Source organism: Rhinopithecus roxellana, chromosome 8, assembly GCF_007565055.1.
Source record: "Rhinopithecus roxellana isolate Shanxi Qingling chromosome 8, ASM756505v1, whole genome shotgun sequence".
NCBI classification, from domain to species: Eukaryota; Metazoa; Chordata; class Mammalia; order Primates; family Cercopithecidae; genus Rhinopithecus; species Rhinopithecus roxellana.
This window is the reverse complement of record NC_044556.1, coordinates 4,054,335-4,109,320: the sequence shown is the minus strand read 5'-3', so window position 1 is coordinate 4,109,320 and position 54,986 is coordinate 4,054,335. Positions and strand designations below refer to the sequence as shown.

The window sequence follows — 54,986 nt, the reverse complement described above, 5'->3', positions numbered from 1 at the left end:
GATCGTTCAGCTACCTGACCTCCAGTTGAGATGTCACTCAGGCAACAGGGGGTGGAACCTCACAAACTGTCCAATCGGAGACGCCACCGGAGCCGTGGGTGGGGCCGCCCTATACAAAGGCGCGTGGATACGGTTGCGCGCGTTCTGGTTCGTGTCTCTCCTGCCTTAGACGTCGCTAGGTGGCTCTGCGGCAGCCTCTGTCGCTCTGGGACCCGCACTGGCAGCGGGAGTCATAGTTAAGGCGTGGGGACACCGCGGAAGCCGGGAAATGGTGAATGTGCGGTTCTGGGATCCCGATACCTGAGGAGGGGCTGGCCGGAACCGGCTGTGGCGGGAACCGGGCCTGCCCTCGGCCACTCCTGGGTCTGTGAACCCGAGTTCCCCTGGCGCAGTTCTGCTGGGCCAGCAGCCAGGATTCCGGGCGTCCTGTCCTGTCCCTGCGTGGCTACTGCAGCCCCGGCCCCGGAGCCCTCTGTGAGCATCTGTGCGCCCTTAGCCCCGCGTCTTCCAAGATTGTGCGGGGATCACGGGAGGGTCATGGGGGAGAAGGAATCCCGGCTCCGGTGTGAGGTTCGTGCGTGGGAGGAGCGGTGGTCCGTGGGGTCCCCAGTCTCTTCTTTTTCCCAGGGGGACCAGTTTGCCCCTTAATTTTACAAACGTGTGAAAACAGGATCTCAAATCCACGACCCCCTTTTCCAGCCTAGCTCTTCCAAAGACTGGCAGGAAATCCCTAAATTTGCCAATTCCTTCGTTCATTCCAAATAAAGCTTTCCCTCCCCAGTTCACAATATTTTTATTCGTCCTGTTAAATACAATTTGTAGGAAGCCATTGGTTTGGACTGAGCTCCTGCACTAGACCCAACAGACCAAACCAAAATGAGTTACCCACGGGGACGGTCCTCGCTACCAAGCTGAAACTAAGTTGTTTATATGACCTTACAAGTTATCAGGAGAGAAAGAGATGATGGTCAAATCCCTAACAGGCCAGTTTTAGCCAACATGATAAGGAAAGTCCCCTCTGCTTTAACTTTTACCAGAAAAGCAACTTTGAAAGTTCTCGTTTTGCAGCCGGGCGTGGTGGCTCACACCTGTAATCCCAGCACTTTGGGAGGCCGAGGTGGGTGGATCATTTGAGGTCAGGAGTTCAAGACCAACCTGGCCAACATAGTAAAATCCCCGACTCTACTAAAAATACAAAAATAAGCTGCATGATGGCCTGCGCTTGTAGTCCCAGCTACTCAGGGGGCTGAGGTGGGAGGCTCACTTAAGCCCAAGCCCCGGAGGTCGAGGCTGCAGTGAGCTATGATCTCACCACTGCGCTACAGCCTGGGTGACAGAGGAAGACCCTGTCTCAAAAAAATAAACATCAATAGTGGTTGAAAGCCATATGACTGGGGAGCAGCAACCAGAGACTAGTGACTCCAAGCTAAGACCACTCTTGAGCCTCTAAAGGGAGGTCACTGAAAGCCCAGATGGGTCTTCCTGCCTTCCCCGCAGGTGTCCTACTTGCTCACACCCACCAAGGAAGGAGCTCTTTATACAGAGAGAAGCTACAGAGCACATGCAGTTTTAGGGGAACCAGGAGGGTTGTAATTGTAGTTTCCTTGGGTCTACTTTTAGACATTAGATTTGAGTTTTGCTTTCACAATATAGGGTACACTTGTGGTGTAATTTTTCCATATTGAAAAAGTCTGTAAATGTTACAAGTTCTGTCTCCTGGACATGAGTGTTAATGACCTTGGGAGTTCATTTGTGTCAGAACCTTCATCTGAATCCAGCTGACAATTTCGTCACGAGAACGGTAGGAAGGGGCATTCTCTGCTCCCAGAGTTCATTCCTGTGGCTGCTCAGGTGTCCCCGCTCGCTGTCACCAGGGACTATTCCACTCTAGGGACTATACCCCAACAGGGAGAGGGTGTGGACTCCAAGCTTTGGTATGTGTTTAACCTTCTGGATGCTGGTGTTTCTTCTGAATTGTGGAGAAGCAGGCTGCTTATCTGAGCTGATTCGATGTTTGTGTTTCTTTCCTTTGGATTCCTTTTTCTGTTGAATATTGCAACACTTTAACTCCAGTTTCCTTTAGCACTTTGTAATTTTATTCCCTGTATGAGTCTGTAGGATTTTTAGTTTGTTGGTCTTTGAAAATTTGATTTTCAAATCGCACTGTCACCCAGGCTGGAGTGCAGTGGTGCGATCTCAGCTCACTGCAACCCCGCCTCCCAGGTTCAAGTGATTCTCCTGCCTCAGACTCCCGAGTAGCTGGGATTACAGGTGCCCGCCACCACGCCCAGCTAATTTTTTGTATTTTTAGTAAAGATGGGGTTTCTCTATGTTGGCCAGGCTGGTCTCAAACTCCTGACCTCGTGATCCACCAGCCTCAGCCTCCCAAAGTGCTGTGATTACAGGCGTGAGCCACTGCGCCTGGCCTATATTATTATTTAAACTAAGCATAAGTATTTTATTTCCAGAATTCTCTTTGCTTCTTCAGACCTTATGACTCAATCCAACCAGATTTTCAACCAAGACAATAAAACTCTTACACTCAAATCATGGAATAAAATTCTTAAATGCTTCAGCAAACTGTAATTATATGGCAGCAAGATTCTGTAAAGAAAATGAGTGTGAAGCTGCTCTGCCCGAGTGGCTCAGAACTCCAAGAGATACACCTGATTGGGTAATGCCTTGCCCCAGTAAAGACTTTAGCTCAAAGATCAAGCTCTTGCTTACTCCCCACAAGGAGCTTGCACATTCCTTACAGCTTCCACAATTTTTTTTTTTTTTTTTTTTTTTTTTTTTTTTAGACAGAGCTTTGCTCTTGTTGTCCAGGCTAGATAGAGTGCAATGATGCAATTTTGGCTCACAGCAACCTCTGCCTCCCAGGGTCAAGCGATTCTCCTGCCTTAGCCTCCCCAGTTGCTGGGATTACAGGCACCTGCTACCATGCCTTGCTAATTTTTTGTATTTTTAGTAGAGACGGGGTTTCATCATGCTGGCCAGGCTGGTCTCAAACTCCTGACCTCAGGTGATCCACCCCTCTCAGCCTTCCAGAGTGCTGGGATTATAGGCATGAGCCACCACGCCCAGCTGCAAATAAACTCTTAAATTCATAAAACTTTTCTTTAGCAGACAGAACCCAAAGGTGTCTGACTCTTAACAGATGTTCTCATTTTGCACAAATTACTCTCTGACTAAATCAACTCTGGAAAACCAAACTGCTGACCATGTTGAATTTTACCTAAGTTCTGTACTCCTGGTAAAGGAAACCCCACCACTACCACCATCTTCTGTGATCTAGAAAAGCAGGCTACTACAAAATAACACCCTTCCCATTACAACTTAGATGACGTCCCTGTGTACCTATGTATAAGGCCAGACACAGACTCTCCAAATTCCCATTCTTTGCTTCATGAACAATTAGCTGAACAGTTTTATCTTCACTGATCAGTTGAAACAAAATATCTGTGAACCCACATTTTGGTTACGTTTCTTTCCTTCTTCCAGGCCCCTGGACTTCGACCCACCTTCAGTAGCCTGAGCAAGCACCCCAACCCACTTTTATGACCCCTCCTAAGAAAAGGCCGACCTCAGGATCAAATATTCTCTAATCTAGCATCTGATTTTGTCCCCCTCCATCCTGCCCTCTCTCTCCCACTTTATTACTAATCTAGCTTGCTCCTACCTATGAAAGAAAACTTGACCTAACCTTCGAGATGCTTGCAAATATTATACTTGGTGTTTTCCTCCTATCGCTACAATACTGCATTCAAATAAAGTCACTTCTTACCTAAATCTGGATTTTATTTGAGGGTGTCTAGAAACAGCCCCAGGGCAATAACAATCACAACCACAGAAAGGGCATCAGATCCCACCCCCAACTGCATCTGCCTACGGATCCCCTAGGAAACCTGCAGCAGAGTCTCACCAGGAAGAACTAAACGGGCCTTCGGTGACCTCCCTTTACAGGCTCAAGGTTGGCCTTAGTTTGGAGTCACTGGCCTAAGACCTCTGCTCTCCACTAAAGGGTACTCACATTTTTTCTCTATTCGACAAGCTTTTATTGGGGTATCTACTATGTGCCAGGTACCAGTCTAAGTATTGGGGAACAAAGACTAATAAGCTCCCAGTCGGGCACAGGGGCTCACGCCTATAATCCCAACACTTTGAGAGGCCAAGGCGGGTGGATCACCTGAGGTTGGGAGTTCGAGACCAGTCTGACCAACATGGAGGAAACCCCATCTCTACTAAAAATACAAAATTAGCCAGGCATGGTGGTACGCACCTGTAATTCCAGCTACTTAGGGGGCACAGCTACCTATTAAGAGATGAACTTCCTCTATCCTGTCTCTGGCTGGAAGAGGACAGCTTCCCTTTTTCCATACCCTGCTTCCCACGCTGTAGGGAGAGAGCAATGGCCAAGCACAGGCTCTGAAATCAGGCTGCTCTGGTTTGAATCCAGGCCCCACCACTGACTGACCCTGTGACCTTGCCTCTCCATGCCTCCGTTTCCTCACATATAAAATAGGTGATAATTATACCCACCTCATAGGGTTGCTGTGAAGACTGAATTAGAGCACTGGGTGTTAGCTATTGCTATCTTCCACAATTACTATCTTTCAGATCAAGATCCCCTTGGAATGGATACACTGACATTGTCAACGTTTTAAAATTTTGCTTGTTTTTCATGTTATCATATGGTCATACGTTCTTTGATGGCAGAGAGCTTCTTAGTCTTTTTTTTTTTTTTTTTTTTTGTTGTTGTTGTTGTTCTTTTGAGACAGAGTTTCACTCTTGTTGCCCAGGTTGGAGTGCAATGGTGCGTTCTTGGCTCACTTCAACCTCTGCCTCCCGGCTTCAAGCGATTCTCCTGCCTCAGCCTCCCGAGTAGCTGGGATTACAGGCGCATGCCACCACGCCTGGCTAATTTTGGATTAATTCTTTCTGAAACACAGTCTTCCCATGTGTACTGTGAGCAGGTTGAATTATGTCCACATATTCTTCACTCTGTCCTAGACTCCTTTTCCCTTCTCTGTAACTCTTCTGTCCTTCATTTCTATCAGGTGCTACATTCTCAAGTCTTGTATCAGAAACTGGTTCAGGCAGTAAGCTTGGCAGGCAAGCAGTTTTCATAATGGAGACCAAGAACGTGGTAAATGGCTATGTCTTCATTGATTAGGAGTCAATTTGGCTACCTGTATCTTTTCTCTTCTAAACATTTTGACATAAACCTCTTATTCTGGGATTTCTTTTCTTTCTTTCTCTCTCTCTTTCCTTCTTTTTAAATCCTGAGATTTCCTAGTTGGTTTTTCTTTCTGGCAAGTCTGATCTGGCTGGTCCGTAAACAAGGCAGAGGTAGGAATGGGCTGGAGTGCCGGGATGGCGGTGAGGGCCTGATGCCCTCTAGCGACCAGGTGCAGAAGTGGCTGCAGCATCCCTGTGAGGAAGGTTGCAGAGGGATTCTGATGCCAAGTCAGGAGCTAGACCAATGGTTCTCAGAGTGTGGTCCTTGGACCAGCGGCAGCAGTACCTGGATGCTTTGCTAGAAATGAAAAGTCTCAGGCTCACCTGGAACTCTTAGTCAGAAGCTCTAAAATGGTGGTGAGCGGGGGCGGGGACGGGGGGGTGAGGAAGCAGCCTGCCTTGGTCAAGCTCTCCAGGGGATTCTGATGGACCCTGAAGCTTGAGAACCACAACCCTCTAAAGTCATTCCCTGAAACCTCCTGTTTTCCTGCCTGTAAACCAAGAAGGGATATGCACAGAACGGCCGTCGAGCTGCCCAGGGGAGATGTGCTGAAGGCTGTGTCAGGTACTCACTTATTTTATTTTTTGAGACAGGGTCTTGCTCTTTTACCAAGGCTGGAGTGCAGTGGCATGATCCTAGCTCACTGAGCTCAATCTCCCAGGCTCAAGTGATCCTCCCACCTCAGCTTCCAGAGTAGCTGGGATCACAGGTGCTTGCCCCCACATCGAGCTAATTTTATATTTTTAGTAGAGATGGGGTCTCGCTATGTTGCCCAGTCTGGTCTCAAACTCTTGCCCTCATGTGATCCTCCGGCACTCGCCTGCCAAAGTGCTGGGATTACAGGTGTGACTCAACGTGGGTGTCTGGCCCACTTACTTTTAAAGGAGAAAATATCCAGTGTTCAAAGAACCCAGCAAAATCACTCAGACTCACTGTGTATGTCTCCAGGAGGAAAAGAGATAGAAAGGCATTTGTACTTTACAGCTCAACAGGAAAAGCGCAAGTGTCTATCCCTTTCAGACAATAAGGATGCCATTTAATTACTGTCATTTAATTATTATTTCCATGACAAGTTATTTAGTCAACAATCATATTTGAATACCTTCTTGGTGTTGCCAAATCCCATCCCATAGGATTTAGCATTAATCTCCAAATTCCAGAAAATAGGAAACAGAACAAAATTATCCACTGTAACAAATTCTCCACCCTGTAAAGGAGAAGAATTGATGTTCTGGTGAATCTTTGTAATTCACAAATTTACCACAATTCTTTAGGGAACTGTATTCATTTTAATGTAGGCATAATAGGAGATTTTTCCCTAATTCTATTCCCTGGTAGCATTCCCAAGGATAAGTCCTGGAATTCCACTTGAAATTACCCAAAAGGAAAGAACAGACTTGAAAAACAAACACTTTCTTCTGGGGAAGGAAAAAAGGTCAAAAAGAATTATTAATAAGTGAAACATGAGACGATTTTTTTTTCTGAAATTCTCTTTCTTGCCTCTTTGTAAATATCTTTTAAGCTTTATTGATAACATACACTTTACATTTAATGAAAAATGGGATCAAATAAACAAACAAACCTTTTCTTTTTCTTTTTTTTTTTGAGATGGAATTTTGCTCTTGTTACCCAGGCTGGAGCTCAATGGCATGATCTTGGCTCACCACAACCTCTGCCTCCCAGGTTCAAGTGATTCTCCTGCTTCAGCCTCCCGAGTAGCTGGGATTACAGGCATGTGCCACCATACCCAGCTAATTTTCTATTTTTAGTAGAAATGGGGTTTGTCCATGTTGGTCAGGCTGGTCTCGAACTCCTGACTTCAGGTGATCCTCCCGCCTAGGCCTCCCAAAGTGCTGGGATTACAGGCATGAGCCACAGTGCCCAGCTGAACAAACCTTTTCAAGGTGATGAACCCAGGGAGAGGTAGTGCTGACCTAGAACATAGACATGCCTGACTCAAGTGTCAGGTCAGGTCATCCTGTCATATGGGACACCCCCTCACCCTCAACGAAGTGCTCAGTGACCACCATCCCAAGGAAAGACAATGCATTGTACACCCCCGTGTACCCAAAATGCATTTTGCTTTTCAGTTTTCTTGCACTGCCATGCTTGGGTGGGTTTTTTCTTGACTTTCAAGAAAAATAGTTTTTCTCCCTTCTGTAGTCTGAGAGAATCCAGAAGGCAAGAATCAATACCCCTCAACACCAGCAAATGATTAGGTGACCCCAAGTATCCCCAAAGGAATGGAAACTGGGGTTGGGAAGAAAAGCTGAGTGCCCCAGGGGTTCATTTATTTGAGGGGAATACCAGGAGACTCTTTCCAGCCCAGGGTATCCAGCTGCTCCCCTGAGAGGCCCCAACCCCATCTCTGAGAAGATAACCCAGGAGCCCATAATTCACTAGATCCTCCAAGAGGCTTGGCAGCTGTGGGCATCCTGAGCAGTTCTGAAATCCAGAACCGGGGAAGGATAGAGGGTGGGCTGAGGACACATCACCCCGTCAAGTTTCCAAAAAGGAACCTCAACTCAAAGACATTCTGATAAGCTGTCTGTGCCTAGGGAAGATGAAAGGAGAGGCACAAAGGTTTTTTATGGGAGAGCGCCAGGTGCTTACTCTCTGCTTTCCTCTCAGAGGAAAAGTCCACAAAGAGAAAACAAATCTCTCAAAAAGAGCCATCCATTGCTTAGTAGGGAAATATGAATAAACAATTCTAATACCGTGTTTGTTGGAAATGTAGAATGAAGGACAAAAAGCTGATAAAGTTGACTGGATGTGGTGGCTCACGCCTGTAATTCCAGCACTTTGTGAGGATGAGGTGGCCAGATCACGAGGTTAAGAGATGGACACCATCCTGGCCAACATGGTGAAACCCCGTCTCTACTACTAAAAATACAAAAAATTAGCTGGGCGTGGTGGCACACGCCTGTAATCCCAGATACTTGGGAAGCTGAGGCAGGAGAATCGCTTGAACCCAAGAGGCACAGGTTGCAGTGAGCTGAGATCGCGCCACTGCACTCCAGCCTGGCGATAGAGCGAGACTCTGTCTCAAACAAACAAACAAACAAACAAAAAGCCAACGATATCCTTTGTTTTATAGGGAAAAACGAATAAGCAATTCTAATACTGTATTTGTTGGAAATGTAGAATGACGGACAAAAACCTGATAAAGTTGTGAATTGGAGAGGGAAAGCTGGTCTTTGGAAATGCAGGGAGGAATTTATTCCCAGCCCCTGTATGAGGGCCGGGGTCGTGTCTTTGGGACCCTGCTTCCCACACGTTTAGAAGATCTGGAGGGAAACCAGTACCCCAGGGAAAGATGAGGGACTGAGGATCCCACAGGCCACAGCTCCTCCCACACGAACCCCACACCCGAGGCGGGATTCCCCCCATGACTCTCTGGTGACCCCGGCACAATCTGGAGAGACGCGGGGCTGCGGGTGCGGGGCTGGGGCTGCAGGCACCACGCACGGACAGGACAGGACGCCCGCCCGGGGTCCCCGCTGCTGGCCCAGACCCACCTTGCAGCCGAGGCGTCCGGAGCAGGGGGACTCAAGTCCGAGACCCCGAAGTCGCCGCGGGGAGGCCCGGGTCCTTCCACAGCTGGATCCGGCCGATTCCAACCAGCCCCTCCTCCAAGTCTAGGGACTCCAGGCCCCGCACACGCACCGTATCCTGGCTTTCAGGTGACTTGGCTTCCTTACTACGCTACGCCTCCTTTGGTCAGAGCTGGTCACAGCGCGACAGAAGCTGCAGCACCTGTGGTGTCCTCGGCAGAAATGACCTGCCCCGCCGACTTGTTGACCGTTGCCCAGGCATCCTGACGGCGCACCTGATTGGACTATTCAGAGCACGCCCCAGCGCCGCTGATTGGATAGATTCGGGCTCCACCCCCCCCCCTGCGTCATAGAAGTCATCTAATAGGTGGCAGAAGGGAGCCGGATTGATAAGCTGTAGCGGCAGCCAATAGCCAGGCCCAGCCTCCTCCTGGCAACCAAACCAGGGTCTGCTGGAGGCATCAACACAATTGTCCAATAGGTTTCCAGAGCTATTACTGGCCTTTTCCTGTACTTGATGGGCCCTTTCTGCCTCTTCCAGGTCACAGATGTGCACAATTACAGACTCAGTGTCCAATGGGGACATCTCCTTCCCTCAGAGCAAGAGGGAAGCCGAGTCCAAACCAGGCCACACTGGAACAGTGGGGAGGCCCTGATGTCCTCCAGGGATCAGGAATTTGGGATGGGGCAGTTGGTGCCATGGCCAAGCCATTCTCTCACCTTATCTCTCAGTCTACTCATTTTCAGCCCAGAAAAAACAAACAAAAAAACCAAACAACAATAACAAAAAAAACATGCCAACATGGGAATAAAATAAAGGCATGGAAAAATTATTAAATGCATAGTTATATGGCAGCATTATTCCATAAGGCAATCAAAAGGAAAGCAAACATTTGAACTAGCTCAGGCAAGCAGCCTTTTTCACCCACAGTTCACATGGAAAACCTGCATTCAGGTTTAACACAATCTTGGAAGTCAGACTCTGACTACTAAAATGGATGCCCAGAGTCAATCAGACCCTCCTGATGAGGTAGGGAAACCTAAGGATTTAACTCTGGGAGCTCAGCATGCCCTCATGTACCCTCTACACAGTGTAGAAAAGCTGCCTCCTTCAAGACCTTCATTTATCCCTGCAGGAGACTCTTACCTGGAGTCAGTTTAAGGTTCTAACCTACATAAACTATCAACTACATACATCCTTTCTCCAGGAGACAACCAAAATGAGTCTTTATCTGAGCCTGACCATCCCAGATTTACTTCATATATACAAATTACAGTTGGACCACAGTGACCCTATGTATGCCAAAACACGCTGCCCAGAAAATAATCACAGCCTGATAAAGGACAGAACACCCTGAGCATGTCTTCACACGAATTTTTTGCTTTCCAGGGCTCTGCTTCTCAGAATCTGCACTCCTGTAGCTGTTCTGAGCAACCGGAGGCCACCTACAGAGACAGCAGGCTGCCCAGAAAGCCACATGGGGAGTTCCATTTCCCTCCCTTTGCAGGCTCCAGACTGGCCTCAGGTTGGAGTCACTACAAGGAGTTCCACTGACACCCTTTCTGGAAAACGACTCAAACCAGTTTTCTGGGGGACTATATGCAATGAAAGACATGAAGATTACATGTTCAATTTGCTTTTATTTACATGATTTACTTTTTTTGTTTGTTTTTGAGAAAGGGTCTTGGTCTGTCACCCATGCTTAATCTTGACTCACTGCAACCTCCACCTCCCGGGCTCAAGCGATCCTTCCACTCCAGCCTCCTGAGTAGCTGGGACGACAGGTGTGCACCAACATGCTTGGCTAATATTTAAATTTTTTGTAGAAATGAGGTCTCACTATATTGCCCAGGCTGGTCTCAAACTCCTGAATTAAAGCAATTCTCCTGACTCAGTCTCCCAAAGGGATTACAGGCGTGAGCCACTGTGCCTGGCTGATTTAACTTTTCATAGGTTAAGAAAGTGATTAACCCTGTGAACCATATAGTTGGACTTCACTGACTCTCAAAACTTGTAGCTAATTATTTTTATTTTATTTTATTTTATTTTGAGACAGAGTTTCACTCTTTTTGCCCAGGCTGGACTGCAATGGTGTGATCTCGGCTCACCACAACCTCTGCCTTCTGGGTTCAAGTGATTCTCCTGCCTCAGCCTCCCAAGTAGCTGGGATTACAGGCATGCACCACCACCCTGGCTAATTTTGTATTTTTAGTAGAGATGGGGTTTCTCCATGTTGGTCAGGCTGGTCTTAAACTCCCGACCTCAGGTAATCTGCCCGCCTCAGCCTCCCAAGCTGGGATTACAGGCATGAGCCACAGTGCCCAAAGTGAATTGTTAATTTAATTTTATGTTGCCTTAACATCCATTTTAAATACAAGTGTAACTTTCTCATACCAGAAAGGGTTTATTCACTGTTAACACAGTTTCCAGTTCTCCACCTCCTCCCAGTCCCTCAGTGTAGTGAATCCATATATCTGCCTTAGACAACTGATTCCCAGTGACCACCTCACTATAGGACAGCTAGATGTAACATTCTCACTGACCCCACTGAACCCCCACGCTTCGTATGAACTGTGTAGGTATGTCACAGTGACCACCTCTCAGTCACTTTGTGACCTCCTTGAACTTGTGCCTGCTTGCTTTAAACCCACCAATTAAAATTCCCTAGGGGAAACTTTTTTTTTTTTTTTTTTTGAGTGGGCATCTTGCTCTGTCTCCCAGGCTGGAGAGCAGTGGTGCGATATCAGCTCACTGCAACCTCTGCCTCCCAGGTTCAAGTGATTCTCCTGCCTCAGCCTCCCGAGTAGCTGGGACTACAGGCACCCGCCACCACATCCGGCTAATTTTTTGTATTTTTAATGGAGATGGGTTTCACCATGTTAGCCAGGATGGTCTTGATCTCCTGACCTCATGATCCGCCCACCTCCGCCTCCCAAAGTACTGGGATTATAGGCATGAGCCACCTCACCCAGCCATACCCCTAGGGGGAAACTTTCAATAACATCCTGGACTCTAATAAAGGTACTGACCCACGGATTCATCCATTTCTCCCTCTCTCTCCATGTGGTCCCTGACTTCTGTGTGTGTGGCCTCCATGTGTGCTGTGTATCCTCCAGGACCTGTAAGTAATAAAATCCTTATTTCCGTCTTATGTCTCTCGTAATCATTGAAAGATCCTAATTTTAAAGATCCTAAATTAGAACACTTGGTGTAGCTGGCAGGATACAGAGTGATTCTCATGATTAACACAAGATATCTTTGAGTTGCTATAGCTTATTAACATCATAAATCATTTGGGCAACCACACTGGTGAGGCAGTAGTGTTTGCTGTAATAAATGAAAGAGAGACTAAAAAACAATATGAGACCAGGCACAGTGGCTCACGACTGTAATCCCAGCACTTTGGGAGGCCAAGGCAGGCAGATCACGAGGTCAGGATATCAAGACCATCCTGGCTAACACGGTGAAACCCCGTGTCTACTAAAAATACATTAAAAAAAAAAAAAAAAGCCAGGCATGGTGGCACGTGCCTGTAGTCCCAGCTACTCATGAGGCTGAGGCTGGAGAATCACTTGAACCCAGGAGGCAGAGGTTACAGTGAGCCGAGATCGCGCCACTGCACTCCAGCCTGGGTGACAGAGCGAGACTCTGTCTCAAAAAAAAAAAGAAAAAAAAGAAAGATCAACAAAATGAAGAGTTTTTTTAAAAAAGATAAAATCAACAAAGCTCTGACTCACTAGATAAAAATAGCAGATTCAAATAAATAAAATCAGAGGTGAAAAAAAGGAGTCGGCTGGGTGTGGTGGCTCATGCCTATAATCCCAACACTTTGGAGGAGGGTGGATCACTTGAGGTCAGGAGTTTGAGTCAAGCCTGGCCAACATGGTAAAACCTCATCTCTACTAAAAATACAGAAAATTAGCTGGCCATGGTGGCGCATGCCTGTAATCCCAGCTACTCGGGAGGCTGAGACAGGAGAATCACTTGAACCCGGGAGGGGGAGGTTGCAGTGAGCAGAGATTGCACCACTGCACACCAGCCTGAGCAAGAGAGTGAGACTCTGTCTCAAAAAAACAACAAAAAACGGGGTCACTGCAACTTAATACTAAAGAAATACAAAGAATTATAAAACAGACTATTATGAACAACTACACGCCAACGAATTGGAAAACCTAGAAGAAAGGGATAAGTTCCTGGGCACGTACAACCTATCAAAATTGAGTCATGATGAAATGGAAAATCTGAACAGTCTAATAAGAAGTAATGAGGTTAAACCAGTAATAAAGTGTCCCATCAAAGAAAAGCCCAGAACCTGATGGCTTCACTGCTGAATTCTACCAAACAAACGCAACTAAAAAGTACAGGCCAATATCCCTGATTAATATAGATGCAAAAATTATCGACAAAATACATGCAAACTGAATTCAATAGCACACTGAAAAGACCATTCACCCTGACCAAGTGGGATGCATCTCATGGGTGTAGGGATACTTCAACATATGGAAACCAATAAACGTGATACATCACAGAAACAGAATCAACAAGAAAAAAATATCATTTCAATATATGCAGAAAATGATTCAATAACATTCCATATAATTCATGATAAAAACTCACAACAGGCCGGGGGTGGTGGCTCATGCCTGTAATCCCAGCACTTTGGGAGGCCGAGGTGGGTGGATCACGAGGTCAGGAGATTGACACCATCCTGGCTAACACGGTGAAACCCCATCTCTACTAAAAATACAAAAAAAAAAAAAAAATTAGCCGGGCATGGTGGCAGGCACCTGTAGTCGCAGCTACTTGGGAGGCTGAGGCAGGAGAATGTCATGAACCAGGGAGGCGGAGCATGCAGTGAGCCGAATCATGCCACTGCACTCCAGCCTGGGTGACAGAGCGAGACGCTGTCTCAAAAAAAAAAAAGAAAAACTTCACAACACACTGGGCGCAGTGGCTCACACCTGTAATTTCAGCATTGCGGGAGGCCAAGGCCGGTGGATTATGAGGTCAAGAGATCAAGACCATCCTGGCCAACATGGTGAAACCCCATCTCTACTAAAAATACAAAAAATTAGCTGGGCGTGGTGGCGCACACCTGTAGTCCCAACTACTTGGGAGGCTGAGGCAGGAGGATCACTTGAACCCAGGAGGTGGAGGTTGCTGTGAGCCAAGATTGCGCCACTGCACTGCAGCCTGGCGACACAGTGAGACTCTGTCTCGAGGGGAAAAAAAAAACTCACAACGAATTACGTATAGAAGGAACATACCTCAACACAGTAAAAGCTTTATATGACAAACCCACAGCAAACATCATACTGAACAGGAAAAAAATGGAAAGCTTTCTCTCTAAGATCTGGAATAAGATAAGCACTCCTATCACTTATATTCAGTGTTGTACTGGAAGCCCTAATCAGAATTATTAGACCAAAAAGAACAAAAGAGGAAGGGAGGGAAGGAAGGAGAAAAGCCATCCAAATTGGAAAGAAGAAGTAAAATTATATTTTTGCAGACAAGATTGTACATGTAGAAAACCCTAAACACACCACCAAAAAATTGCTAGAACTAAAACAAATTCAGCAAAGTTGCAGGATATGAAAATCAACGCATAAAAATCAGTAGTGGTCCCAGCCTGGCTAATATGGTGAAAAACCCCATCTCTACTAAAAATACAAAAAAAAAAAATTAGCCGGGTGTGGTGGTGGATGCCTGTAGTCCCAGTTACTTGGAAGGCTGAGTGTTTCTATATGCCGACAGCAAACTATTAGAAAAAGGAATCAAGAAACCAATACCATATATGATAGCTACAAAAACAAAATATTTAGCAATAAATATAACCAAAGGGGTGAAAGAGCTCTACGATGAAAACTATAAAATCCTGGTGAAACAAATTGAAGACTACACAAATAAATGGGAAGATATTCTGTGTTTATGGACTGAAAGAACTAAATTTTTTTTTTTTTTTGAGACACGATCTCACTCTTGTCACCCAGGTTGGCGTGCAGCGCTGTGATCACAGCTCACTGCAGCCTTGATCTTCCAGTCTCAAGTGACCTTGCTGCCTCAGCTGGGACTACAGGCACACACTACCACACCCAGCTAATTTTCTAAAAATTTATTGTAGAGATGAGGTCTCACTATGTTTCCTAGGCTGGTCTCAAACTACTGGGCTCAAGTGATCCTTCTGCCTCAGCCTGCCAAAGTGCTGGGAATACAGATGTGAGCCACCATGCCCAGCTTAGAATATTCTTCGAATGTCCATACCACCCAAAGCAATTTACAGATTCAAGTGTGATCCCTATCAAAATATGAAAGCCATACTTCACAGAAATCAAAAAAATTATCCTAAAATTCATATAGAACCACAAAAATAGCCAAAGCAATCTTGAGTCTGACTTCATAATAGACTACAAAAAAAGTAACCAAAAAAGCACTGTACTGGCCGGGCGCGGTGGCTCAAGCCTGTAATCCCAGCACTTTGGGAGGCCGAGACGGGCGGATCACGAGGTCAGGAGATCGAGACCATCCTGGCTAACATGGTGAAACCCTGTGTCTACTAAAAAAATACAAAAAACTAGCCGGGCGAGGTGGCGGGCGCCTGTAGTCCCAGCTACTCGGGAGGCTGAGGCAGGAGAATGGCGTAAACCTGGGAGGCGAGCTTCCAAGTGAGCTGAGATCCGGCCACTGCACTCCAGCCTGGGCGACAGAGCGAGACTCCGTCTCAAAAAAAAAAAAAAAAAAAAAAAAAAGCACCAGTACTAACATAAACATAGACACACAGAACAATGGAACAGAATAGAGAAACCAGAAATAAATCCACACACTTACCAATGATTTTTGACGAAGGTGCCAAAAACACAGATTGGAGAAAGGACAGTCTCTTCAATGAATGGTGATGGGAAAACTGGATTATCAACATGCAGAAAATTGAAACTGGACCCCCATCTTTCACCATATATAACAATTCACTCAAAATGGATTACGGACTTACATGTAAGACTTTGAAACTACTAAAAGAAAACATAGAGGAAAATTCTACATGATCTCGTCTGTGCAAGGATTTTGTGGATAAGAACTCAAACACACAGGCAACAAAAGCAAAAATAGACACAAGATCACACCAAACATCTCAATCCCAGTGTATCTTACTCATCCCGCCTCTGGGAGTTACTCTGGGGCAGTCTCTGGCTGGATTCATCTTTCTCTGTGCTCCACGCAGACCTAGTACCAAGGGGACTAGAAGCAGCATTTACTTGTTCACCAAAAAAAGGGGGATCCGCAGGAGGGTGCTGCAGTTCAGGCTGTGGCCATGCTGGGGCATCAGTAGACAGGTAAAATGTAAAAAGCCAACCCACAGGTGGTGCATAGTGAGGTGCCTGACAGTATTCTGTCTAAAGTGTTTCGTTTTGCTTTGTTTTGAGACAGGGTCTCACTCTATCATGCAGGATGGAGTGCAGCGGCGTGATCTCAGCCCACTGCAACCTCCGCTTCCCAGGTTCAGGCGATTCTCCTGTCTCAGCCTCCCAAGTAGCTGGAATTACAGGCATGTACCACCACGCCCAGCTAATTTTTATATTTTTAGTAAAGACGGGGTTTCAACATGTAGGCCAGGATGACCTCGAACTCCTGACCTCAAGGTATCTGCCCACCTCGGCCTCCCAAAGTGCTAGGATCACAGGCGTGAGCCAACGTGCCTGGGCATAAAGTGTTTTCATTAGTATTCATATTGTGGTATTATTGTCATCATCATCATTTTCATAAAGTAGAAAGTAAAACTTCTCTTAATGGTATCCACAATTTACGCTGCAGATGTAACTATTTCTTGAGAACAAGATAAAAACTGGCCTGGGAAACAGAACTAAAGCTTGTAACTTAGTTCTGTGACTACTATACTGATTTCTTCTATGGTGTCTTATTCTTCCATACCTTGTAAGTAAATTCCGTGATTATTAGTTTTGGGTGATTCATGCCTTCCTCACTAGAAAGAACAATTTGGTTTATTATGCTATCTTCCACGCATTTCTCCAACACCAGTCACTATTTCAGTCAGACCATGAAGAAAAATATTTTTGGAAATGGAAACTTGATGTTCTGTCATTTAAAGGTACTTCATGAAATCCACTCCAAGACGGATCACTTGCTTCATTTCCTCACAGAGCTTTTTTTTTTTTTTTTTTTTTTTTTTTGAGATGGAGTCCCACTCTGTCACCCAGGCTAGAGTGCAATGGCGTGATCCTGGCTCACTGCAGCCTCCGCCTGCCAGGTTCAAGCAATTCTCCTGCCTCAGCCTCCCAAGTAGCTGGGATTACAGGCGCGCACCACCATGCCCGCCTAATTTTTTGTATTTTTAGTAGAGATGGGGTTTCTCCATGCTGGCCAGGCTGGTCTCGATCTCCTGAACTCGTGATCCACCTGCCTCGGCCTCCCAAAGTGCTGGGATTACAGGCGTGAGCCACCGTGCCCAGCCCATTTATTTCTTTATTGTGCAAGCAGTGACTTCTTATTTCTCCACTGTTTTTTTTTTTTTTTTTTTTTTTTTGAGATGGATTCTTTCTCTGTCACATAGGCTGGAATGCAGTGGCATGATCTCAGCTCACTGTAACTTCTGCCTCCCAGGTTCAAGCAATTCTCTTGCCGCAGCCTCCTGAGTAGCTGGGATTACAGGTGTGCACCACAGTACCCAGCTTATTTTTCTATTTTTAGTGGAGATGGGGTTTCGCTATGTTGACGAGGCTGGTCTTGAACTCCTGGCCTTAAGTGATCTGCCTGCCTCAGCCTCCCAAAGTGCTGGGATTACAGGTGTGAGCCACCATACCAGGCCTGGCTCTCCATTTCTTGAACAACACTTTTACCCCAGGTACAGAATTAGTGGTCAATAGTTACACATTACCTATTATATAAACTTCCCATACCTAAGAAGTTCTCTCCCACCTTTTCTAGACACTATATGCTGCTACTTTCTTCTCATATTCTTAAAGATCTGTTTCTGAGAAAAAAATTTCTATTTGCTTATCAGATATATATTTGATATATATGTCTGTGAATAGTATGCAGAGGAAATTAAAATTATCCATCCTCAATAAATGGAGGTGGTTATCATAGGCCCTGGCTCTGGGAGTGGGGTCCAGGTCTACAGTGAAGGAGGCAGGAGACAGGGGAGTCAATCCTGGGTATCAAATCTAAATGCCTACTAATGGACTGTGTAGGGACAGGTCCCTCATGGGTAGAAAAACGGGAAAAAAAAACAGTGCGGAGAACAAGTAGGAGAGAGATCTAGAGAACAGGCACAGTGACTCACGCCTGTAACCCTGGCACTATGGGAGGCCGAGGCGGGCAGATCACTTGAGAACAGCAGTTCAAGACCAGCCTGGCCAACATGGTGAAACCCCATCTCTACTAAAAATACAAAAATTAGCTGGGTGTGGTGGTGCAGCACTTTTAATCCCAGCTACTCAAGAGGCTGATGCATGAGAATCACTTGAACCCGGGAGGCAGGACGGTGCAATGAGCCAAGATCTCGCCACTGCACTCCAGCTTGGGCGACAGAGAGAGAGACCTAGAGTATCTTGGTACCCTAAAGGTCCCACAAGGTCTGTGCAGTACTGTAGCCTTTTTTCCCTTTTTTGTGTGTAAAACATACATAAAATTCACCATCATAATCAATTTTAAGTGTGCAGTTCAGTGCCATTAAGAACATTCATACTAGTGTGCAACAATCACCACCATCCATCTCTAGAACCCTTTTTATTTTGCAAAATTTAAACTCTATGCCCATTAAATATCCATTACCCAATTTCCCTAACCCATGGCAAATGGTATTGTACTTTTTCTATCAATATGACTACTCTAGATACCTGATATAAGTAGAATCATACAGTATTGTCTTTGTATGAATGGCCCATTTCACTTAGCATGTCAAGATTCATCTTGCAGCATATGTGAAAACGTCCTTCCTAAGGTTCAGCAATATTCTCTTGTATGTATAAACTTCCTTTTGTTTATTCATCTGTTGATGAAAACCTGAGTAGTTTCCAGAGTTTACCTATTGTGAATGATGTTATGTACACAGGTGCACAATCTATTTGAGACTTTGCTTTCCATCTTTTTATTTTCCCAGAAATGGAAATGCTGATCATATGTCATTTCTACATTTTAATCTGGGCATCTGCCATACTGTTTTCAGCAGGCTTATACCATTGTACATTCCCAGGTGATAGTGCACAAGGTTCTCAAACATTCCACATCCTTGTCAGTATTGTTTTCCATCTTTGATACTACTAATCCTAATGAGATGGTATGTATGTCTTGAGTTCGATTTGTATTTCCCTAACAACCAATGATGTTGAGCATTGTTACGTGCTTATTGGCCATCTGGATATCTTCTTTGGAGAAATGTCTATTCAAGTCCTTTCCTCCATTTTAAAATTGGATTGTGTCTTAGCTTGGGTTGCTAAAACAAAATACCATAAATTGGAAAGCTTAATTCATCAACAAACATTTATTTCTCATGGTTTGGGAGGCTGGAAAGTCCAATATCAAGGCACTGGCAGAGCCCGTGTCTGGTAAGGGCCTGCTTCCTGGTTCAAAGATAGCTATCTTCTCACTGCACCCTCTCATGGTGAAGGGCAAAGCTAGCCCTCTAGGGACTCATATCAGGAAACTAATCCCAATTACGAGGCCTCCATCTTCATGATGTCCTCCAATCCTAAAAACCACCAGAGACAGGGCCTCCAAATACCATCACAATATGGGGATGGGGGTGGGGGTAAGGTTCCAACATATTAATCTGAGGGGGCATACACTCAGCCAAAACATTACACCTCCGGCCCCCAAAATCCATGTCATCACATGTAAAATATATTCATCTCATCCTAAAGGCCTCAGAAGTCTCAGTTAATTCCAGCATGAAGCCTAATGCTTAAACTCAAAGTGTCATCTCAACATCACAAACTTAGATATGGATGAGATTCAGTTCATGCTGAGGCAAAATCCTTCTTCAGCTCCGAACCTGTGAAAACCAAACTAGTTGTGTATTTCCAAAATATGAGACAGGCATAGGATAGACATTCCTATTCCAAAAGTGAGAAACAGGAGAAAGGGGTGAGCTCCCAAACAAGTTCGAAACCCAGAAAGCAAACTGAAGACTTTCCATATTCTTTGGATATGTAGATACTTGTAGAACTGTCCTCCACTATGCATTTTCACAGGTATTCGAAGGTTGTGTGATAAAGGAAAGCTTTCCCACATTCCTTACATAAGGTTTATCTCCATTATGAGCTCTTTCATGTCTCTGAAAGGAACTGGAATAACTGAACGTTTTCCCACACTGCTTACATTCATAGGGTTTTTCTCCAGTATGAGTTCTTTCATGTATTCTAATGGAACTGGCATAATTGAAGGCTTTCCCACACTCTTTACATTCATAGGGTTTTTCTCCAGTATGAGTTCTTTCATGTGTTCGGACAGAACTAGGACAGTCAAAGGCTTTACCACATACCTGACATTTATAAGGTCCATCTCCAGTGTGCAGTATCATATGTTTTCTAATCCTTTTAAGAGAAATGAAGGCTTTCCCACATACCTGACATTCATAGGGTTTCTCTCCAGTGTGCGTTCTTTCATGTATTTGAAATGAACTGGGACAGTCAAAGGCTCTACCGCATACCTGACATTTATAAGGTCCATCTCCAGTGTGCTTTATCATGTGTCTTCGAACGCTTGGGAGAGAAATGAAGGCTTTCCCGCATTCCTTACATTCATAGGGCTTCTCTCCAGTGTGAGTCCTTTCATGTGTTCGAACATTACTGGAAGAACTGAAGGTTTTACCACATTTATTACATTCATAGGGTTTCTCCCCAGTATGAGTTCTTTCATGCTTTCGAACGTAACTGGGAAAAATAAAGGCTCTCCCACATACTTTACATTTATAAGGTCCATCCCCAGTGTGCCTAATCATATGACTCTGAAAATTTGTGAAAGAAATGAAGGCCTTCCCACACTGTTTACATTCATGGGGTTTCTCTCCAGTATGAGTTCTTTCATGTATTCGAAATAAACTGGGGCGGTCAAAGGCTTTTCCACATTCCTGACATTTATAAGGTCCATCTCCAGTGTGCCTAATCATGTGTCTCTGAAAACTTGGGAGAGAAATGAAAGCTTTTGCACATTCCTGACATTCATAGGGTTTCTCTCCAGTGTGCGTTCTTTCATGTATTTGAAATAAACTGGGGCGGTCAAAGGCTTTCCCACATTCCTGACATTTATATGGTCCATCTCCAGTGTGCTTAATCATGTGCCTTCGAACACTTGGGAGAGAAATGAAGGCTTTTCCGCATTCCGGACATGCATAGGGTTTCTCACCAGTGTGAGTTCTTTCATGTCTTCGAAAGGATTGACAAGAACTGAAGGCTTTCCCACACTGCTTACATTTGTATGGTTTCTCTCCATATTCCTGATAGTCATAAGGTTTGTGTCCAAGGTGAGATCTGATGTGTCTACTAAGGGAAGAATGATGCATGAAGACTTTCCCACACAAACTACATTCACATGGTCTTACTATAGTAGGAATTTTCTTGTTCAGATTAAGATTGAGAATCTGACTGAAGGCTTCTCCACATTGATCATACTCTTTACTTTCACTGAGTCCCTCTTCCATATGATTGCTGGAAAAAACAGAAAGCATGATTTAATGACTTGTGACTTTGTATTTATTAATAGTTTTTCGACTTACATTTTTACCATAATCGGGGAAAGGGTATGTTTTCAGGCCTGTATGAATTGTTTGAAAGTGAAGAGACGGAATGCTCTGCAAGAGGGCTCGACAGTAGCTATTATCAAAAAAGTGATATTCATATATACAGTTTCTTAATACTATTTCCAAGTGAATGCTTTTGCAACACTAAACATCTGTGCCACACTTTTTCTTTTTCTGGTGAAAAAGTTGTAGGAATAAATAAATTTGAAGGTGGGCTTACTGGTTTGTTTCCTTATTTTTAAAATTTCATGACATACTAAGAAGGGGACATTGCTTTCTCTTGTCAGTGCAAATTACCTTAAAATTCTCCCCTGATTTTTGTACCAATCTTCAATGCTCTGGTCTTCCCATTTTTTTCCTAAAATATAGTCAGAAAAAATCCTTATGAACGGATAGACAATACAGAAAAATGACTAGATTCTAAGTTCATGATCAGGTGCAAACAACCCTGATTTATTCACCCAAGTATTTCCTTTTCCACATCTGATATCATGAAACAGCATTAAAGAGCAAGAAACACTTCTCTAATTGACTAAGAGAAGGAATGATGGCATCCTTACCTACACAGGCCAGGTTTCTAAAGGTTTCCCGCATCACATCTCTGTAGAGTTTCTTCTGGGAAGGATCCAGCAAAGCCCACTCCTCAAGTGTGAAGTTCACAGCCACATCCTCAGAGGCCACTGAGTCCTAAAACATCCCAAATACGCAACGCAGGAGAAAGAATGAGATGACAGTACAGGGATGTAAACCCAATTCATAAAAGTTCACCAACGGCTAGGTGCGGTGGCTCATGCCTCCATTCCCAGCACTTTGGGAGGCCAAGGCAGGCAGATCACCTGAGGTCAGGAGCTTGAGGCCAGCCTGGTCAACATGGTGAAACCCCATCTCTACTAAAAATACACTAATTAGCTGGGCATGGTGGCGTCTGCCTGTAATCCCAGCTACTCAGGAGGCTGAGGGAGGGGAATTGCTTAAACGAGGGAGGCGGAGGTTGCAGTGAACCGAGATCACGTCACTGCACTTCAGCCTGGGTGACAGAGATCCCGTCTCAAACAAACAAACAAACAAAAACAACAACAAAAAAGTTGACACATGATGTGGCAGTCTCCAAACATTTATTTTATAAATAAATATGGTTGTCAGAATTCTGTCTACATTCACTTTCTCATAAATTTAATTACCCCGTGAAAACATGCAACTGGTCTCTACATTTTTACTGTAGTCACTACAAGTTTTATTGGTCTCTAATGGTAGGATCCAGTTCACCTTGGAGAAACAAATAAAATGCTATACAAAGAAAATAAATTTTGGCCGGGCCCAGTGGTTCACGCCTGTAATCCCAGCACTTTGGGAGGCCGAAGCAAGCAGATCACGAGGTCAGGAGTTTGAGGCCAGCCTGATCAACATGGTGAAACCCCGTCTCTACTAAAAATACAAAAAAATTAGCCAGGCGTGGTGGTGCGCACCTGTAATCCCAGCACTTTGGGAGGCTGAAGTCTCAAAAAAAAATTTAAGATCATCATTCCTTCTGGAAAAAACTTCCATTTCCTTTCATATCTCACACCAATCAGCATTCCATGAAACACAGGGTAGGCCAGGCACAGTGGCTCATGCCTGTAATACCAGCACTTTAGGAGGCAGAGGCAGGCGGATTGCCTGAGATCAGGAGTTTGAAACCAGCCAGCCCAACATGGCAAAACCCTGTCTCTACTAAAAATAAAAAAAATTCCCCAGGCATGGTGGTGGGCGCCTGTAATACCAGCTACTTGGGAGGCTGAGGAAAGAGAATTGCTTGAGCCCAGGAGGTGGAGGTTGCGGTGAGCCGCAACTGCACTCCAGTCTGGGTGACAAGAGCAAAACTCTGTCTAAAGAAAAAAAAGAAAAAGAAACACAGGATAAAACCTGAAAAAGGTTTCCATGAATAAATAAATACACACTGAAGAAGTGGAACCATTTTCTTCTGTTCCCTTCATCAAACATGAGAGGCCAGAAGGCCCATAGAAATCCACCTGCTGACAAAATCCAGCTGACCATACTTTCCTAAAGGATTCCAAGCCATTAGACATAGACAGATCAAGTTGGCTGAATGAAAATATTCCTTCCTAAAAGTATTCATTTTAACCTGCATGTATAATATTTGTTATAGACTCACTGATTCCTTTGACTCTATCCCATTTCACTAGGCTAGGAAGCTATTGGGAAGATATGACTCAGGTATGAGGAAGAAGGTATGGCAACTTAGGCAGCACCCCCTCACCCAGCAAAATCCCCATAGTCATGAACGTCAAGGACAGTTTCCCACCAATTTTTACCGTATATGCACACATACTAAGACGACAAAATGCCAGAAGAGTTTTTTCTGGCAGATACATAACAAGGTACCCTATGCCTTGCTAACCTTGAGGAACAGGTTAAGAGTTGCAATTTCTGCCGGGCGCGGTGGCTCAAGCCTGTAATCCCAGCACTTTGGGAGGCCGAGACGGGCGGATCACGAGGTCAGGAGATCGAGACCATCCTGGCTAACACGGTGAAACCCCGTCTCTACTAAAAATACAAAAACTAGCCGGGCGAGGTGGCGGGCGCCTGTAGTCCCAGCTACTCGGGAGGCTGAGGCAGGAGAATGGCGTAAACCCGGGAGGCGGAGCTTGCAGTGAGCTGAGATCTGGCCACTGCACTCCAGTGCGGGCGACAGAGCGAGACTCCGCCTCAAAAAAAAAAAAAAAAAAAAAAAAAAAAAAAAAAAAAAAAAAAAAAAAAAAAAAAAGAGTTGCAATTTCTGAGGGAGTTCATTCAAGTCCAGATGGTTTGATGGCGAATTTGACCATGATTATAAAACACACGAAGGGATCAGCAGTGCTTTTCTCCAAAAGAACATAAAATCCTCTTTCTCAAATTTCAAGAGGAAATGATTCTGACCAGTCACTATGTGATATTACATTGTGTAATGTCAAGGCAAAATAAAATAAGGGGAAAGATGGGTTCCTTTGGTTTTCTTGGAAATGGGAACTTGCTCTGTCATCCACACTGGAGTGCAGTGGCATGATCATAGCTCACTGAAGCCTTCATCTCCTGGACTCATGTGATCCTCTCTCCCGAGCCTCCCAAGTAGCTAGGACTATAGTCACAAGACACCACGCCTAGCTAATTTTTAAATTTTTTGTAAAGATGGGGTCTTACTTTGTTGCTCAAGCTGATCTCAAATTCCTGCCTCAGCCTCCCAAAGTTCTGGGACTACAGGTGTGAACCACCACACCTGATTGGAAAGATGGGTTCTCAGAAAGAATGAAATGTCCTCAAGATAACCTCTCACAAAGTATTTTTTAAATTCTATAAATCCCCTAAAGACTGTTGAAAAGTCAACAAAAAGTCCTTCTCTAAATGTAGCAGGAATAATGAATATCTGACAATGGTCAAAGTCTTCTGAAGAACAACATGATAGCTTCCCTAACCTTTAACAAGTTCTGAATACTGGCCTGGCACGGTGGCTCGTGCCTGTAATCCCAACACTTTGGGAGGCTGAGGCGCGAAGATCACTTGAGTTCACTTGAGTCAGGACCATTTGAGTCAGGAGTTTGAGTCTGGCCTGGGAAACATGGTGAAACCTCGTCTCTACTAAAAATACAAAAATTAGCCAGGCACGGTAATGCGCATCTCTTATCCCAGCTACCTGGGAGCTGAGGCAGGAGAATCACTTGAATCCGGGAAGCGGAAGGTGCAGGGAGCCAAGATTGTGCCACTGCACTCCAGTCTGGGTGACAGAGCAAGACTCAAAAAAAAAAAAAAAAAGAACATAGGAGAGCCATGGTAGGCACTGGGGAGAAAAGACCACATATCTTTCTTACAATACCACAGAAGGCCACAACCCCAGCCAGGACCAAAGACTCACTAACAAATCATATGATTACAGAATATGTCACCTCCAGGTAAAATGCTCAATTAAAGCCCAAGAAGGAAGGTCAGAGACAAGACCAAAAAAAAAAAAAAAAAAAAAAAAAAAAGCAAGGGCAACTAATAGAAAAAAGTAAAAAATACGGTAGATATTAATACAACTACTGATAATCACTTTGAATGTCAATGGTCCAAATATAATCAGAAGACAGATACTGTTATAGTGGATTTTAAAAACATAGTATGTTGGCTAAAAGGAAACCACTTTAAATACAAAGACACACGTATTAAAAGTAAAGGGATAGAGAAACATATAAAATGCTAACATTAATTAAAAGAAACATGACATAGCTATCTTAATATCACAAAGTACACTTCAGAGAAAGGAAAAAACAGAGATAAGCCAGGTGTAGTGGGGCATGCCTATGGTCCCAGCTACTTAGGAGGCTGAGATGGAGGATCGCCTGAGCCCAGCAGTTCAAAGATATAATGCACTATAATTTATTGTGAATAGACACTGCACTCCAGCCTGGGAAACAGCGAGACCTTCATCTATACAAAAAAATTTTTTAGAAATTGTTTTAATTAACCAGTTGTGGTATCACACGTGTAGTCAGCTACTTGGGAAGCTGAGGCAGGAGGATTGCTGGAGCCCAGGAGTTCAAAGCTGCAAACAGCTGTATGATCACACCATGGCACTCCAGCCTGGGTGACAGAGTGAGACTCTGTCTCTAAAAAAAATTAAATTAAAATTTTAAAATAAATAAAAATAAAGAGATGTAAGTGAGCATCACATAATGATAAAGGACTCAACATGCCAAGACCTGACAACCCTTAGTGTGTGTTTGCATAACAAGAGTGGCAAAATACATGTGGCAAAATACAACGGATAGAACTGCAAAGAGAAATACACTAATCTACTCGTATAGTTGGAGACTGCAGCACCCCTCCAGCAGTAATTAAGAGATCCAACAGGCAGAAAATCTGAAACGACACAGCGAAGTAAATGGCACCATCAAACAACTGGATTTAATTGAAATGCATGGAATACTTCATCTAACAATAACAAAAAACAAATTCATCTCAAGTTCACAGAAATATTCACAAAAATAAACCAAATACTGGGGCATAAAACACACCTCAATAAATTTGGGAAAAAAAAAATCACACAAAGTATGCTCTCAGACCACAAGTCATTCATCTAGAAATCAATAACAGAAAGATAGTTACCAACTCCCTCAAATCCTTAGAGATTAAAAAACACAATTCTAAATAAATACATGGATCAAAGAAGTCTTATGAGAAATCAAAAATTATTTTGACCTAAAATGAAAATGAAAACAAAACTTATCAAAAATTATGGTATGCAGCAAAATCAGTACATAGAGGAAAATTTATAGCATTGAATGCCTACACCAGGAAAGAACAAGGGTTTATAATTAATCATCTGAGAGTCTACTTACTTCGGGCTGGGTGCAGTGGCTCACACCTGTAATCCCAGCAAATTTGGGAGGCCAAGGCGGGCAGATTACTTGAGGCAAGGAGTTGGAGACGAGCCAGGACGACATGGTAAAACTCCGTCTCTACTAAAAATACAAAAATTAGCTGGGCGTGGTGGCGCATGCCTGTAATCCCAGCTACTCAGTAGGCTGAGATACAAGAATCACTTGAACCTGGGAGATGGAGGTTACAGTGAGCCAAGTTCATGCCACTGCACTCCAACCTGGGTGACACAGCAAGCTGCTGCCTCCAAAAAAAAAAACAGAGTCTACTTCAGGAAAACAGAAAAACAAGAGAGCAAATTAAACCCAAGTAAGCACACAGAAAGAATACTTGGAGAAGTCAATGAAATGGCAGGAAATCAACAGAGATAAAAAACAAAAAAACAAAACAAAAATAAACCATAAGTTGGTTATTGGAGAACACCAGTATAATTGATAAACCTCTAGTCATGGTAACAAAAAAGAAATTACTAAGGTTAGAAATAGGCCGGGCGCGGTGGCTCAAGCCTGTAATCCCAGCACTTTGGGAGGCCGAGACGGACGGATCACGAGGTCAGGAGATCGAGACCATCCTGGCTAACACAGTGAAACCCCCGTCTTTACTAAAAAAATACAAAAAACTAGCCGGGCGAGGTGGCGGGCGCCTGTAGTCCCAGCTACTTGGGAGGCTGAGGCAGGAGAATGGCATAAACTCGGGAGGTGGAGCTTGCAGTGAGCTGAGATCCGGCCACTGCACTCCAGCCTGGGTGACACAGCGAGACTCCGTCTCAACAAAAAAAAAAAAAAAAAAAAAAAAAAAAAGAAATGAAAGGAGGCAAGAGTAAAAAATAAAAAACATTTGACAAAATCTACCATCCACTCATGGTGGCAAACTGGGAAAAGAGGGGAACTTTCACCTCAGAAAGAACATCAATGAGGAGTCTGCAGCTAACATCATACTTAACAGTGAGAAACTAGATGCTTTCTAGACAAGATCAGAAACAGGGTAGGAATGTCTTCTCTCACCACTGCTATTCAACAACATCCTTAAAGTCCTAGGTAAGCAATAAGACAGAGGAAATAAAAAGTATACTGATTGAGAAGGAAGAAATTAAATTGTCTTTGCTGCATATGACATGATTATATAAAATATAGAGATGGCATAGAAAAATATGAAAACATGCACATTTTGTCACTGGGGAATTACAAATTTAAAAAATTAAAGACTAACACAACCCTTATTAGAATGGTTACAATTTAAAACACTGAGAACACCAAATGATGGCAAAGATGTAAAGCAAGAGGAACCCTCATTTGTTACTTGTAGGAATGGAAAACAGTGCACCTATTTTGGAAGATGGTCAGTTTCTTGTAAAACTAAACCTACTCGGCCAGGCACAGTGGCTCATGCCTGTAATCCCAGCACTTTGGGAGGCCGAGGCGGGTGGATCACCTGAGGTCAGGAGTTCAAGACCCGCCTGGCCAACATGATAAAACCCTGTCTCTACTAAAAATACAAAAATTAGCTGGGCGTGGTGGCACATGCATGTAATCCCAGCTACTTCAGAGGCTGAAGCAGGAGAATTGTCTGAGCCCGGGAGGTGGAGGTTGCAGTAAGCCAAGATCTTGCCATTGTACTCCAGCCTGGACGACAGAGCAAAACTCTGTCTCAAAACAAAACTAGGCTGGGCGCAGTGGCTCAAGCCTGTAATCCCAGCACTTTGGGAGGCCGAGACAGGCGGATCATGAGGTCAGGAGATCGAGACCATCCTGGCAAACATGGTTGAAACTCCATCTCAACCATGAAACAAAAAACTAGCCGGGCGTGGCGGCGGACACCTGTAGTCCCAGCTACTCGGCAGGCTGAGGCAGGATAATGGCATAAACCCAAGAGGTGGAGCTTGCAGTGAGCTGATATCTGGCCACTGCACTCCAGCCTGGGTGACACAGCGAGACTCCATCTCAAAAAATAAGTAAATAAATAAACTAAACTAAACATACTCAACATACTACCTAACAATCATGCTCCTTGGTATTTACCAAAATAAGTTGAAAACATGTTCACACAAAAACCTGTACATGGATGTTTATGGGAGACTTACTCATAATTTCTAGAATTTAGAGTTAACGAAGATATTCTTCATAAACAAACGAACAATCTGCATTTCATCCATATGATCAAATATAATCATATGGATAAAAAGAAGGTATCAAGCCATGATAAGACATAGAGGAAATTTAAAAGTACGTCACTGGGTCAGGTGTGGTGGCTCACACCTGTAATCCCAGCACTTTGGGAAGCAGAGGCGGGCGGATCACCTGAGGTCAGGAGTTCGAGACCAGCCTGACCAAATGGTGAAACCTCATCTCGCCGGGCGCGGTGGCTCAAGCCTGTAATCCCAGCACTTTGGGAGGCCGAGACGGGCGGATCACGAGGTCAGGTGATCGAGACCATCCTGGCTAACACGGTGAAACCCCGTCTCTATTAAAAACTACAAAAAAAAAAACTAGCCGGGTGAGGTGGCGGCGCCTGTAGTCCCAGCTACCCGGGAGGCTGAGGCAGGAGAATGGCGTGAACCTGGGAGGCGGAGCTTGCAGTGAGCTGAGATCCGGCCACAGCACTCCAGCCTGGGTGACAGAGCGGACTCCGTCTCTTTTTTTTTTTTTTTTTTTTTTTTTTTTGAGGCGGAGTCTGGCTCTGTCGCCCGGACTGGAGTGCAGTGGCTGGATCTCAGCTCACTGCAAGCTCTGCCTCCCGGGTTTACGCCATTCTCCTGCCTCAGCCTCCCTAGTAGCTGGGACTATAGGCGCCCGCCACCTCGCCCGGCTAGTTTTTGTATTTTTAGTAGAGACGGGGTTTCACCGTGTTAGCCAGGACAGTCTCGATCTCCTGACCTCGTGATCCGCCCGTCTCGGCCTCCCAAAGTGCTGGGATTACAGGCTTGAGCCACCGCGCCCGGCCGAGACTCCGTCTCAAAAAAAAGAAAAAGAAACCTCATCTCTACTAAAATTACAAAAATTAGCTGGGCGTGGTGGCAGACACCTGTAATCCCAGCTACTCAGGAGGCTGAGGCAGGAGAATCGCTTGAACCAAGGAGGCAGAGGTTGCAGTGAGCCAAGATCACGTCACTGCACTCCAGCCTGGGCGACAGAGTAAGACTCCGTCTCAAAAAGAAAAAAAAAAGTATGTTACTAAGTGACAGAATCCAATCTAAAAAGGCCATATACAATATATTAACAACTATAAGATATTCTGCAGAAGACAAAACTATGGGACATGAAAAAGTCTTTGGTTGTAAGGGATTTCAGGATCCAAAGGACAGATGAATGAATGTATGAACTACAGGTGATTTTTAGGGCAGTGAAACTACCCTAACAGAAATAACAGACACATGTCATTAAACACTGTCAAAATCCAATGAATATATAATAGAGTCAACTTTAATGTAAAATGTGAACATTAATGCATCCATATTGGTTCGTCAATTGTAATAAATGTACCACAGTAATACAATATATAAAAAATAAGGCAAACTGGTTGGGCGCAGTGGCTCACGCCTGTAATCTCAGCACTTTGGGAGGCTGAGGTGGGCGGATCATGAGGTCAAGAGATCGACACCATCCTGGCCAACACGGTGAAACCCCATCTTTACTAAAAATACAAAAATTAGCTAGGTGTGGTGACGGGTGCCTATAGTCCCAGCTACTTGGGAGGCTGAGGCAGAAGAATTGCTTGAACCTGGGAGGTAGAGGTTACAGTGAGCCGAGATTGCGCCACTGCACTCCAGCCTGGCGACAGAGTGACTCCATCTCAAAGAAAAAAAAAAAAAAATAGGGCAAACTTTAAAGAGGGGTGATCATTAAGTAACACTCTGTACTTATCAATGTTTCTGTAAACTTAAAACTGTTATGAAAAGAATGTTACAAAAAGTTAAAATGAAGAGACTCATGACTGAGAAGTAACTAATCACTAAACCATGTCTTTTTTTTTTTTTTTTTTTTTTTTTGAGACGGAGTCTCGCTCTGTCGCCCAGGCTGGAATGCAGTGGCCGGATCTCAGCTCACTTCAAGCTCCGCCTCCCGGGTTTACGCCATTCTCCTGCCTCAGCCTCCCGAGTAGCTGGGACTACAGGTGCCCGCCACCTCGCCTGGCTAGTTTTTTGTATTTTTTAGTAGAGACGGGGTTTCACCGTGTTAGCCAGGATGGTCTCGATCTCCTGACCTCGTGATCTGCCCGTCTCGGCCTCCCAAAGTGCTGGGATTACAGGCTTGAGCCACCGCGCCCGGCCCGAGACAGGGTCTCATTTTGTCACCTAGATTGGAGTGCAGTGGACTGATCATAGCTCACTGCAGCCTCGACCTCCAAGGCTCAAGTGATCTTTCCACCTCAGCCTCCCAAGGAGCTGGGACTACAGGTGCATGGCACCATGCCCAGCAAATTTTTGTAATTTTTGTAGAGACGGGGTTTTGTCATGTTGCCGAGGCTGGTCTCAAACTCTTGGGCTCAAGCAATCTGCCTACCTTGGCCTACCAAAGTGTTGACATGGCAAGCATTAGCCACCATGCCTGGCCCATATCATAACTCATGCAACTGATTTGAACTTATTTTAGTAAGCCATTATGGTGATGAATGAGGTCTTCAGCCTGAGACTGGGAAGAGAAGAGAAAGTTCCATCCAATGCCTTGTTTAGGAGCCCAGCACTGTATATTCTGAGAAGTTATACTAGGGCCTTGGTTACCATCAGTGCTGTCTGGAACTCAGACATAGATGAGTATCCTTGCATTGTGGACTTCATATAAGACATGTATTGGCCGGGCACGGTGGCTCACGCCTGTAATCCCAACACTTTGGGAGGCTGAGGCGGGTGGATCACCTAAGGTCAGGAGTTTGAGACCAGCCTGACCAACATGATGAAAACTTGTCTCTACTAAAAATACAAAATTAGCTGGGCATGGCAGCGCATGCCTATAATTCCAGCTACTTGGGAGGCTGAGGCAGGAGAATAGCTTGAACCCAGAAGGCAGAGGTTGCGGTTAGCTGAGATCGCGCCATTGCACTCCAGCCTGGGCAACAAGAGCAAAACTCCACCTCAAAAAAAAAAGAAAAAAAAAGGACATGTATTACCTTGATTTCTATTTTAGGTATCTAACATAAGAGATACTCAGAGGTATCTTACCACAAACAGGAAAGTCTTACACAACCGCTACAGTCTATAAACCTTAGAGCAGATGGAACCCATTTTTGGCCAGTGTTAAGATGACTGCCTCATGTTTGGTCAAGCAGGCTAACCCTTGGATCTGTACATCACAGACTCCCCAATTAAGTGATGAAAAAGCAGCAACTCTTCACTGGCTCCCTCAGGTACGCTTACGCGTGTGGTAATGTCATCCATGCAAACTCCCTACTGCTGTTCACTCAATTACTCTAATAATTATTTTCAATCATCTAATTTATACTGGGCCACAGTAACTTGTTTAACTGGGGATAAAGGTCCATGAAATTCTATCTTGCCAAGCCACTTTGTAACAGTCAAAGACTTGATTTATTTTTTATCATTTTAGAGTAACCCTGCTTAGTACAGGGTATAGGACAATGGGCACTTTGACCATGGTTAATTGAAACAAGGCAAATAACTCCGATGGTTAAGACAAGGCATATCTGTTCATCCTCTATTTTATATTCATTACTCAGATTACAGGATTTACCTTGCTTAAATTTAGTGGGATCACCAGGTATAAGTGTAATGTGCACTTTACGTTAACAGCTTTAAAGATTAATGAGCACATTACAGCAGATATTAATTCAGAATCTACCTTGTGGGCCGGGTGTGATGGTTCACCCCTGTAATCCCAGCACTTTGGGAAGCCAAGGCAGGTGGATCACTTGAGGTCAGGAGTTCAAGACCAGCCTGGCCAACATGGTGACACCCCGTCTCTACTAAAAACACAAAAATTAGCCAGGCATGGTGGCAGATGGCTGTAATCCCAGCTACTCGGGAGGCTGAGGCAGGAGGACTCCTTGAACCCGGGAGATGGGAGGTTGTAGAGAGTCGAGATCGCGCCACTGCACTCCAACCTGGGCACAGAGGTTTTTTTCTCAAAAAAAAAACCTACCCTGCTGAGGAAGGGAGGCACAAGTACCATATAGTCCCCTTTTATCTTTTTTGCTGTGTAAACATTTTTAGTGTATTTGGATTTCCAATTGGGTAAAATTGTGAACCTTTGTTTCAGTACTCATTTTTCCCTTTGCTTCCTTCTTTGGTTGTTGGTTTTGTCTGTCTTTAGACATGCATCAGGGATGGCAAAAGGAGCTGTCCTGTCTACCCTAGTATTTGCATGTTCTCCCCCTGCACCGAGCCTTACATCTGTAACCTCAGGGTCATGGACCTCCTCCAAGGCAGCGATGGTTTTACAAAGTTTAAAGGACTCCAGGATTAACTTGGGTTTGAACTACTCCCTTTCCTGTGCCACAGGGGTATATCTGGATGTTGTCCCCTATAACACCAAGAGTAAGGATCCTTGTGGTGACAGAGGCACAGGCAGTGGCAGCAGCAGCACTTAAGGGTCCTGGCAGCCCTCTGATATTATTTTGTTTCGAGACGCAGTCTTGCTCTGTCACCCAGGCTAGAATGCAGTGGCACAATCTCAGCTCACTACAAGCTCTGCCTCCCAGGTTCACGCCATCCTCCTGCCTCAGCCTCCCAAGTAGCTGGGACTACAGGTGCCTGCCACCACATCCAGCTCATTTTTGTATTTTTAGTAGAGATGAGGTTTCACGGTGTTAGCCAGGATGGTCTCAATCTCCTGACCTCGTGATCCACCCGCCTCGGCCTCCCAAAGGGCAAGGATTACAGGCATGAGCCATCGTGCCCGGCGCCCTCTGATACTATAGTATGGACTCAGCCTACCACGTGATGGCTGCCTTTCCCCTTCTCTTCTTTCTCTTCTTTTCAAATGACTCTTCTGCCATGTGTAGTGGTTCACACCTATAATCCCTGCACTTTGGAAGGCCAACGCAGGAGGACTGCATGAGCCCGCAAGTTTCAGGTTACAGTGGGCTATGATGGTGCTACTGCACTCCAGCCTGGGCAACAGAGTGAGGCCTGGTTACCAAAAAATTTTTTTAATTAAAATAATAACTGTTCTTTCAGATAACAGCACTCTGTAGAGGGGACCAGAATACAACAGCACTCACAGCTTCGTCCTAAAAGACATGGGACCAGACCAAGACACACAATCCATGACCACCTTAAGGAGGGCCCCAATCCTATATTCCCTTCCTAAATGTCAAGGAATTATCAAACTGCCAACTCGGGCTGACTACAGACCCAGACTTGCTGAATCTCAACAATACAATAAAAACAGAGCAGGACAGTTCAAAGCAGGAGTTCCCTAAGAAGCAGCAGCTCAAAGTGCATGCCCAATGTCAGGCAGCAGAGCAGAGGAGCCAGTGGAGACAGACCCCTCCACGTGGTGGTTAATGTCCAGACATCTTCACAGCACTGACTGCAGAGATGTGGTTCTGACGTTGACACTGATGACAGAGTGTCTCACACAGGCTGAGAGGGCATAAAAAGGCTTATTACTCTCACGTGATTGAGGTGTCTGGGGAGAGTAGGGCAGACCCATCAAGCAGGTGAATGGTTCGAGAGAGCAGAGGAAGCTGCCTGGCCTGGGTATTTACTGTGTTGGGGTTGGGGCTGGATGACAGTTCCATGGACAGACACCAGAAGACAAAACCCCAGGCTTCCTTGAAAGCTGGTCCAGGTGTGGGCACAAGGGTAGAAGGGGAGGGTGAGGTTTTAGCACTCAGTAAACAAACATTAAACACCGGAGTCTGACTACTCATTACTATAACAAAGGCAGGAAAGAAAAATATACATTCCCAGTCACTTGTTTTTATGTAAACAGTGACAGGATGCACAAAATTGATCAAAAGTGGTTATTTGGGGGTGGCTGGACCAAGAGGACTACAGTAGACCAGAATTTGCTGGCAGGAAGTCATCTAAAATTAAAACTGTCAAGTGTACACTTTATACCAGAAGGGTATTTCTTTCCAATCAGTCTTTGCACATGTCCCTGGAGAACTCTGAAATGTGTGAGAGCATGATACCTTTAAAGCAACTGTTTTTTTTTTTTTTTGGAGACAGGGTCTAGCTCTGTCGCCCAGGCAACATTGACTAAGCTAGGATTGTACAGTGCTGCAATAGCTCACTGCAGCCTGGAGCACCTAGGTTCAAGTGGATCCTCCCGCCTCAGCCTCTGGAGTAGCTGGGACGATAGGCACAAGCCACAAAGTCCACTTATTTATTTACTTGTTTGTTTTGTAGAGACAGGGTCTTGCCATGTTGCCCAGGCTGGTCTCTACTAAAAAAATACAAAAAAAAAAAAAAAATTAGCTGGATGTGGTGGCGCCTGTAATCCCAGCTACGCTGGAGGCCGAGGCAGGAGAATCACTTGAATCCAGGAGGCAGACATTGCAGTGAGCCGAGATCGCACCACCACACTCCAGCCTGGGTGACAGAGCGAGACACCGTTTAAAAAAACCAAAAAAACAAACACAAAAACAAACTGGGGAGGTAGGCAGAAGGGGCTCTGTAATAGCTCCTAAATTTTTCTGTAAACTATGAACTAAAAAAGCAAATAAATTAACATTTCAGGGAAGATTCATGATTGTGCAAAACAGAAAGCTGGCTGGGCACAGTGGCTCACGCCTGTAATCCCAGCACTTTGGGAGGCCGATGCAGGTGGATCACAAGGTCAGGAGATCGAGACCATCCTGGCTAACACGGTGAAACCCCATCTCGGCCGGACGCGGTGGCTCATGCCTGTAATCCCAGCATTTTGGGAGGCCGAGGCAGGTGGATCACAAGGTCAGGAGATGGAGACCATCCTGGCTAACATGGTGAAACCCCGTCCCTACTAAAAATATTTTTAAAAATTAGCCAGGCGTGGTGGTGGGTGCCTGTAGTCCCAGCTAATCGGGAGGCTGAGGCAGGAGAATGGCGTGAACCCGGGAGGCGGAGCTTGCAGTGAGCTGAGATCGCACCACTGCACTCCAGCCTGGGTGACAATGCGAGACTCCATCTCAAAAAAAAAAAATCAAAAAAAGAAACTCTACTAAAAATACAAAAAAAAAAAAAAAAAAAAAAAAAAAAACAGAGCCGGGCAAGGTGGCACATGCCTGTAGTCCCAGCTATTTGGGAGGCTGAGGCAGGAGAATGGCACGAACCCAGAAGGTGGAGCTTGCAGTGAGCCAAGACTGCGCCAAAAGCAAGGAAATTATAATCCTTAACACTGGCCCCATCTGGAGAGACTGGATGATTTGGCTTCTAGGAGTCATTTCAAGTGGGGCACGTGGTAAGAAGACTTCAAACTAGTGGCCTGGCCCTTTACAATTTTTTTTTCTTTTCTTTTTTTTGAGACAGAGTCTTGCTCTGTCGCCCAGGCTGGAGTGCAGTGGCCTGATCTTGGCTCACTGCACGCTCCACCTCCTGGGTTCATGCCATTCTCTTGCCTCAGCCTCCCAAGTAGCTCTGACTACAGGCAGCCGCCACCAAGCCTGGCTAATTTTTTTGTGTTTTTAGTAGAGACGGGTGGGGTTTCACCGTGTTAGCCAGGATGGTCTCGATCTCCTGACCTTGTGATCCTGCCCGCCTTGGCCTCCCAAAGTGTTGGAATTACAGGCGTGAGCCGGGCCCCCTTTACAATGTTTCAGTCGACCGTGCAACTGTTTTACATAGTTTCCTCAAATGCAAGACGTTTAGTAAGTTTTCACAATGGAAACTCAATACACAAATAAATCTCAGTGTACTCCGAATTGTGAGCATCAAGCCACCATGGAAGCAAACGTTTAAAAGATAGCATAGGGCCGGTGTGGTGGCTCACACCTGTAATCCCAACACTTCGGGAGGCCGAGGCGGGCAGATCAATTGACATCAGGAGCTCAAGACAAGTCTGGCCAACATGGTGAAACCCCGTCTCTATTAAAAATACAAAAATCAGCCAGGTGCGGTGGCTCACTCTTGTAATCCCAGCACTTTGGGAGGCCAAGGCAGGTGGCTCACGAGGTCGGGAGATTGCAGCCAACCTGGCTAACACAGTGAAACCCCGTCTTTCCTAAAAATACAAAAAAATTAGCCAGGCGTGGTGGCAGGCACCTATAGTTCCAGCTACTTCAGAGGCTGAGGCAGAAGACTGGCGTGAACTCAGGAGGGGGAGCTTGCAGTGAGCCGAGATCATGCCACTGCACTCCAGCCTGGGTGACAGAGTGAGACTCTGTCTCAAAATAAATAAATAAATAAACAAAATTTTTTAAAATGTCAAATCAGCCAGGTCTGGTGGCGGGCGCCTGTAGTCCCAGCTACTCAAGAGGCTGAGGTAGGAGAATCGCTTGAACTCAGGAGTGGAGGTTGCAGTGAGCAGAGATCATGCCACTGCACTCCAGCTTGGGCAACAGAGACTCTGTCTCAAAAAAAAAAAAAAAAAAGAAAGAAAGAAAAGAAAAGAAAAAAGAAAAAAGGAAGGAAGGAAAAAAGGAAGAAAAGGAAGGAAGGAAGGAAGGAAGGAAGGAAGGAAGGAAGGAAGGAAGGAAGGAAGGAAGACAGCATAGGAAGAAAAAAAAGGAAGAAAAGGAAGAAAAGGAAGGAAGGGAGGGAGGAAGGGAGGGAGGAAGGAAGGGAGGGAGGAAGGGAGGGAGGGAGGGAGGAAGGAAAGAAGGAAGGAAGGAAGGAAGGAAGGAAGGAAGGAAGGAAGGAAGGAAGGAAGGAAGGAAGGAAGGAAGGAAGACAGCATAGCCCCAGCCTCGGCAATGTGGCAAAACCCTGTCTCTACAAAAAAAAGAAACACAAAAATTAGCTGGGCACGGTGAGGTGCACCTGTAGTTTCAGCTACTAAAGAGGCTCGAGGTAGGAGGATCACGTGAGCCCAGGAAGTCTAGGCTGCAGTGAGCCACAATTGCACCACTACACTCCACCCTGGGTGACAGGGGTAAGACCCTCTCTCAAAAAAACAAAAATAGCTGGGCACAGTGGTTCATGCCTATAATCCCAGCACTTTGGGAGGCTGAGATGGGCGGATTACCTGAGGTCAGGAGTTGGAGACCAGCCTGGCCAACATGGCAAAAGCCCATGTCCATTAAAAATACAAAAAAAGGCCTGGCACGGTGGCTCAAGCCTGTAATCCCAGCACTTTGGGAGGCCGAGACGGGCGGATCACGAGGTCCGGAGATCAAGACCATCCTGGCTAACATGGTGAAACCCCGTCTCTACTAAAAAAATACAAAAATCGGCCGGGCGCGGTGGCTCAAGCCTGTAATCCCAGCACTTTGGGAGGCCGAGTCGGGCGGATCACGAGGTCAGGAGATCGAGACCATCCTGGCTAACACGGTGAAACCCCGTCTCTACTAAAAACTACAAAAAAAAAAAACTAGCCGGGCGACGTGGCGGCGCCTGTAGTCCCAGCTACCCGGGAGGCTGAGACAGGAGAATGGCGTGAACCCAGGAGGCGGAGCTTGCAGTGAGCTGAGATCCGGCCACAGCACTCCAGCCTGGGTGACAGAGCGAGACTCCGTCTCAAAAAAAAAAAAAAAAAAAAAAAAAAAAAAAAAAAAATACAAAAATCTAGCCTGGCGAGGTGGCGGGCGCCTGTAGTCCCAGCTACTCCGGAGGCTGAAGCAGGAGAATGGCGTGAACCCGGGAGGCGGAGCTTGCAGTGAGCTGAGATCCGGCCACTGCACTCCAGCCCTGGCGATAGAGCGAGACTCCGTCTCAAAAAAAAAAACAAAAAAACAAAAAAAATTAGCTCAGTGTGATAGAGTGCACCTGTAATCCCAGCTACTTGGGAGGCTAAGGCAGGAGAACTGCTTGAACCCAGGAGGCGGAGGTTGCAGTGAGCCAAAATTGCACCACTGGACTCCAGCCTGGGGCACAGGCTGAGACTCTGTCTCAAAAAAACAGAAAAAATACATCAAATTAGGAAGCACTACATGGAGAAATGGCATACATCCTGAGAAAAAAGACTGAATATTACCATGATTAATGCTTGAGCTCTCCCAAATACAGTGCTTTATTAAATTCCATAAAATTCACAACCAGGTTTGCTTGGTATGTTATTAAACTTAAGAAATGCTATTTCGCCGGGCGCGGTGGCTCAAGTCTGTAATCCCAGCACTTTGGGAGGCCGAGACGGGCAGATCACGAGGTCAGGAGATCGAGACCATCCTGGCTAACCCGGTGAAACCCCGTCTCTACTAAAAATACAAAAAACTAGCCGGGCGAGGTGGCGGGCGCCTGTAGTCCCAGCTACTCCGGAGGCTGAGGCAGGAGAATGGCGTGAACCCGGGAGGCGGAGCTTGCAGTGAGCCGAGATCTGGTCACTGCACTCCAGCCTGGGCGACAGAGCAAGACTCCGTCTCAAAAAAAAAAAAAAAAAAGAAAAAGAAAAGAAATGCTATTTCTTGCCAGGTGCAGTGGCTCATGCCTGTAATCCCAGCACTTTGGGAAGCTAAGGCAGGTAGATCACCTGAGGTCAGGTGTTTGAGACCAGCCTGGCTAACACAGTGAAATCCCGTCTCTACTAAAAATATAAAAATTAGCCAGGCATGGTGCCGGGCGCCTGTAGTCCCAGCTACTTGGGAGGCTGAGGCACAAGAATCGCTTGAACCAGGTAGGCAGAGGTTGCAGTGAGCGAAGATCAAGGCACTACATTCCAGCCTGGTTAACAGAGTGAGACTCTGTCTCAAAAAAAAAAAAAAAAAAAGGTTTAGGAACTACTTCTAGGCCAGGCACACACATGGAATCCCAGCATTCTGGGAGGCCAAAGTAGCAGCATCACTTGAAGCCAGGAGTTCAAGATCAGCCTAGGCAACATAATGAGACCTCAACTCTACTAAAAATTAAAAATTAGCTGGGCGTGATGGCATATGTCTGTAGTCCCAGCTACTCAGGAGGTTGAGGCAGGAGGATCACTTGAACCCAAGAGTGGCAGGCTGCAGTGAGCTATGATCACGAAAGTGCAGATCACACCTGGTGACAGAGAGAGACCATCTCAAGGAAGAAAGGAGGGAAAGAAAGAGAAAGGAAGAAATAAATAAATAAAAGAAAAAAGGAAAGAAAGGAAGGAAAAGAAAGAAAAAAGGGCCAAGTGCAGCAGCTCCCGCCTGTAATCCCAGCACTTTGGGAGGCCAAGGTGGGTGAATCACCTGAGGTCAGAAGTTCGACACCAGCCTGACCAACATAGTGAAACCCTGTTGCTACTAAAAATACAAAATTAGCAGGGCATGGTGGCACATCCTGTAATCCCAGTTACTTGGGAGGCTGAGGCAGGAGAATCACTTGAACTGCTCGAGGCAGAGGTTGCAGTGAGTCAGTATCATGCCATTGTACTCCAGCCTGGGCAACAAGAGGGAAACTCTGCCTCAAAAAAGAAAAGAAGGGGCCTGGCGTGGTGGTTCATGCCTGTAATCCCAGCATTTTGGGAGGCTGAGGCGGGCGGATCACCCAAGGTCAGGAGTTCAAGACCAGCCTGGCCTAAATGGTGAAATCCCATCTCTACTAAAAATACAAAAAATTAGTCAGGCGTGGTGGGGTGTGCCTGTAATCCCAGCTACTCGGGAGGCTGAGGCAAGAGAATCGCTTGAACCCAGGAGGCGCAGGTTGCAGTGAGCTGAGATCACACCACTGCACTCCAGCCTGGGTGACTAAGTGAAACTTCATCTTAGGAAAAAAAAAAAAAAGAAAAAGAAAAGAAGGAAGGAAGGAAGGGAGGGAGGCAGGCAAGAAGAAAAGGGAAGGGAGGGGAGGGGAGGGGAGAGGAGAGGAGAAAAGAAGGCCACTTCTAAAAAACTGAAATAGCTGGGTGTGGTGGCTCATGCCTGTAATCCCAGCATTTTGGGAGCCCAAGGCAGGTGGATCACAAGGTCAGCAGTTCGAGACCAGCCTGGCCAACACAATGAAACCCCGTCTCTACTAAACATACAAAAAATTAGCCAGGCATGGTGGCACACCTGTAGTCCCAGCTACTCGGGAGGCTGAGGCAAGACAATCACTTGAACCCAGGAGGTAGAGGTTGTGGTGAGCCAAAATCGCACCACTGCACTCCAGACTGCACAACAAAGCGAGACTCCGTCTCAAAAAAAAAAAAAAACAAAAAACTGAAATAGAACTCAAATATCTAAAAACAGCAAAGACTTTGTACAGTACACAGTTAGGAAATGTCACAGCCTGAATCTGTGTGTCCCTCCCAAAATTCATATACTGAAATTCTAACTCCTAATGTTGTTGTATTAGGAGATGGCATCTTTGGGAGGTCATCGGGATTCGAGATCATGAGGGTGGTGCCCTCATAAACGGGATTAGCACCCTTAGAAAAAATGACGGGAGACAGCTTGCTTCCTCTCTCCTCTGCCTTGTGAGGATACAACGAGAGATGATGATCTGAAAACCTCAAAGCAGGCCCTTACCAGATACTACATCTGCCAGCACCTTGGACTTGGACTTCCCAGCCTCCAGAACTGCGAAAACTTAATGTGTGTTGTTTATACCACCCAGCCTATGGCAATGTATTACAGCAGGCCCAGGTGCCTAAGACAGTATAGCACTTTCTCAACCATACATCAGGGTTATGAAATAATTAGGACATTATGGCAGTAGCAGAGAGATAGACCAAAGAAATATGGGAAATTCTGAAACCAGGGCATCTAGGTAAGGTATGTGAACCTATGACAGAGCAGGTATGGTCAGTCGGGGATAGAAATGATGGACAGTTAAACCCCAGGTGCAGGGATAATCCATCTTCTGTCCATCATCTCCACACAATGTTGTGAATTCAGTGCAGAGCTGTCTATTGCAGTGAATTCTTAAAATTGTATGTTACCTCAGAAGCCACTGTGAATATGGCTTTAACTTTCTCATACCAGAAGCAGAGCTTAGTCACCCTTAATATAGTTTCCAGTTCTATGCCTCCTCCCATTTCCTCCATGTGGTCAATCCAGTTACCTGCCTTACACAGCTACCTCCCTGTGACCACCTCCCCATGAGATGGCTAGATGCAAATTGCTAGAAATCATCCAAATGACCCCACACAAGGAATGCACAGAGAGGCTGCAGGGACCACCTCTCAGTCACCATGTGACTGCACGGAATTCCCATCTGCTTGCTCTAAACTCACCAACAAGAACTCCCAGAGTCTCCAATAAAGGCATCTGTCCAGATTCCTCTGTCTTGTTCCCTGGTTAGGTGTGTATGTCAGTCCTAAACAGCCATCCTCTTCCTGTTGGCCTACAAGGAGAACTATCCTTTCTCTCTGGGATCTACTACCTAGCAGCCTGTTTCACCCACAGTTCACAAGGAAACCCACATTCAGAAAGTTCAACAAGCCTGAGGACCATTCATGTGAAGATGTGGCCCACTCCTAAGAAATGAGTGAGGGAGCCGGGTGCGGTGGCTCACGCATGTAATCCCAGCAATGTGGGAGGCCAAGGCGTGCGAATCACCGAGTTCGAGGCCAGCCTGGCCAACATGGAGAAACCCCCCGTCTCTACTAAAAACACAAAAAATTAGCCAGACGTGGTGGTGCATGTCTGTAATCCCAGCTACTCGAGAGGTTGAGGTAGGAGAATCACTTGAATCCAGTAGGCAGAGGTTGCGGTGAGCCAAGATCGCACCACTGCACTCCAGCCTGGGCAACGAGAGCGAAATTCCATCTCAAAAAAAAAAAAAAAAAGAAAGAAAGAAATGAGTGAAGGAAACATTCTGGGAGCTCCACACACCCTAGTCTCCTCTCCTCATGATGTGATTCATGGTCTCAATTCTCACCAGTGACCAGATGTTTTACCTGGAGTCAGTTTAAAGTTCTGACCTCTGGTGTCTTTTCTGTGACACCAAAAGTGTAAACACCGACCAGTTCTAACACTAGCTAGGTGTCTAAGAGTTCAGTTCTGACACCACTCAGAATTAGGACGGACCCTACAAGTTCAGGGCTCAGTCTCCCAACATGCCAGTTCACATGCCAGTCATAAGGCACAGGGCCACCCACACTTCTGAACAACTGTGTACAAATCATGAGCTCCCATAATCTCCTCCTCGGGTTCAACAATTTGCTAAAACTATTCAAAGAACTCAACAAAACATGTTACTTAAGTATAACTCAGGAACAGGCAAATAAGAGCTAAAAAGTGGCAGGGAAAGGGGAGTGGAGAGGCTACGCTCCTCATCTTAGAGTGCACCACCCTTCCAGCACATCAATGTCCTCATCAACCTGGAAGCACTCTCTGAATGTCTTTGCTCAAAAATTGTTACATAACTCAATCTCCAGTCTTCACTCTTTCCTGAGGTAGGGACTGGAGCTTAAAGTGACAACCCTCTAGTCATGGGTTTGGTCTTTCTGGTCACCAGTCTCCACTCTGAAAGTATCCAGGGGTTCCACAGTCACTTCATTAGCTTAGGAAATTCCAAAAGTTTTTAAGATCCCTGTCTCAGGAACTGCAGACAAACACCAAACATATTTATTACACCACAGAAGCAAATACACTCTTAATTCATAAACCTTTCCTCCAGCAGAAAGAAACTAAAGGTGTCTTTCTCTAAGTCTGACGCTCACAGATATTTGCAGAAATTACACTCTGACTAAACCAACTCTGTGGATACAAAACCAAACTGCTGACAATGTTGAATTTTACCCAAGCTCTATAATCCTACAGAATAGCTATGATTAAAACACTCTCCGCCACCATGGCCCTTGGTGTTCCAGAGAAGCAGGATACTGGGGGGGAAAAAAACCCTTCCTATTACTAATTTAGATGTCCTTTATTTTACCCCTAAGAAAGCCAGACAGGCGGCTGGCCACGGTGGCTCACGCCTGTAATCCCAGCACTTTGGGAGGCCGAGGCGGGCAGATCACAAGGTCAGGAGATCGAGACCATCCTGGTGTTAAACCCAGGAGGTGGAGCTTGCAGTGAGCTGAGTTTGCACCACTGCACTCCAGCCTGGGCGACAGAGCGAGACTCTGTCTCAAAAAAAAAAAAAAGAAAAGAAAATATCCTGTGTTTGAAGAATCCAGCAAAATCACTCAAACTCACTGTTTATGTATATAGGAGGAAAGGAAACTATAAGACGTCTGTATTCTATAGCTTAAACATGAAAAGCACAAGTATTTATCCCTTTCAGACAACAGAGATGTCACATTACTATTACTTCCATGACTTCTTTACTAATATTTAATTCACTAATATTTAATATTTAAAAGTCCATCTGATAGGACTTAGCATTAATCACCAAAGTCCAGATGAAAAGATACAGAACAGTTATCTATTACGACAAAATACCCTGCAAAGAAGAAGATGATATTTTAGAGAATCTCTGTATTTCACCAATTTATCTACTACACTTTTTTGTGGAAATGTATTCGTTTCTCTGTAGCCATAATGGAAGACTGAATTTCCCTGTTTCTCCGAGATTCTTATCCCCAGTATCATTTTCAAGGCTAAGTCCTGGGATTGATCTGAAATCACCCAAAAGAAGAAAACACACCTGAGAAACCTACCGCACATGTTGTGGGGGAAGAAACTACATAAATAAGAATTTTTTTTTTTTTTTTTTTTGAGACGGAGTCTCGCTCTCTCGCCCAGGCTGGAATCCAGTGGCACGATCTCGGCTTACTGCAAGCTGCGCCGCCCGGGTTCACACCATTCTCCTGCCTCAGCCTCCCCAGTAGCTGGGACTACACATAAATAAGAATTTTTAACAACTTGAATGTAAGACTAGATAATTGTTTTTCCTCAAATCTACTTTCTGCCTCTTTGTAAACATTTTGTCTTGTCTTTCAAGCACTACTGATGAAATACATTTTACATTTAATGAAAAACAGGATCAAATAAGCGAACACATCTTTTTAAGGGTTTACAAACCCAGGGAGAGGCAGTGCTGACCTGGAATACAGACATTTACCTGATTCCAGTGTCAGGTGAGGTCACCCTATCACCTAGGACATCTCCCCAGCCCCATCCTGGCTCACTGAGTGCTCAGTGACCAACCTCCCTGAAGACAGTGAATTGTGCCCCGCTCAGTCTGCCCCAAGCGCATTTTAACTTTCAGGTTCTTGTACCATTTCAATGGAGTGGGTTTTCCTTCCCCTTTGAGATAGTTTTTCTCCCTTCATGACTTAAACAATCCAGAGGTCAGGAATCATTTGTGTCTTTTCCTCTCAGTAACAGCCTAAGATTGGCTAACCATCAATGTGTCCCTAAGAAATGGAAACTGGGGTTGAGGAAGAAAAACTGAGTGTCCCAAAGGGTAAACTTTTCAGAGGGAGGGGATACCGGGAGACTCCTCCCACCTCAGGGCATCCAGCTGCTCCCGTGAGAGGCCCCACCCCTACACCTTAAGCTGTCCTCTGGGAGGAGTGACCCAGGCGTTGATAATAATCACTAGATCCTCCAAGAGAAGTGGCAGCTGTGGGTATCTTGGGTCAGGTCCAGGCAGTTCTGAAAATCAGGACCAGGAAAAGATAACGGGCCACATCACCGTGTAAAGTTTCCAAAGGGGAAACTCCACCCAAAGACATTCTGATTAGGCATGGGGGCTTAGGAAAGATAAAAGGAAGGATAGCACAAAAATGTTCTACTGCAGAGTGTCAGGTTCTTATTCTCTGCTTCCCTCTCAGGTTACAAGTACACAAACACGAGGCCGAGCGCAGTGGCTCACGCCTGTAATCCCAGCACTTTGGGAGGCCGAGGCGAGCGGATCACCTGAGGTCTGGAGTTTGAGAGCAACCTGGTCAACATGGCGAAACCCAGTCTCTACTAAAAATACAAAAAGTAGCCGGTCTTGGTGGCGCATGACTGTAATCCCAGCTACTCGGGAGGCTGAGGCAGGAGAATTGCTTGAACCCGGGAGGCGGAGGTTGCAGTGAGCTGAGATCTTCCCACTGCACTCCAGTTTGGGCGACAGAGAGAAACTCTTGTCTCAAAATAAATAAATAATCCACAAACAGAAAACAAATCCTTTCAAAATAGGATGGTGAAAGAAACTATAAACAACTAAAATACAGTGTCTGAAATGTAGAACAAAACCAGTTGATAATGTTGTGATTTGGGGAGGGGTCACCTTTGGGAATGCGGAGAAGGAACCTGAAATTTAGGCATTTATTCCCAGCCCTAGAAAAAGCTAGACTTAAAAAAACGGGAGTCGTAGGTTTGAGACTCTTTTTCCAGTACGTTTGGAAGACTCGGAGGGAGACAGTCCCCCGGAAAAAAAGAGGATGGACTTGGAAGCCCACAGCCCACAGCTCCTCCCATGCACGAACCCTACACCCGAGACGGGATTCCTCCTTGTGACCCTCCCGTGTCCCAGCACAATCGGGGGAGAGGCGGGGCTGCGGGCGCAGAGCTGCCCAGAAAGGGCTGCCGGGCCGGGGCCGGGGCCGCAGTCGCCGCGCAGGGACGGGACAGGACGCCCGGGGTACCAGCTACGGCCCAGCCCCACCTTGTGGCCGAGGGGACAGAGGGCCGAGCTTCGCCCGGGAACTCAAGTCCCAGACCCTGGAGTCGCTGCAGGGAGGCCAGGGACCTTCCACAGCCGGTTCCGGCCGGTTCCCACAAGCCCCTCCCCCAGTCTCCAGACGCCCGGCCCCGCACACGCACCATTTCCTGGCTTCCAGGGTGTCCCGGGGTCCTGCCTACGGCTCTCTCCGGCCTGTGCAGGTCCCAGCACGCCAGACGGTGCGGTGGAGCCACCCGGACCACTGGAGAAGCGGAGACCGGAACCCAAACGCAGCGGACGCGAAACAGGAAGACCCCGCGGAGTTGTTGAACGTTGCCCCCCGTCCCCCCTTTCAGAGTTCCTGATTGGATGGTTTGCAGGTCCCCGCCCCAGAGCGCCTGGTTGGGTGATGCTCCAAGTCCTGCCCCCTTGGCACTGAGTGACAGGAGAAGCAATGCGATATGTGGCTGAGCAAAGACAGATTGACAGGGTCTTGGCCACTGCCCTTCGTAGGCGGGGCTTCCTCCCACTGTAACCTTCTGTGCCGGGGAGAATATTTGCGTTTAAGCAGAAAGTGTTTCAGACTCTGCAGAACTGACGCTGGCGTGTTTCTGCACTCAGGGTACCCTTCCTGCTTTTTCCTCCCGGACACAGAGTCACAAGTGTGCACAGGGAATGACAGACTCGGCGTCCAGTGGAGCCATCCGCTGGCCTCAAGAGTAGGAGGCCCGCCCAGGCCAGGCCAGACCACAGTGTAACAGGAGGGAGGAGGGCTTGCTTCTTTCAGGCAAGAAAATTAAAACCGACAAAGAAATAAAATTATTAAATGCATAGGAAAAACTGGAGTTTTTATGACAGCGATCATCTGTAAAGAAACCAAGAAAAGGCCGGGCGCGGTGGCTCACGCCTGTAATCCCAGCACTTTGGGAGGCCGAGGCGGGCGGATCACGAGGTCAGGAGATCTAGACCATTCTGGCTAACACGGTGAAACCCCGTCTGTACTAAAAATACAAAAAAATTAGCCGGGCGTGGTGGCGGGCGCCTACAGTCCCAACTACTCGGGAGGCTGAGGCAGGAGAATGGTGTGAATCCGGGAGGCGGAGCTTGCAGTGAGCCGAGATGGCGCCACTGCACTCCAGCCTGGGCGACAGAGCAAGACTCCGTCTCAAAAAAAAAAAAAAAAAGAGAGAGAAACCAAGAGAAGTAAAGCAAACACTTGAACTACCTCAGACAAGCAGCCTGCTTCACCCGCAGTTCACAAGGAAAACCCACAATCATAAGGTTTAAAATATTCCCAAGCGCCGGGTGCAGTGGCTCACGCCTGTAATCCTAGCACTTTGGGAGGCCAAGGCGAGAAGATTGCTTAAGATCAGGAGTTCAAGACCAGCCTAACTAACGTGGTGAAACCCCCATCTCTACTAAAAATACAAAAATTAGCCAGGCGTAGTAGCAGGCGCCTGTAATCCCAGCAACTCGGGAAGCTGAGGTAGGAGAATCGCTTGAACCCGGAAGTGGGAGGTTGCAGTGACCAGAGATAGCGCCATTGCACTCCAGCCTGGGCGACAGGGCAAGACTGAAAAAAAAAAAAAAAATTCCGAAGCTTGGGAGCCGACTCTAACTGCTGAAATGGAACCCCAGTGTGGATCAGAACCTGGTGATGAGACAGGGACACTTAAGAATTCAACTCCAGGAGCTCAAGGTGCCCTCCAGTCCCCTCCTCACAATATGGAAACACTCCTTCCTTCAAAACCCTTCATTTGTACCAGCAGGAAACTCTCACCTGCAGTCATTGTAAAGTTGTGACCTAAATAAACTGTCATGTTCCCAAACCTTTTCTCCGGGGGACAAGGCAAACAAGTCTTTCACTGAACCTGACCTTCACAGCTTTTCTTCATGTATACAAATGACAGCCTGACCCCAGCGACCCCATGAATGCTAAAACCAAAACACTGCCCAGAAAATGGCCTCAGGCGTCAAAGGCACAACCTCAGAAAAGACAGAACCCTCCGCCCCCACCCAACCACATCTGCAAATGGGTCTCCTGCTTTTCACAGCTTTGCAGCTTCTCAGAATCCACATTCCTGGCCAGGCGTGATGGCTCACGCCAGCACTTTGAGAGGCCGAGGTGGGCGAATCACCTGAGGTCAGGAGTTCGAGACTAACCTGGCCAAATGGTGAAACTAAGGGAGGAGACCACACCTCATATCGTCTTACGCCCAATTTCTGCCTCCAAAGAAAGAAGTAGTAAAAACTAAAGGCGGAAATGAAATCCACAGGCAGACAGCCTGGTGCCACACCCTGGGCCACCCTGACCTAATCAGTTATCTATAGATTACAGACATTGTATAGAAATGCACTGTGAAAATCCCTATCCTGTTTTGTTCCGACCTAATTACCGGTGCATGCAGCCCCCAGATCCGTACCCACCGCTTGCTCAATCACGACCCTCTCACACACACTCCCTTAGAGATGTGAGCCCTTAAAATGGACAGGAATTGCTCACTCGGAAAGCTCGGCTCTTGAGACAGGAGTCTCGCCGATGCCCTCGGCCAAACAAACCCCTTCTTTCTTTAACTCAGTGTCTGAGGAGTTTTGTCTGCGGCTCATCCTGCTACATTTCTTGGTTCCCTGACCGGGAAGCCAGGTGATTGGCGGATGGTCAAGGCATCTCCTTAGGCGGCTTAAGCCTGCCCTGTGGAACATCCCTAGGGGGGACTCCGACCAGCCCGAGTGATGTGGATCCTGAGAGCCCTCCCGGGTAGGCATTTGCCCCGGTGGGACGCCTCACCAGAGCATTGTGTGACAGGCCCCCGTGGCTGAACACCGGGAAGGAACGGGCACTTGGAGTCTGGACATCTAAAACTTGGTAACACTAGTCTTTGAAACTTGCCCACTCCGTTTGAGTCGAAGCGTGGCCTGATCATCCATGGTGTGCCTTTATGGGCACTTCGGTTTTGGTTTTGGTTTTGACTTGGTTTGAATTACTTGACAGGACCAGTCTTGGGGACTTGCCCACTCCATTTGAGTGGAAGCGTGGCCTGATCACCCACAGCGTGCCTTTATCCACACTTTGGTTTTGGTTTTGACTTGGTTTGAATTGCTTGACAGGATTGGTCTTGGGAACTTGCCTACTCCATTTGAGTGGAAGCATGGCCTGATCACCCACTGTGCGCTTGTACCAACACTTTGGTTTTTGTTTTTGACTTGACTTGGATTGCTTGATGCTTTGGTTTTGGTTTTGTCCTGGCTTAGATTTCTGGATACTCTGATTTTGGTTTTGATTCTGGTTTGGCATAAACTGTAAAAGTGTGTGTGTGCCCTTTTTACCCGTTCTTTGTTTTATGGTGTGCGTGTGGTGTGAGCATGGTGTTTTGTCTTGAGGAAACAGGGGTCACAAAGTAAACCCACCCCACTAGGAACTATGTTGAAAAATTTCAAAAAGGGATTTAAGGGAGACTATGGAGTCACCATGACACCAGGAAAACTTAGAACTTTGTGTGAGATAGACTGGCCAGCATTAGAGCTGGGTTGGCCATCATTAGGAAGCCTGGACAGGTCCCTTATCTCAAAGGGTAACCTGTAAGTCAGGGTACCCAGATCAGTTCCCATATATAGATTCTTGGTTACAGCTAGTTTTGGACCCCCCACAGTGGTTAAGAGGACAGGCAGCAGCAGTACTAGTGGCAAAGGGACAGTTTGGGAGGCTGAGGCGGGTGGATCACGAGGTCAGGAGATCGAGACCATCCTGGCTAACACGGTGAAACCCTGTCTCTACGAAAAATACAAAAAATTAGCTGGGTGTGGTGGCGGGCGCCTGTAGTCCCAGCTACTCAGGAGGCTGAGGCAGGAGAATGGCGTGAACCTGGGAGGTGGAGCTTGCAGTGAGCCAAGATCGCGCCACTGCGCTCCAGTCTGGGAGACACAGTGAGACTCCGTCTCAAAAAAAAAAAAAAGTTCAACTGCCAGGAACAGACCCCAGTGGGACCCGAACAAGGGACCAGACATGGAGAGGCTAAGACAGTACTGTGAGGCATTAATAGAAGGTCTAAAGAAGGGGGTTCAAAAGGCTACAAATGTAAATAAAGTCTCTGAGGTCATCCAAGGAAAAGAGGTGAGTCCAGCGCAATTCTATGAAAGACTGTGGGAGACTTACCGTATATACACTCCTTTTGATCCAGATAACCCTGAAAATCAGTGCATGATTAACATGGCCTTAGTTAGTCAAAGCACGGAAGATATCAGGAGAAAACTGCAGAAACAGGCTGGGTTTGCAGGTATGAATACCTCACAGTTACTGGAAATAGCCAATCAAGTGTTTGTGAATAGAGATGCAACAAGCCGCAGAGAAAGCCGTAAGGAAGGCGAACGCCAGACTAGGCAAAACGCCGACTTACTGGCTGTGGCCATTAAGGGAATTCTCCCGAAAGGAGAGGGAAAGGGGGGTTCCAGGAAGAACACCCAGTCTAATTGCCCACGCCGGCGATGTAACCAATGCGCCTATTGTAAGGAAATAGGACATTGGAAAGGTAAGTGTCCCCAGCTGAAGGAAAAGCAAGATGGTTTGGAACAAAAGACCTCAGATAAAGACGAGGGAGCTTTGTTCAATCTGGCTGAAAGGCTGTTGGACTAAAGGGGATCAGGCTCAAGTGCCCCCCAAGGAGCCCACAATCAGGATTACAACTGGGGGCAAAGACATTAAGTTTTTGGTCGATACTGGTGCTGAACATTCAGTAGTGACCACCCCGGTTGCCCCCTTATCCAAGAAAACTATTGATATAATCGGAGCAACAGGAGTTTCCACTAAGCAGGCTTTCTGTCTATCACGGACCTGCTCAGTGGTGGGACCTGAGATAGTTCATCAGTTCTTGTACATGCCTGGCTGTCCCTTGCCCTTGCTGGGAAGAGACTTACTTAGCAAACTGACAGCCAACATCTCCTTTACAAAACAGGGCTCTTTATAGCAAAAGTGACCGGGAACAGGAGTTATCATGGCCCTTACGGTCCCTCAGGAAGAAGAATGGAGACTTTTTCTAACCGAGCCAGCTCAAGAGATAAAACCAGCTCTAGCTAAGTGATGGCCCCGAGTATGGGCAGAGGATAACCCTCCGGGACTGGAGGTCAACCAAGCCCCTGTACTCATAGAAGTTAAGCCTGGGGCCCAACCAATTAGACAAAAGCAGTATCGGGTTCCCAGAGAAGCTGGGACTCCAGGTTCATCTCAGGTGCTTGAAAGCCTATGGAATTATAGTTCCTTGCCAGTCTCCATGGAACACCCTGCTCCTGCCTGTCCCTAAGCCAGGGACCAAGGTCTACCGACCAGTACAGGACTTGCACTTGGTCAACCAAGCTACAGTGACTCTGTACCCAACAGTTCCTAACCCTTACACATTGTTAGTGCTGCTGCCGCTACCTGTCTGGACTTAAAAGATGCTTTCTTTAGCATCAGAATAGCTCCTGAGAGCCAGAAGCTGTTTGCCTTTCAGTGGGAAGATCCGGAGTCAGGTGCCACTACTCAGTACACTTGGACCCGGCTTCCCCAAGGGTTCAAGAACTCCTCTACTCTCGGCAATCTCGGCTCACTGCAACCTCCGCCTCCCGGGTTCAAGCAATTCTCCTGCCTCAGCCTCCCGAGTAGCTGACGCACACCACCATAACCGGCTAATTTTTGTATTTTTAGTAGAAACTAAAAATACATACTAAATACATGCTAAAATACATACTAAATACATACTAAAAATACAACACCATGTTGGTCAGGCTAGTCTCGACCCCCTGACCTCGTGATCCATCCGCCTTGGCCTCCCAAAGTGCTGAGTTTACAGGCGCGAGCAACCGCGCCTGGGTTTTTGTTTTGTTTTTAGAGAGGTTCTCACTCTGTCGCTCAGGCTGGAGTGCAATGATGGGATTTCAGCTCACTGAAACCTACACCTTGCGGGTTCAAGTGATTCTCCTGCCTCAGCCTCCCGGGCAGCTGGAATTACAGGTGCCCACCACCATGCCCTGCTAACTTTTTTGTATTTTTGTAGAAATGGGGTTTTACCACGTTTGCCAGGTTGGTCTCAAACTCCTGACTTCAGGTGATCCGCTGGCCTCAGCCTCCCAAAATACTGGGATTACAGGCGCGAGCCAAGGCACCTGGCCTTTCCTAGGAATTTTAAAACAAAAGGTACAGGCCGGGCGCGGTGGCTCAAGCCTGTAATCCCAGCACTTTGGGAGGCCGAGGCGGGCGGATCACAAGGTCAGGAGGTCGAGACCATCCTGGCTAACACAGTGAAACCCTGTCTCCACTTAAAAAATACAAAAAATTAGCCGGGCAAGGTGGCGGGCGCCTGTAGTCCCAGCTACTTGGGAGGCTGAGGCAGGAGAATGGCGTGGACCCGGGAGGCGGAGCTTGCATTGAGCTAAGATCCGGCCACTGCACTCCAGCCTGGGCGACAGAGCGAGACTCCGTCTCAAAAAAAAAAAAAAAAAAAAAAAAAAAAAGGTACAAAATATATTAGTTTACTAACTCTACATGTGTCATTGCACTCCATCCTGGGCAACAAGAACGAAACTCCATCTCAAAAATAAATAAATAAATAAATAAATTTCTACGAAATATCGTCTTCTGAAAATTTAAGTATTTTTGCCCACTGGGTTGATGGAAACAGAAAGGGTTCTAGGCCAGAATGTTCATATTTCAAACACTTTCAAATTATAACTATTGTTACATGTTTGCAGTTAATTCAAGACTGCCGTTACATAGGGGACAGATTAACTCCTTACTTCAAATATCTAGTCTACCTAGATGTTTGGAAGTGTCCCATGTATATTAAATGTAGAGGTAGTGAAATATCACTTTGTAAATATCTTTTTGTTAAAATTTATAGGAAACGGCCGGGCACAGTGGCTCAAGCCTGTAATCCCAGCACTTTGGGAGGCCGAGGTGGGCGGATCACGAGGTCAGGAGATCGAGACCATCCTGGCTAACACGGTGAAACCCCGTCTCTACTAAAAAAATACAAAAAACTAGCCGGGCGAGGTGGCGGGTGCCTGTAGTCCCAGCTACTCGGGAGGCTGAAGCAGGAGAATGGCGTAAACCCGGGAGGCGGAGTTTGCAGTGAGCTGAGATCTGGCCACTGCACTCCAGCCTGGGTGACAGAGCAAGACTCCTTCTCAAAAAAAAAAAAAAAAAAAAAAAATTTATAGGAAACACTGCCTTTTGGAAATTGAATTGTTTAACCACCTTCGTGAGCAGTGTAGTACTATCTATACTTGTTGGATAGTTTAGAGGAGGTGGGAGGGAAGAAATCGCAAAAGATCAGTGTGTTTATACTTGGACATTTTCAGACACTATTTTTCTATATGTTTTGTGCACTTTGTTTTGCTCTATATATAGCATATATAATGGCAAATGCATCCTAATTTTGCAATATCTAATTGCTAGATGTTAAAGAGGTTGCCCGTGTATGATAAAGTACTTAGTAAATTTAGCATATTTTGTACACTTTGTGTTGAAATTCATAGGAAACTTGTCTTCTGTGAATGACTTTTGGATAGGAATTTGTTCAACCATCTCTAAGCATTACACATGCCTGTACTTGTCCACTGGATTGAAAGCAGAGAGAAGGAAGTGAGGAGGGAATGGTTCAAGGCCAAAATGGTCATTTTTTTAAAAAATTTTTTGAGACGGAGTCTCACTCTGTCACCCAGGCGGGAGTGCAGTGGCACAATTTCGGCTCACTGCAAGCTCCGCCTTCCAGGTTCACGCCATTCTCCTGCCTCAGCCTCTCAAGTAGCTGGGACTACAGGTGCCCACCACCATGCCTGGCTAATTTTTTTGTATTTTTAGTGGAGACGGGGTTTCGCCATGTTAGCCAGGATGGTCTCAATCTCTTGACCTCGTGATCCACCCGCCTCGGCCTCCCAAAGTGCTGGGATTACAGGTGTGAGCCACCGTGCCTGGCCCAAAATGGTCATATTTAGGAGATACCTTAGATGATAACCATGGTTACATGTGTGGAATTTTATTGAACAGTGCTGTGCACATGGTGGACAAGTTATATGAAATATCTAGTCTTTCTAGATATTTGGAAGTGCTTCATGTATTTAAAAGTAGTAGTAGAATAACACTGTTTGTTTTTTTGTTTTGTTTTGTTTTTGTTTTTGTTTTTGTTTGAGACGGAGTCTCACTCTGTCACCCAGGCTGGAATGCAGTGGCGCGATATCGGCTCACTGCAACCTCTGCTTCCTGGGTTCAAGTGATTCTCCTGCCTCAGCCTCCTGAGTAGCTGGGATTACAGGGGCACACCACCATGCCTAGCTAATTTTTGTATTTTTAGTAGAGACAGGGTTTTACCATGTTGGCCAGGCTGGTCTTGAACCCCTGACCTCAGGCAATCCACCCACCTAGGCCTCCCAAAGTGCTTGGATTACAGTCATGAGCCACTGCACCTGGCGAATAATACTTTTTGTAAATAACTTTTAATAACTGATCGGGCTGGGCACAGTGGCTCACACCTGTAATCCCAATACTGTGGGAGGCCGAGGCTGGTGAATCATTTGAGGTCAGGAGTTCCAGAACAGCCTGGCCAACATGGCAAAACCCCGTCTCT

At 46.1% G+C, this 54,986-nt stretch overlaps 1 protein-coding gene across 1 annotated transcript; it reads right to left on the bottom strand.

Moving 5' to 3' along the window:
- Positions 1-18,923: 18,923 nt before the first annotated feature.
- Positions 18,924-46,749, bottom strand: ZNF564 (zinc finger protein 564). The gene is made up of 4 exons (XM_010361664.2): positions 46,554-46,749; positions 22,106-22,232; positions 21,843-21,903; positions 18,924-21,453 (listed from the first exon to the last, which is right to left on the bottom strand). The coding sequence occupies exons 1-4, from the start codon at positions 46,554-46,556 to the stop codon at positions 19,983-19,985; spliced, it is 1,662 nt and encodes a 553-aa protein (XP_010359966.1). The 5' UTR covers positions 46,557-46,749; the 3' UTR covers positions 18,924-19,982.
- Positions 46,750-54,986: the final 8,237 nt, after the last annotated feature.

Bases quoted from the DNA above. Each gene is read 5' to 3' on its own strand.
- ZNF564 (XM_010361664.2), bottom strand. The intron at 21,904-22,105 runs GTAAGGATGCCA...ACTATATTTTAG, and splicing joins TAGAAACCTGGCCTGTGTAG to GAAAAAAATGGGAAGACCAG. The intron at 21,454-21,842 runs GTAATTTGCACT...TGTTTTTTCCAG, and splicing joins AATCAGGGGAGAATTTTAAG to CAATCATATGGAAGAGGGAC.